The sequence below is a fragment of the Micrasema longulum genome, unplaced genomic scaffold, assembly GCF_059751315.1.
Source record: "Micrasema longulum isolate JH-2025_06_02 unplaced genomic scaffold, ASM5975131v1 h1tg000054l, whole genome shotgun sequence".
Lineage (NCBI taxonomy): Eukaryota > Metazoa > Arthropoda > Insecta > Trichoptera > Brachycentridae > Micrasema > Micrasema longulum.
In genome coordinates this window covers 73,555-145,643 of record NW_028277261.1, presented here as the reverse complement: position 1 = coordinate 145,643, position 72,089 = coordinate 73,555, and the positions used below count along the sequence as shown (strand labels likewise).

Genomic DNA, 72,089 nt, shown 5'->3' with positions numbered 1-72,089 from the left:
AAATCTTATCTTTTCCAGAGTGCAAAAATCTCATGCTTTTTAATTTATTGATAGCTTCTATCCAAAATGCATGATGTGCAGACTGTGGTGTAGTGATATATCTCATTTTCCCCTTTGAAAATTTGGAAGCACCATTTGTACTGTCAAAGAGTTTGTCGAAGAATAAGATGACATCACTGGTAGCCAACAAACTCTCCTTTTTCGGTGATGATACTGCAAATTAAAAGATACATATTTACTAAACATATTTTTGAGATACAATATTTTTTGAAAAGGTAGCACTAAACATTTCAACACATACCAAATTCTGCTGCAAAACGAAGAGCGGCAACCATCCTTTCACTTAGCACTTTGGTACAGTTTCTAACTTTCATTTTCTTAATTTTGTATGGTAAGGTATGATATGTTCGTCATTTATGCTTTTCAGTAGCCTAATATCCCCTATTTTAGAATCTTTTTCATAAACATATACAATATCATCCCAGCTACAAACTTTTTCTTGATAAATTATGTTTTTTGTAAGGAAATTATTTCTTAATCCTTTAATTAAGTGTGGAGGGTCATAAATGATTTAAATTTTATTATCATTTATATCAAAAAACGTTTCATCTGAAACAAAAAGTTTGATTTGTGAGTAATCATATAAATGACGATGATAAATTAAAAAGAAGAGAGTGAAAGTCAATTTAAAATAGGGAGTGATATGGCGTTTTTATTATTATCATGGATAACTTACATAGCGCCATTTTTGTAAGATAATACCTCAAGGGCGCTTTGCATAGTGACTCTATAGATAAATCAATTTAATTGAAGCTTTTAAATTTGTAATTTAATTAAAACAATTTATTTTGTTGTCACATGCCACAGATTTATTCAAATATCCTCTCCGCCTTTCCCTACAGAAAACGGCGAGATTGTTTTTTATTATTTATAAATCAATTTAATATAAAATGTATTGGTAGTTAATAGTTACATAAATAGTTCTTACCATATTTTTTTCCACTGAGAAAGTAGGCCCTCCTAGTGTCATCTTTAAATAACGCATTGCCCCTACATTCGTGAGTCCTCACCTTGTTCTAATTCTGATAATAGCTTATTTACTAAAATCTTTCCGTAGTGGTGCTTGAATGCACGGATTATCCCCAAGTCCAGAGTTTGCAGTTCACTCGTGCAGTTCGGTTGAAAAAATGCCAACTTACCAATTTAACATTCCTCAGTGTCAGGTTTGTGGGGTGAGCAGGGCACCTATCGAGGAATAATAAAATTTTACGATTTCTCACTCCCATAAAAGAGCCTAATGCAGTGAGCTGCTTTTCAAATAGGGTTGACGTCATCCGTGCCTTTTTATTCGCTGCATATTTTATTGGCAGCGACCTTACATTTTTAAAGCAGCGGGGTTTTTCAGCCTTCCCAATTATTAACATATTACAACAGAGATGAAGAACATTTAAGAAAAGGTAATACAGAAGTCTAGGCATCTACAGGGCTTATGACCTGTCAATGGCTGGTTTAAGTGACCACTTTTACACACTGTGTAACATTCACCATTCTGCCTATATTTGAACATCTATATACCTTCAATTCTTTCACCTGTTGATGTTTGTGAAGTTAAAGAGCTGAAACCTTTATTTATGCGGGTGAGATTCATCTAATTGAATTATTTCACCTACATACTAGGCAACGCCTGAAAATGTTATTTTTTCAATTTCTATACTTCTTCATGGACCAGGTAATTTATCAACAATATTTTGAGACAGAAACATACAAAAACTTAAAGAAAACAAATTTAAAGAAGAATAAAAATGCACTTTTAAATTAGAAATTTATGATTTACTTTACTTTTTGCTACTGCTAATTTTTGAAAATAATTTAAATTGGTTTTTAATAGCTTCGATTCATACTTTCCTGTTAATTATTTATTTATTTCTTGTGTCCAGTTATGCCATTGTAATTTTATGATTAATTTAATAAGTTTTACTTTAGTCACATTAGAATGGTCTGGACACAACCAGTCGAATTTTAAGTTTTTTTCTGTTATGCACTCCAAGTTCTTGCGAAATCTTACACTAATCAAATTGTTGGGATCATTCAGATATCCATGAATTATTTCTATACATCTTGTAAATACACACAGAAGGGTTTTAGACGCTATTTTTAAAGATTTACATTTATCATTCCTTTCCCTTATAGTTAAATATTTATGATGGATTGTTGGTTCTGTTTCCGTAAGCGACTGTTTGCAGGCCTCGCAGTAATTGTCTTTCAGAATCCTCCGACAAACCCAGCCAGCAACATACCCATGGGCTCCAACTTTACTCCTCTCTTGTTGAGAGTGTAAAACAGATATACCACTCACAGTATTGGCATTGCAATAATTTGCTATTGTCAAAATTGATGATGAAACCATTGAATCTTTATTAAGATCGGATATTGAAAGTGAATTGAAGCTATTATGAGAGATTTATAAACTCTTTCAAGTTTAATGGCATTTGTCCTCTATCATCTTCGCAGTTGAAGGTTGGAGAGTGAGCAGATAAAAAATTAGTAATGACTTAAAAGAGTTCACAAAGTCCGCATGTGGATTCACATTCCTTCCATTGTACATCCTAATCATCCCGAAAAAGTTTTCTAAAGGATCTTCGTTGAGACGATGCGTGACAAGTTTTTTAAGACCTGACTGATGCATGTCCGCCCAGAGCCCCTGGAAACCTTTCAGAGTTGATATATAGTTTTTTAGAGATGGTAAAATCTTATCTTTTCCAGAGTGCAAAAATCTCATGCTTTTTAATTTATTGATAGCTTCTATCCAAAATGCATGATGTGCAGACTGTGGTGTAGTGATATATCTCATTTTCCCCTTTGAAAATTTGGAAGCACCATTTGTACTGTCAAAGAGTTTGTCGAAGAATAAGATGACATCACTGGTAGCCAACAAACTCTCCTTTTTCGGTGATGATACTGCAAATTAAAAGATACATATTTACTAAACATATTTTTGAGATACAATATTTTTTGAAAAGGTAGCACTAAACATTTCAACACATACCAAATTCTGCTGCAAAACGAAGAGCGGCAACCATCCTTTCACTTAGCACTTTGGTACAGTTTCTAACTTTCATTTTCTTAATTTTGTATGGTAAGGTATGATATGTTCGTCATTTATGCTTTTCAGTAGCCTAATATCCCCTATTTTAGAATCTTTTTCATAAACATATACAATATCATCCCAGCTACAAACTTTTTCTTGATAAATTATGTTTTTTGTAAGGAAATTATTTCTTAATCCTTTAATTAAGTGTGGAGGGTCATAAATGATTTAAATTTTATTATCATTTATATCAAAAAACGTTTCATCTGAAACAAAAAGTTTGATTTGTGAGTAATCATATAAATGACGATGATAAATTAAAAAGAAGAGAGTGAAAGTCAATTTAAAATAGGGAGTGATATGGCGTTTTTATTATTATCATGGATAACTTACATAGCGCCATTTTTGTAAGATAATACCTCAAGGGCGCTTTGCATAGTGACTCTATAGATAAATCAATTTAATTGAAGCTTTTAAATTTGTAATTTAATTAAAACAATTTATTTTGTTGTCACATGCCACAGATTTATTCAAATATCCTCTCCGCCTTTCCCTACAGAAAACGGCGAGATTGTTTTTTATTATTTATAAATCAATTTAATATAAAATGTATTGGTAGTTAATAGTTACATAAATAGTTCTTACCATATTTTTTTCCACTGAGAAAGTAGGCCCTCCTAGTGTCATCTTTAAATAACGCATTGCCCCTACATTCGTGAGTCCTCACCTTGTTCTAATTCTGATAATAGCTTATTTACTAAAATCTTTCCGTAGTGGTGCTTGAATGCACGGATTATCCCCAAGTCCAGAGTTTGCAGTTCACTCGTGCAGTTCGGTTGAAAAAATGCCAACTTACCAACTTAACATTCCTCAGTGTCAGGTTTGTGGGGTGAGCAGGGCACCTATCGAGGGATAATAAAATTTTAAGATTTTTCACTCCCATCAAAGAGCCTAATGCAGTGAGCTGCTTTTCAAATAGGGTTGACGTCATCCGTGCCTTTTTATTCTTTTATATTTTTATTCTATTATATTTTATTGGCAGCGACCTTACATTTTTAAAGCAGCGGGGTTTTTCAGCCTTCCCAATTATTAACATATTACAACAGAGATGAAGAACATTTAAGAAAAGGTAATATAGAAGTCTAGGCATCTACAGGGCTTATGACCTGTCAATGGCTGGTTTAAGTGGCCACTTTACACACTGTGTAACATTCACCATTCTGCCTATATTTGAACATCTATATTCTTTCAATTCTTCCATCTGTTGATGTTTGTGAAGTTAAAGAGCTGAAACCTTTATTTATGCGGGTGAGATTCATCTAATTGAATTATTTCACCTACATACTAGGCAACGCCTGAAAATGTTATTTTTTCAATTTCTATACTTCTTCATGGACCAGGTAATTTATCAACAATATATTGAGACAGAAACATACAAAAACTTAAAGAAGACAAATTTAAAGAAGAATAAAAATGCACTTTTAAATTAGAAATTTATGGTTTATTTTACTTTTTGCTACTGCTAATTTTTGAAAATAATTTAAATTGGTTTTTAATAGCTTCGATTCATACTTTCCTGTTAATTATTTATTTATTTCTTGTGTCCAGTTATGCCATTGTAATTTTATGATTAATTTAATAAGTTTTACTTTAGTCACATTAGAATGGTCTGGACACAACCAGTCGAATTTTAAGTTTTTTTTTGTTATGCACTCCAAGTTCTTGTGAAATCTTACACTAATCAAATTGTTGGGATCATTCAGATATCCATGAATTATTTCTATACATCTTGTAAATACACACAGAAGGGTTTTAGACGCTATTTTTAAAGATTTACATTTATCATTCCTTTCCCTTATAGTTAAATATTTATGATGGATTGTTGGTTCTGTTTCCGTAAGCGACTGTTTGCAGGCCTCGCAGTAATTGTCTTTCAGAATCCTCCGACAAACCCAGCCAGCAACATACCCATGGGCTCCAACTTTACTCCTCTCTTGTTGAGAGTGTAAAACAGATATACCACTCACAGTATTGGCATTGCAATAATTTGCTATTGTCAAAATTGATGATGAAACCATTGAATCTTTATTAAGATCGGATATTGAAAGTGAATTGAAGCTATTATGAGAGATATTTATAAACTCTTTAAAGTTTAACAGCATTTGTCCTCTATCATCTTCGCAGTTGAAGGTTGGAGAGTGAGCAGATTAAAAATTAGTAATGACTTAAAAGAGTTCACAAAGTCTGCATGTGGATTCACATTCCTTCCATTGTACATCCTAATCATCCCGAAAAAGTTTTCTAAAGGATCTTCGTTGAGACGACGCGTGACAAGTTTTTTAAGACCTGACTGATGCATGTCCGCCCAGAGCCCCTGGAAACCTTTCAGAGTTGATATATAGTTTTTTAGAGATGGTAAAATCTTCTCTTTTCCAGAGTGCAAAAATCTCATGCTTTTTAATTTATTGATAGCTTCTATCCAAAATGCATGATGTGCAGACTGTGGTGTAGTGATATATCTCATTTTCCCCTTTGAAAATTTGGAAGCACCATTTGTACTGTCAAAGAGTTTGTCGAAGAATAAGATGACATCACTGGTAGCCAACAAACTCTCCTTCTTCGGTGATGATACTGCAAATTAAAAGATACATATTTACTAAACATATTGTTGAGATTTTGATGAGATTTTTTGAAAAGGTTGCACTAAACATTTCAACACATACCAAATTCTGCTGCAAAACGAAGAGCGGCAACCATCCTTTCACTTAGCACTTTGGTACAGTTTCTAACTTTCATTTTCTTAATTTTGTATGGTAAGGTATGATATGTTCGTCATTTATGCTTTTCAGTAGCCTAATATCCCCTATTTTAGAATCTTTTTCATAAACATATACAATATCATCCCAGCTACAAACTTTTTCTTGATAAATTATGTTTTTTGTAAGGAAATTATTTCTAAATCCTTTAATTAAGTGTGGAGGGTCATAAATGATTTAAATTTTATTATCATTTATATCAAAAAACGTTTCATCTGAAAAAAAAAGTTTGATATGTGAGTAATCATATAAATGACGATGATAAATTAAAAAGAAGAGAGTGAAAGTCAATTTAAAATAGGGAGTGATATGGCGTTTTTATTATTATCATGGATAACTTACATAGCGCCATTTTTGTAAGATAATACCTCAAGGGCGCTTTGCATAGTGACTCTATAGATAAATCAATTTAATTGAAGCTTTTAAATTTGTAATTTAATTAAAACAATTTATTTTGTTGTCACATGCCACAGATTTATTCAAATATCCTCTCCGCCTACCCCTACAGAAAACGGCGAGATTGTTTTTTATTATTTATAAATCAATTTAATATAAAATGTATTGATAGTTAATAGTTACATAAATAGTTCTTACCATATTTTTTTCCACTGAGAAAGTAGGCCCTCCTAGTGTCATCTTTAAATAACGCATTGCCCCTACATTCATAGCGCCTTGGTCACAAACACTGGCCTTGACGATGAGACCAGTACAGCAGCGTACACCTCACGAATGCACTTAACTAATTGAATGGCAGGAGTAGTGCCTTCACAAAAATAATATGCTATGGGCTGACGCCAAGAGCCGGTTATGCCTCTAATCATAAAAACCAGTGCGTGGTCAGCAAATCTGAAATAAAACATGTAATTTAGTATTGTAAAATCAAATATATTAAAACAAAGCAATATTTGTAAAAAAAATTTCAAACAAACAAACCTGGCTTTTTTTACGGTGCCAAAATCAACAAGCCCTTGGAGCCCATCTTTCTCCGAACCAAAAGACAAATTAGTTATCAGTGCCATCTCATCAAATACCAATGAACACATTCTGTCTCCTGGGCTCCAAGAATTAGCTGCACTTTTCAAAAAAATAATTACATTGCAATTTATTCCTGTCTGAAAATTTAACCCATCGAGAAGTCTGTGTAAAGTCCTCCTTGAAGGCAATGCAAATATTCTTCGCAAAAGTTTGTACCCTTTTGGCGAGTTTTTCAATAAGGCTAGCGACATTTTTTTTCATCAAAGGAAAATCTCCTGCCATTTTTTTTTTCTTCACACATTTATTTGGCACCAAATAAATGTTTTGACATCATTTGACATAAATTTTGTCAATTGTTCAAAAGAAGAAGATTTGCTGAATTTAGTTGCCTTTTTAGCCTTTCACGAAAAGAACAGGCCTTCCGCTGGTATCGCTTAGCAGTTGATCGAACTTTTTTATACGCGCTGCTTATATAATCATACTGAGGTTTTAAATCCAAATTATTCATTCTGCTTTCTGTAAAAAAACCAATTGAATAATTAATATTTTAATACAATGATATGAAAAAGTTTAAAAAAAAGTTCTTACCAAAAACATTGGGTCTAATGATGTCGGGAGAATGTAGCAAAAAACAATATATGTATTTAATTTGAAATAAAACTTGATATCAAAACAAATATTTACCAGTAATAATATTTGGAGCATAACTTATTTCAAAGGATGGTCCCGCAGAGTTAGAAGGAGCTGAAAAGACAATTTGTAAAGCATTACAAAGGTTTTAAGGGTACAAGAAAGTACATATAAGTGAAAAAAGTCCATTCACTCGCCAATTGGATTAGGCATGCTAATGGCAGTAGTGTGTAGGCTAGTCGAAATAGGATCTGAAGAGAAATAGTCGCGTGTTATTCAGGATTCAAAATGTATGCACATAGTTCAAAAGAAAACAAAGTAAATTGATTACTCACAAGCAATACTCGACATGCATGTTATCTTGACAGGGGACGGTCCAGCGGAAATAGAGGTGACTAAAAAGAAAATAAATAAAGCGTTACACGGGTTTTAAAGGGTACAAGTAAATACAGTCTGGCGGAAACATTAAATACACATACCAGTAAGAGTAGGCACGCTAATGGCAGGAGTGTGCAGGCTAGTCGCAATAGGAACTGAAAATAAATATTCACGAGTTATTCAAGATTCAGAACGTACACACATAGTTCAAAATGAAATAAACAGGGCAAATTGAGTACTCACAAGCAATACTCGACATGCATGTTATCTTGACAGGGGACGGTCCAGCGGGAATAGAGGTAACTAAAAAGAAAATTCATAAAGCGTTTCATAGATTTTAATGGTACAAACAAAATTGAAACTAAATTACATAATTAATTGATAAATAATATACTTACCAACAACATTCTTTGATGTGATGATAGTGGGATAAGTGCAGCCAGTAGGGACATTGTGGTACTGTTTCAGACCTATAATAAATCATTTAAAAATAGTAGGAGAAAATGTTTTCACCAAATGGTTATGTATTTATTTTAGAGGTGTAGATTCACTTACCTCGATTAGTAGTATAATGTTCTGGTATATGAAATTGTTCTTTTATGCAACGTTCTCTGTCAATTTCAACTTGGCTAAATAAAGTGGGGATTGCTCCAGAAAGTAACCCACGATCCCCTTCAATAAATCTAGCTTCAAAATGCCTTTGGCAAACACGATAATATCTACAAATCGTACTGGGTGCAAGAGATAAAATTTTCTTATTTTTAACATTCTTCACCCAACTGTTAAAGACGGCAGGGTTTTTATTGCTGGGAAAGCAATCCAGCTTTACTTCGTCTTTTGAAACTTTGCAGGATTCCACACAACAATATTTATTCATGAAGACGCCTTAAACGCTCGTATCCTAAAACCAAACAAAAAACAACAGAATCAAAACTTACGAAACTAAAAGATTTGCTTAAAATAAAACTTATAAAACTAAAAGATTTGTTATAAAACTATAATATTTGTTAGGAAACTTAAAAAATAAAGACAAATTAAAATTAAAATCAAGAGTATAAGCAGGTGAAAAGCAAAAAAAAGTCAATGTAAACAATGTCCGTTATTGCGGCAATCACCGAAAAGGTTATGATTTTGGAATTATGACAGTTGACAACAACGACGCCATGACAGATGTCCGACGATCACAGCGCCTCTTACGTGCAGACGCAGTAAACTAACTAATAATAATAATAATGAAGGAACAGACTCCCCGTAAACTTGTAACATCTCTTTGTTGATAGTTTTCCGCTTTTTTCCTTGTTTGGTGAGGAATTTTACAACAGCACGGTACTCGAGTTTGTTTAACTTTGCGAAATGACTCATCTTGCTTGTTCGGGGACAGCTACTCAATGACTAATGATCCGTTTGTTATGAAACTCGGTACTTATACTAATAATGAGTGCAATATAACGAGGTAATTAACTATTCATTCACAGTTGCACTCCTTCATATCAATACCGAGAATATATTGAACGTTTAATTACAATTTGGAAATTGCCTTCCTAAGAGAAATCCCACAATCATGAAATATATCGAATCATTGTTTCATCGATTTTTATATCACTTTAATATTCACAAAACGACATAAGTTATACTTTTTATAATTCTTTATATATATTTTTTCTTAACACTATTCACTAGTCACGTTTTTATCATAACTCAACCATGATTTTTAAAGTTTAAATGGATACCGAAGAATAACCTATAATTGACCTGTTTTAAAAAATTATATAATTCATGTATATTTTATTTTTGTTTACCAAATCTTTGTTTTTTAAAACCCACTAACACGATAGCGGGCCCCGATCCGGAGCTCAACACTGGTAATTGGTGGAAACAAAGTTTTATGATGCGGCACACGTTCAACGAAATAAACGCGCGAGGTACGACACGTGGTCTTAATGTGGCGGGTGATCAAAGGATACTGAGGTGGGATGTGAACAGTGGTTGTGGGTAAAAAGGATGTAGAAGTTGTGACAATACTTGACCAATGCATACCTACATAATTCGCAACCAATATTCATTATTTCTTTCTCACACATAACGAGTTTATATAATGCTACCTCCCTCGCATAGTCTAAATTGCATTAAGGAAAACTGCAAGATTTTACTTTAATCGAAGTGTAATTTTTCTAACGTAAATCTAAAATTTGGGGCTTAGAGACGTAATTAAATTCATGTTTTTTCTTCAGCCGCGTAAGCTCGTGTAATTCAGCAGTAATAATTTCGGTTGATAAAGGCGCAATTGGCTCGCTGTGGAATATGATGCGAATTTACTAACCCAAGATATTAGATAGATATTTCGATACATATCTCCTTTCTAAGGAGGGCAGGAGTCGGTAGCCAAATACTTCGATGGTAAAGAGTATCGGGCAGTGATCATCATAGTGTTGGACGCACGCGTCAATGGCAACATTGGGAGTGCATCTGTACCCTGGAATTTCATACCAAGCGGCCTTGCCATGTATGTCTGACAAGGCGACCTTTGGGGGAACCAAATTCCATTTCTTATTATATTTCTTCCAAATTTGCCTATAATCCATACCATCGATGCCTGAATTGTGGTCTTTACAAAGAACGACGGCAAATTCGTGAGCATTGGCATTTTCATGTCTCCATGAGGTCAGTTTAATAAAAACGCGTTCCGCGTCGGACAGGTAGTCTTCAGCTAACTGCGCATGTAAGGCGTTCTTTTCATCTAAAGAACCATCAAAATCTGATAATGGCAAGGTCTTACTATGCAAGATTATGACCGCAAGCTCTTTAACGGGGATTAATATATTTGTGAGTTCGGTTGTGCTATACCGTTTGTTCAGAATTCTGGAGTTAAAACATAGCACTGAATTCTCAATGGGCTCCATGCATATGTTAGAAAAGATGAAAGTAATTGATGATCCTGGAAGAAAATTAAAAACTATTTATTTATTTTCAAGTCTAATTTTATTTTTTAGCCGTTTTTAATTAAAATTTTCGTTTTAAATATTGATTTCTGGCGAATGGATTTCGAACGCATCGTGATTGGTTGTCGTGTTTGTGACGTCATTTATCTTGTTCGACAACGCTGTCATTCATTTCCGCTGGTGTTTTTGGTGGCGACGGTTTGTTTAACGCTTTATTCGCAATTTTAACGAAATGACGGAAGATAATTTTATTAAAGGACAATCGGATAACATTCCTCATGTAAATGAATCCATGTTAATGTTGTTTTTTTCCGAAAATACAAACTTTTGCAGCGCCGAAATGAGGGGAGTGAAAGTTGACAGGTGAGTTTCAAAAATGTTTAACTATAATATATTACTTAAAACTGTCACCTTTCTTTGATATTGAGTTTTTAATATGTTAAAGACGTATTTTATATTCAGCAGTGATACAACTTATCGCCAGAAATGGTGTAAATATACTTGGATACTATTTTTTCCATACATAACCTCCTTTGTTCTGTCATGAGTATTTTAATGGACTTAATTAGTTCTTAATAAACACTTTAGAATTAAAATACTGACTGTTTTATGTCTGATTAATTATTGTCTTAAAAACTGTAACCAAGCACAGAAGGGACAAAATTGTAAATACACTATTTATTTGCAGGTCTTCGAGAGCTGAATATGCGGACAACGCTATTGGATATGTCCAGATCAAAAGAAATAAAAATGTGTGCACTGTAAAATGCCGGGTTACACCAGAGCATAAAATTCGGAAGAAGGCATACTCAGTTATCAGCGTCATTGATGAGGCAAATAATAAAATAATATCGTGCCAATGTGAAGACTGTGCGGCTTCTCAAGGTAAGCATGGTAGTAGACGCATTATTGTCGATGAATAGTTGACATCGGAAGCGTCTTATTTATTTAAAAAAAAGAAAAAAACGTACTGCATTGCATGTTCTTTTTGTATAAATTTGCAGAAGGAAGAAAAATTTTATTGTTAAATTAATCGCGTCGCACATATTTTTTTAATCTGTCAAATTATTAGTGTGTATTGAGCAAGTGCTAGATAGGACGATGTCATGTTTATAAATAACTGTAAAATAACATTTATATTACAGGAGGATGCAAACACTCAGTAGCATTTATATATTGGCTATATCGACGCAGCATTGAGCCCAGCCCTACTTCAGTAGCCTGTTATTGGAAGCGTCCGATAATGGCAGGTATCGGCACCACGATTCCTTTCGTTATGGCCAAGGAATTTGGAAACCACGAGGATTTGCCATCAGGAGATGGCTCGTTTTTGGCAGCTGTAGTCGATGCCAGCAACCAGTTGGGTGATGGTACTTCAAGACGAATGCGTCTTTTTACCCAACATACTGATGTAGATAGGTTATCTTTGCATGTTTTAATGTGTCAATTTCAAAAAGAACAAAGTAATTTTCTCCCAAAAGATTTTTTAAAATATTGTCAGGGTCAAATGAAGATGCCTATCTGCAGAGCTGCTGAACGCTTAACTGTTGAGCAAAACGATATACCTTTGTGGCATAGACTGCGTTTTGCTCGAATCACTGCTTCCAACGCTTATGCTGTGTCAAGGTGCCAGACAAGTGATGGTTCTCTCTGTGAGAAATTGTTGGGAGCCAAGTTGAAAGCAACTGCGGCGTTATTACGCGGCAGGTCCTTAGAGTCCTTAGTTTTAAAAGAAATGCAAAGAAAACTAAATGTAAAGTTTAGAAAGTGTGGCATTTTTTTGTCTCCTGAATACCCCATATTTGGAGCATCTCCAGATGCGCTGTACGAAGAGTATATTGTTGAGGTGAAATGCCCTGTATCTGATGCCACTTTTCAAACATATTTTACAGACGGAAATCCCTCTGAAAAGTATATGGCTCAGGTCCAGCTAGAAATGTTTTTTTCTAACAAAATAAAAGCTCTGTACTGTGTAGCACATCCTGATTTCGAGGAATCTAAGAATGTTACACATTTGTTTATAAATATAAATAAGGAGTATTGCTTAGATTTAATTGAAAAGTGTACAGTGTTTTGGAATTTAGCAATTTATAATAAACTCAAATAAATTCATGTTTTTTTATTACTTACTTATTCTGTTTTATACTTTATAAATACATATTGTTGATTTTGATAGTTGCATTACCTTCGTAGCCTTGTTAACGAACCTAATTTACCTCTTTAGTCTTAGATTCACCATTTCCTCTATTCTTGAAAGGGTTTTTTTTATTTATTTGTTTTATTCTGTATAGTACTTTGTTTTTTTTTTCTACTTGGATTTTTAAAAAATATAATTGTTGATATATTTAGTATAATAATTGCACGTTGATATTTTAGTTACAATTATGTGTTGATATGTTTAGTGATAGATTTTGTTTTGATATATTTAGTTATAAGTTTAAACTTGCTTTGTTTCTTGGTTGTAAATATTTTTTATCCAAAAAAATGTTATATATTATTCAAGTCCCAAATTGAGTTGTTTGTAACTCCTGGGAATATAATACATTACTGTATTATAATTATGAATAAATAAAAAATATATATATTGTACACACAAATGGCCATATTGTTTTTATTTACAGCACTTGCACGTTGTAATACGTCAAGTGCACACGAACACACATTTCCTTCTATAAATACTCCATTCCATGCTTCTTTAACTCTGTTGAGATATAAAAAACATTTGTTTGTTTTGTTAAGCATTTATTTACAAGTTGAGGGTAATATTAGGTTAACAAAACTTTTAATGTTCAAATAATCTTTACATTTATATTGTAAAATAGTGATGGCCAAAAAAAATAAAGAAATAGAAACCGGTTTAGCATAGTCATTGATGATTTTTAAAAAGATTACTGAGAATGCAGAAGGAATCAAGTGCTGGAGATACCGTTTTGTAAATCAACACTAGGACAGAGTCGTGCAAATGTCCTTGCCCTTAAACTGTATAAATCATACTTTTTAGACACAAGAGAAAATGGTAATTTAAGCCTCTCTTCTACTAATGATTCCTTTATAAATTAGGTCAAAAATATAAATGTCAATGTTTTCTTTTCCCGATAAACTTTTAATTTTCTCTTGTATTTTTTCCTAATTTAATTATCAACTTTCATTTAATATTTTTTTGTTCTATTTCTTGTTTTCAGATTCTCTACTCTTACTCAAATTAAAAATTAAAAAAAACAACTTGAATGTAACATAAAATTATTACTCATGTTTTATTTTCTTTTAAATATATTTACATATTATGCATCTACACTTATTGTGCCTCTACACTTATTGTGCCTATGTGGGATTTTTTAGTTTTCATGTAAAGCTGTAAAGTTACAAATATATTATGTAATAAAAAATGTACTAAATGTAAACGAAAAAATTGTAAATAAAAAAATGCTTAAGTCAGTATTAAGTAATTATTGTTATTTTCATAGTTATTAAATTTTAACCAGTGGCTCCTGAAGGTTTATTAACCCACAAGCAATATTAATAATATAATCTAAGAGGCCAACATAATTAATATCGATGCATGCGTGCATTGCCAACATTTTAAATTCCCTTATCCGACTGATTGCACGTTCAACGTTGATTCGTAACGCAGCCACCCTTTTAGCCTCCTTGACCTTGTCACAAGATAGAGGAATGTCCGCGCTCACACTTGGTGGACGAATTAACTTGCATTGTTTTAACTCGAGTAAATGAGCAATGTTTTTAAAACCTCGGTCTGCCATCACATCCATACCAGGTTTCAAATTATCTAAAAATCTGCAAACCTCGAAAATCTTTGTGTCACTGGTTCGTCCACCATATCCTTTTGAAATAAAATTGATGTGTCCGCACGGTGTACAAGAGACAAGGTATTTGATGGTATTGCATTTTTTGTAATCTGACCATGTCGTGGCTTGTCTAATGGGGTTTGAAGGCTTATCGATTTGTATTTCCAAACAATCAATGATAGCTTGGACTTTACTGTATCTTGCAATAAAGGGCAAAGGCAAATGAAGCCGAACGGTATATTGGTCTGGCCAAAATATTAGCTCCTGCAGACAGATCGCTACTAGCTTTACCGTCTTCCTGAAGATCCTGCTTACAGTTGGTTCTGACAATCCAAATTGCATTCCAAGAATTGCATTTGATTCATCCAATCTGATTTTTTAAAATGTTATTAAAATATTCAGGCGCGAGTCACATACTTTTTTGCACAGAAGTGTTAAAATATATGCCATATCATCTGGTATGCCAAGACAAAGTCGATAATTTCTTTCAATACCCATTACAGTAGCCTGTCGTAAAATAACATTATATTTTTGAATTTCAAAAGCATCAGCATTATCGTCAGAAGTATCGTCATGAGGTACAAAGTCCTGGTCATCGGAAGTACTTTTCCATTCTAGTATTTCATCATCATTATCTGGCATAACTGAATCATAGCTTATGGTAAGATCTTTAGGTGTAGGAAAAATAATAGGAGATGTAGCTCTTGTCACCGTTAGAAACGTGGCGTCAGTTGATGTTCCCTTGCTGCGAACAATGACTTTATTTGACCTTAAACTTGCTTGAGTCATTTTACTAGCTTTTTCAACTGTGGGGGATGAAGAAGCGAATTCGAGTTCAACTGCCTCCGTTGCAACATTTATAGATGAAGATGTACAGGGTTGTTCTTCCTCCGGAACTTCAGACGTCATTGTTCTTTCAAGAGTTCCTAAATGGCTTCTTCTGTGTCCCGTTTGTCGTAAAAATTTGATGTTTTTCTTTTGACACTCGAAAATGTGTGGAACAACATTTTTTTTTAAGGACACCCTTCCTCCCATAAGCTTGAATCTGGTAAAATTATCAGCATCTTCTTCAAGCTGTGAAAATAACATTTAACATAATTAGAATACTTACATCACGAAATGGCTAACCATCAAAATAAGTTTATGCTTTTATTACAATATATTGTATTTATTTGACAAATAATATTTAATATGTACATATAATGTATTATCAATCAATAAATAGAAGTATAGAATGTGTAAAATATAAATTTGAACTTACGTTGAAATGATCCTCGCAACAGTAAATTCCGGATTTACAGCTGATTTTGTCAAACTGTCTCTTCATCGCCACAAACCATTTTTTTCTCAGTTTAGCATCTCGTGGAATAGTGACAAACTTCTTTCCCGGTGTTGTATGTGTCGTATTAACACATCTAGGAACTGAACAGTATTTGTACCCAGCCATCGTTCGATAATTGCAACACAATAAGCTTTAATGTTAATATCACGGCAATTAAAATAAAAACAACTCGACTAAACTCAACAACTCGCAAGCAATTAGTTCTGTTTTGACAGATACAGATTCGTACACGCGATAAATGACGTCACACAACAAAAATCGGCAAAAGTTGCCGTTTTAGCGCGAAATCAAATTTTTTAAATTTAAAACCGTAGTACTTTGCTTAAAAGTAAAAAAAAAAAAAAAAAAGCGCACTCGTGTTTCTCTTTTTTTCCCCTCTTTTTTTTGAGATAAAAAAAAAAAATTCTGCATGGAGCCCATTCTATGGGATGTATGTATATAGTATGTTTTGCTCCTAATTATTTTCATATTATATTTATTATTCAATACATTTTCCATGGATGTCAGAGCTTCAGTAAGTTCTTCTTCACATTTAGCAATCGGGGCGATGTCATCGTCAAACCTTATCTATATATCTTTTTTCCGTGTATTTTAACACCCTCTATAGAGAGATTTCATCGATCGCGCACTGTATATATCAATATTTATGCACCAATAAATTTTTTGTTTTTTTGTCACATCGTGACCACGTATTATTTGGCCTTTTCGTGGAACTTGAGATATTGAAGTTGGAAGTTTTAATTCGTGATTATTCAGTATTTCTAAGATATTTGACACTTAAAGTATTCAATTCACCTTATAATTTTATTATTTATATGTTTAAAAGGTTTTTCAATAAAAGATGCAGCGAATTTAGTGAAAATGATGTTAAAATAATTTACATGGAACCTTGTTGCTCTCAAAATCAGCTTTTTTCAGAACAACAAGGTTGTATTGGAGTATGGAACATTATTGTTCGAAAAATTTGAGCAATTAGCAATTTTTATAAGATATTTAAATATTAAGAGTTGAATTTAGCGAAATTACTCATTTCTTTTAAAGAGTATATTTAAATTTACTAAGAATTATATACTTAACAATTTCTGTGATTTATGATTGTTTGAAGAAAAAAAAACTTTTGTCATATTTTCTTAAATAATTTGACAAGACAAAGAAAAAACATGGCACATATGTTTCTTAACCTCTAAGGTAGTGAGTTTTGGTATGATGTAAATACCTATATGGAGTGAGTTTTTATATAAAGGGTTAAAATAAAAAGTATTATGTTTAACGACTTCAACACAATAATCAAAAATAAAACTTACCATTTTTCAAAGTTTTTATTGAAAAATCGTATGTTTATTTCAGGTGTCATCAACTATTGGTTGCGGTGTCAAAATATTAGTACACTAGTAAAATAATCTTCACTTCACTAAAAGTAATTGAAAACTTACACTTACAAAATAATTAAAAATACATATAAATACATAGATGAAACACAAAACATGACTAATAATGTTTTTTAGTGTGGTAGGCTTTGAAACATGGATGTATACACAAAGCGACGTTGCACACTTCACACATGAATTTTGTGTCTTTTCGACACTTTGGTCGTACAGTTGTATGACTGCACACGTGACACTTTCTTTGGGTCCTGCTTCCTTGTGCCTGTGTTAGGGGGACAGGGAAGGGGAAGTGCCTTTCCGTTAGTCGTAGTGGCACATCCTCAACCCCTCTTCCTCCTGATTTATTCGGTCGCGGTTTGTGATACTTCTCAGCTATTTGAGCTATAAGAGTTTCTCTGAAGTCTCCAAATGATAACCGTTTTTTAGTAACTTGCTTGTACGGGAAAAATGAATTTGGAGTGCAGCAGTCCACGAGTCCATTTGAATGATTTGCGGGAGCAGTCAGCAAAACCCAAGATTCGGTCCACTTTGTCAACTGCTCCCATATTTTTGGTATACTCTACAACGGCTTCAGGTTTTATTTTAATCAGTCCTGTACTATAATCTATTTTATTTGTGGTAATCATATTATTTTCATGCTTGCTTGTAAGCATCACTATCTCTCTCTTGTCTTTTCATTTTAGAGCCATCAGTCCATCAGAGTGATAAAAAGTGACTTCTCCTTTTTTCATTTCATTTGTACTGAACTTTGGCATATTTTTTCTGTTTGTTTTTGCCGTTCCGCGGGCATTCGTTTTATTTTCTAACAGAAAAACAAACAAACAAAGCGGGACTGGTATACCAATTGTCTACATGGAGAGTGTGGCCTTTCCCGAGATAATCTTTTAGCATCGTCGTCACAACCGAGCCTGATATGCCAAGATTCTCTAAAATGCTATAGTCTGACTGGCATCCAGTGTAAACAATAATATCTAGAATGCACCCAGTATGCACATCGCAGCAAACAAATAATTTGATTCCAAACCGATGTCTTTTTGAAGGAATGTATATTTTAAAGAAGAGTCTTCCTTTCCAGAGCAAAAGGCTTTCATCTATGCATATATTTTCATATGGGTAAAATATATTTTTTAAATTGTTCTTTACTTCTTTAAACAATGCTCTAATTTTGTATAATTTATCATTTATTGGCATCGCATTGTCGACGAAGTGTAGAGCTCGTAGGAGAAGAAAGAAGCGATCTTGAGAAAATAATAATTTGAAGAACGGAGTTTCAATGACTTTGTTGTTCGACCAGTATTTTTTTAGAAAATTCTTTCCGACTTCTTCTTTTCTGATTGTTGCGATGAGCATATAAATCTCACCAATGTTAGTATTTACCCATTTGTGTATTTTTGATTTGCATCCTAAAGTACTGTTCTTTATGACTTCTGCATATCTATTTGTTTCTTTAGAAATTATTAAGCGTCATAAAAAGTTCAAAGAATTCAATTTCTTTCGAATTCTTATTTACATCAGTTATATCGTCACGTATACCAGATTGGCTACAGTCAAAATTATATAACGTGGGGACAAAATCACTATCAGACCATTTACGCGCTTCTTGTCTTCTACATTTAGATGTAGACGGCTCAGGGTCATCTTCTACCTCTGACGATGAAGATTCTTCAGAAGAGCTATCCTTTTCACTAACCCTATGCGACATGATCGTAAATTGAGAGACAGATAATATATAAAAGAAAAATTACAACACGAAGTTACGAACGGGATTTCGCTATCAAATAGTACGTAAATAAAGGTATGCAAAGAATAAAAATATTGTCAATAAAACACAAAAACACCAAACAAAATACGGTTTTTATAAATAAAACCATGTTCAAAAACTTTCAAAAAGTGATTACCAAACGATTTAAATAAGAAAAACGATATAAAAATGCAATTTTCGCGGGAGAAATATACTGTGGGGTGTGTGTGGCGTTTTGCTTACCTGTTGGGCTCTCTCTGTGCACGCTGTGTGTAACTTTTATACTCACAGGCGTGTGCGTGAGGTAGGATTAGGCTATCTTCCTTTTTACCTGCATCCGTCCGCTCGAGGCCTCGCGTCCCTGCTGGAGCCTGCAATCGGTCCCGTCGGTGCCTTATGACCTCTCGCTCAACACCCTACTACGTTCTTTTCAGAAGGTGGCGGGGAAAAGGATTCACATATATATTATCACACAAGAAATAAGAACGGCTTACTTACATGGATAACACTATTTATTTTATAAGAAACTGGCGTGTAATACAAAGATATTTTATTACACATTCAATAAAATCTAACTTAATTCAAATTTATATCTAACACGTGTGACGGTAAGCAAACCGGAAATCTCCCACAACTCTCCTATCATTGGTTGATTCATATGAATTAGTGACGTCGTTCGAAGCAGTTTTTTTCCTTTTTTTTTTTCCTACATTTTCAAGAAACTTTGCCGTACAATTTAATTCGCTAATTTTTACCGCGCACAAGAAAACATTTATTGTATCCAATTTCCCATAGGGCTGAAGTTCCTCGTTAAAATATTTCATAACTTTTAAATGTAATTAATTTCAAAATGTTTTTTTTTTTTTTGCTAATATTTAAAGTTTTGAAATGTTAATTCGGTAGTCACATGGCAGAAGGAACCAACTGTTATATTCAAAAATGTTCGGGAGAGCTGAAATTACACTCAATTTCAAGACTTTCATACACACGCTTAAATATTTTAGTGTTACTTTTCAATAATTAATTACCATCTTAAATGATTACTGTATTTTTTTGACCATAAGATGCACTTTTTTACTCTGAAAATTCAATAAAAAATTGAGGTGCATCTTATCGTCCGCAAAATAAGCCATATATTCAAATGATCCATTTACTGAAATATTTATTTAAACCGCTAAAAATTGAAAACTGAAAAAATTCCAGCTGATTCTGCCATCTGACTACCGAATTTTCTCTTGAACATTTTTGTAATCTGAACTGAGAAAATTTGACAAGTAAGCCGACAATATATTTATTTCAAGTACTATCCTCCGTAGCCTTTATTCTGTAGAATTAAAAAGTTTTTCTTTTTTTTTTACTTGTTACCCTTGTATCGCAAAAAAGCTACATATTAAGTTGAATATATTAACAATATTTTGAGTTTGTCCAAATTTTTGTAGACAAGGACTGAATTCAACTCCCTGGGAAGCTGTTTATATTAACATATTACAACAGAGATGAAGAACATTTAAGAAAAGGTAATATAGAAGTCTAGGCATCTACAGGGCTTATGACCTGTCAATGGCTGGTTTAAGTGGCCACTTTACAGGTCATAAGCCCTGTAGATGCCTAGACTTCTATATTACCTTTTCTTAAATGTTCTTCATCTCTGTTGTAATATGTTAATATAAACAGCTCCCCAGGGAGTTGAATCCAGTCCTTGTCTACAAAAATTTGGACAAACTCAAAATATTGTTGATAAATTACCTGGTCCATGAAAGTATACAAATTGAAAAAATAACATTTTCAGGCGTTGCCTAGTATGTAGGTGAAATAATTCAATTAGATGAATCTCACCTGCGTTAATAAAGGTTTCAGCTCTTTACTTCACTAACATCAACAGATGAATTGAAGGAATATAGAGGTTCAAATATAACGCCTGGAAATGTTATTTTTTCAATTTCTATACTTCTTCATGGACCAGGTATCAAATATAATTTATTCAAATATAGGCAGAATGGTGAATGTTACACAGTGTGTAAAGTGGCCACTTAAACCAGCCATTAAAGGTCTGTAGATGCCTAAACTTCTATATTACCTTCTCTTAAATGTTCTTCATCTTTGTTGTAATATGTTGAATATGTTAATTAGATTTTTTGTTTTGGTTATAGTTTTATTTTCATTAAGCTCCAAAAATTATACTTAGTACTTAAGAGAGCATATAGATATTTTTACATTGTTATTAGTTTTATAAGAAATAAATTATTTTGGAAAAACACCTACTTTCATTTGTCAAGCTATCGTTCAACATATGTATAGAAAAACACGTGCGACTTTGGCTCGGAGAAATTTCTGTTTTATGGCTCCGAGAGTGTTCAATTTCCTGGGTAAAAAAATATTCTCACATCTCGCAACATCTTCGAGATTTGCACTGGTCAAAAAGCCCAGAGAGACTAAAATACAAGCTTTGCTGGACAGTATTCAAATCCCTTCACGGAATGGCTCCAAAACACCTATCGGACCTCTGTATTAGGGAAAATACATGTCAAAGAAAATCTACTCTTAGGTCAGCATTTGATTCGGGAAGAGGAAAACTTGTCGAAATCCGGCGCTCCCCAAACACTAGATTTGGAGATCGCGCTTTTGCCGCCGCCGGCCCCTCTGCCTGGAACCGATTGCCTTCAAACTTAGGAATCGTCGACAGTCCCAGTCAGTTCAGATCCCAACTAAAATCCCACTTCTTTAGACTATCATACCCTTAATTTTAAATCTGGAAATATAATATATCACTTTAGTTTAGTTAGAATGTAAGTTTAGGTATACAATTGTAAAGCGCCCTTGAGGTGATTTTTTACAAAAATGGTGCTATATAAATCGGAAAAACAAAGTCATTTTGGACTGCTGCGAAACATAGCATAGGTTTATATACTATTAAGCGTTTTGTCCAGATGTTCATCAAAATATATGTTTACGTAATAATTTTTATTTTTAGTATTCTTTAATAACACGTATGCTTCCACTTTCCATTATTTTGTATTCCAACAGGGCTCTTGGCCTCATATTTGTCTTTGTCTGTCTTGTCTTTGTATGAATAAATAAATAAAATACCTCAATTCAATATTCGAGTACCTCATACAAACTCATTCTAGAATCGTGTCCTACCCAACACTACCAAAGTACATTCACGGAGACTGGACCGATGTGCACGCGCAAACCACGAGCCCGCTGCGCGATATCGCACGATGGGCCCACTGGGAATTATGTTTGATGCTAGACTGAAATTTCATACTCACATAGGCACTGTCTGTGACAATGCGCGCAAAATGTTGGGATTTGTTCTCCGAACAGCTAAGGTGTTCTTGAATACTCGTGTCATAAGGCTTCTTTATAACTCATTGGTGCGAAGCAGACTTGAGCGTGGATCTCTGATCTGGGCGCCCCACGAATTGAAGTACTCTCTTATGCTGGAGATGGTTCAGAAGAAATTTCTGAGGTATCTTTACTTAAGGGAGTGCGGATATTATCCGTGGTTGTACCCGTCTGACTTCATACTGGGAATGCTTGGCTACAATAGTTTGGAGAAAAGAAGAAATGCATACTTGCTTATGTATTTTTTCCGATTGATCCGTGGTATTACGATCAACATAGGTATAACGGAGAGTATTTTTCTTTATGTTCCTAATGACTACCTTAGACATAGACAGCTTAAGCTGTTTTATCTTCCTGCTTGCAGAACCAACCTGCCGATGGTAATGCCAGTAGGAAGAGCAATGTCTTTACTCAACCGTATCTCTTCGGATATTGACATCTTTCATATTAGTGAAAAAAAGTTCAGAGAGGATTGCATTCTTTCTCTAGAATTGATGGGTATTTTTTTTTTCCATTTTTGTATATTTAAATTTTAGTGTTCATTTTTTCGTTTTATGTATGCATTGAATTTTTTTGTTATGTACATAAACGTTTTTTAAATAAATAAATTGAAATTTCATACCACGGCAAAAATCCACACGGCATGATAAAATTCTGTAGGGTGGATCGACATTAATTGTTTTGCAATTATTTATTTATTTAATGCCAGGCAAGTGCAATATCTCTAATAATCTCCAATCGATTTCCTTCTGCAGGATTTGTACCTGAGAGTACTCGCTGAATTTAAATAATGATTTTGACAAAATTATCATTGAAACCTCACCTCAAAGTTTTACTATAGAATTTCAATATATTGAGCAAGGCGTTTTTATTGATATTTTTATCAAAATCATTAACTATGAAGTATTTAAAAGAAAGCAAAAAACATAATTCTGATCAAATTTAAATAGGTACAAACGAAACTAATAAATCGTGGGGTTACTGCCAAAAATGGGTAAGTCCACATTTTAGGTATATGGAGTTAGTAATGAATTGTGTGTCTTTACGTGAATATCTATGCCTGTAAAAAGTTTCTAGATCTTTCGCTCTCAGTAAAGCAGTTTTATAGCTTTTTTTTTTAAAGAAAATATCGTAAGTCCAGTTTTTTCTATTATCAAACAAAAAGAAGTTTGTAAAAACACTGAAAATATTAACTTAGGCAATAAACAAGCCAAAATTGGCATGCATCTTTACTGCCAAAACATTGTAATATCACAAACCATTTTTTTCTGTCAGAATGTCACAGCTCTAATTTTCTTCCCTCCTCTTTCACAGTAGTAGCCGCTCGATTGTGGAACAATCTACCCAGTAATGTTAGAGACGCCCCTTCTTTATTTACATTTAAATCAAGATTGAAATTTCACTATCTAAATATTTAAATTGTTCCTTTATCCTTCTTCTTTCTTTCCCATGGCCTCTCCTCTCTATAGTATAGTGTTAATTTTTAAAATATATTTTTATTTTGTTAATCTTTGTTTTTAATTTTTTTATAAAATTGTAAGATTCAATATATCCATATATTCAATATTTATAATTTTCTCAAACTGAACGGTTTAGGTAGGTAGGAAGAAATTGCCTTAACGCAATATGCCCGCCCCCTTATATGTATATATATTGTATATGTATATAAAGTGTCGAATAAAATAAATAAATAAATAAAATGTCAAACTTTAAAATTGCGATAACTCCATAACATGATTTATGGACCGGACCTACTAACTTTTCGCAGTAACCCTACGAAATGTCAATCCACCCTAATTTAACCGTGCCTTTCAGATAAAGATGATATGTGTGAAATTGGCTCATCTCTAAAACATTTAAGTTTGTAAGTGAAAATTCTTGATGGAAGTTCATTGTAATTTATTATATAAATAAAACACGAGTGATACTTTAATCCACAAATTTGGAATATCCAGTGACCGGTTTCATCGCTTTCGCGACATATTCGAGACTGGCTTATCTCTGTCGGATATCACGCGGCTGGTTTGTTTATCTGGAAACTCTTGTAATAATGAACAGACTTTAGAACCAGGCAAATGGTAGAAAGACCAGGTTAAATAAAACACAGAATATTAAGCTATATTTTATTATAGAAAAATATAATCTATAAATGTTTCACACTTTGTAAAATTATCATAAAATAACAACTCTGATTATAAATAAGCGACAGAAGAATATAATACGTAATATGGCAGTTAACTTTCCGCTATGTGCCCACTAGAATGTCCAATACACATCCATTTATTACTTTTTGAGACATATTTTTTTTATGGAATAGTCCGCTGAGCCTCTATCGCAGAGGCTTGTCAGCAGGCGTGAAAGAGAGAATACGGAAATATGTTACGAAAGATATAATATATGACAAAAATTAGGATAAAATAATTTCTTGGATAATTTTTCTGGCAACTTGCGGGAAGCAAACTCGCGACACTAGTTTCACAGCTGTCCGTCGAAAATGAACCATTTTTGATTCATCAAAAATATATTATGTTTAGAATTGGTTAAATTTCAAATTTATTTTAATTTGATTATTTTCTATCAATCTACATCATTTTGGAGTTTTTTTTCCATGTATTTTGATCAGTTTCATACAATTTACCAGATTAAAAATGCTTGTATTTCTTTTCAAAGCCAAAAGTTTAAGATTTAGCCGTGGCCAATTTATTATTATTATTTTTTTTTTTTAAAAAGAAATATTTGCGTTCTTATGATTTACCCAAATATTTAATTTTGAGGGCCATTTTCAACGAGTTGTAAATAACTCACTATTAGAAAATGGAATCAAGTTGGGGTAGAGTGGGATTCGAACCACAGACCTTTGGTCCGTGAGTCCGAGACACTAGCCACAGGACCACAACCCGATCATAAAGTCTTTATCTTATCTCTTATCTTTAAATCGTTAGAACAAATTTTACTTTATTCTAAATGTTAAAAAACGTAATCTGCATGACAAAAAGTAATCATATTTTAGTTATGTAAAACTTTGAAGTATATGTTTTTAGCAGAAAATCATTAAAAATTTATTGTTTTTATCTATTTCATGTTCCCTTATTTTTTTGATTGCGCGAATTTGAAAAAAACATTGTTTTAAAATGGGAAAATTGTACGATTTCCCCATTTTTCGTGCGTTTTAATTGACTACAACCTTAAGTTCCTTCATTTTCGTATCAAATAAATAAATATGGATTTACAAAAAACTATTTCCTAAATTTGTTGCAACAGATAAAGAAAACATTTTTGACAAGGCATATGGAAAGCTGGGCATTTACAGTTCTATTTTTTACTATAATATACACCACTGAACCAAATCACTTCTCTGGATGCAAATTGTATATTGAGCACTAGAATACAGGTCTGGTGTAAATAAAGAAATTAGACTATTGAGGCAGAAAACAATCGTCATTATGCGGATGCTTCCCTTTCGGGAAGACTCTCGTCTTAACTTCGCTTTCCTACTTTACGAGGACCACGTTCTTGTCACTCTGCTTTCCCTATTTTATTTTGGAGATTTTTACACTCGTGGGATGTTGAACTGGTACATAATAGCAGGCTCAAAGTCGAACACAAATATTTAAAGAACTTAACACTTTACCATATTAAAAACAATCACATTTATTTTTAAATTAAACAATACAAAATATTCTCAATTTCCAGAAAGATACTTCAGGTTTTTTACAGTAACAATTATAGGTAAACGTCGTGGGATTCCCCGGTTCGTCCGACACCAGGCGACAGTAGGCGCTGCGATTCTAATAGCAGATACACTTTTACACGTTGTTTTATTCTATAACCGTGTACGCGAGCAGCCTATTGTGTGTGAAATTGTTTTCGTTTTGTTTTTAAGAAAAATAAAAAGGTAAGATTACTTTTCTTATTATTAAAATTAAAAGAATATTTAAATATTTGTAGTTTATGCTATGATTTTGCAAGAAAGGAAGCAACAATTAAAGCAAATGAAATTGGCTGCGTTTTTTAAAAAAAGTGTGAGAATTTAATTTAATAACGACGCGACGTGGTGAGTTAGTATTTATTATGAAAAATATATTATTTAAATCAAGAGATTATTATTTATTTTGTAAATGAATTTAAACTATATTTCGGTAGTCAGATGGCAGAAGGGACCATCTGTAATTTTCAAAAATGTTCAGGAGAGCTGAAATACGTCTCAATTTCAAGACTTTAATCCACAAACTAAAATATTTTAGCGTTGCTTTTCAATAATAAATTACCATTCAAAATGACGCTGATTTAAAATAAAATTCTGCGTGTATTTACTGAAATATTAATTAAAACTTTTGAAAACTAAAACATAGACAAAAAAAAAGATGCTCTCTTCTACCATCTGACTACTGATTTATTGAATACATTTATAATTGATGTTGAATATATAATAGGATATGTATGAAATAAACATGTTAGAATTTCGACACGGAACCTAACCTATATCTTCCATTATATTTGTGTTCATTTTACGCCGGTGCTTGGAATGGAACCCCGGTGGCAAACGACGTTTACCTGTATGAGTAAGTTGTATAAAATACAAACATTAAGGCTGTAGTCGGTAAGTTGGATCGTACGGTTTGCCGCCGAATGCGTAAAATATACCGCTTCAAGACAAAGCAATTAAAAAAAAAATCCTGTTACATTGTATGTTCGTCAATTTCTTACGTGCTCTTCATACTTTGTTTGACAAAATGAGAAAGACAGATAGACAGAGTTTTTGCGTGATTATTTAATAGGTAAAATCTATAAATAGCACTCCTGACTAGCGTACTGCAGAGATAATGTAGAATTGTATCGGATAATCTGCGACTTCTGGGTAATTATATATATTTGTATTTTCGAAGTTGACAGATAACACTGTTGTGTTTTAATGAAAATGCACCGTGTCACTAAAGTAATTGCCAAAAAAATAATGCACTTCATAATATTGTTTTCAAGAGAAAAATTATTTGATCTCATCAAATTACGTAAGTAAAAACATTTTTTGACAGTATGACATTTTATAATATTTTTCCTTTAAACTGATAAGTTTTTTGAATTTGCGCTTGATCATGTATTTCGTAATAAAATTGGAAAAATATGGTAGATAAATTCTGAAAATTTAACAACATATAATGATAAAAGACTCGGCCAAATACCTAAAAATATTTTTATGGGTTAAGAATGTATTGTGTATATTATTTTAATTGATTTTATTTTCTTAGTTACTAACTAAGTTCAAAACCATGATAACTATCAATTAAGGTAAGCATTGCATTTAATCTACGTAAAATTGATAAATCCATTTCATTCCAGGTGCAATAGACAAAAGAATAATGCAAAAGAATAAAGTCAAAAGGGTGCATACCAACTTTTACACTAAAAACCTATAAAAGCGCATTTAATCACCTATCTAAGAGTTGTGTATCAAGTTCTATATTGTAAAGCATGTATTCCACTCAGAAAATACTGTGATACAATTCTCAAAATTTCAATTCTATTCAATTATATATAACTATATTCAATTTCAAAATTATGCACTGTCAAAAGGATGTCTACATAATCTTACATGAAAAAAACCAAAACAGTAATTCAAGCATTTTAAGAGTCTTGTGCATAGAGTGAAAACCTTGTATTGACAAAATACTGTAAGCGATTATTTTAATATGCATTGAGAAAATATAATTATGCTAAATTACTTACATAATAGTTTTATTTTATTATGTTTTTATCTAATATATAATTTTTAATTTTTTTTATTGCGCGATTTTTAACGAACATTCGTTTTAAAATGGCAAAATCGTATGATTTCCTAATTTTGCGTTCGTTTTACCCGACTACAGCCTTAAATAAAGAAATGTATCGATGACAAGTAGTATATATTTTGATTTTTAAGTACACGTTAATACTTGTTTGACGGTTTTACTATTCAATGACTTATATATTGATGATTTATACAGTGCCATTTTTGTGAAAATCACCTCGAGGACTGTACCGTAAATATCTCATCACGTCTTGCAGCTACATAGCGCACGGACGGTTGGGATTCTAGTTCCTCGGTTCCAATTATAATATAATTTAACAACAGATAGGAGCTAGATTACGGCATGTCTTGCAGCTACAAAGCGCATGGACGATGTGAAACCTAGACCCATGTACATTGTCAAAAAATAATTTTTCTGTTTTTCCAATTATTTTGTACTAGGTTCTAGACTTTCAATTCTTTCAGTTAATGTTTGAACTACTGGACGTGACAGAATCACTGCCAATTAAGGACAATTAGTACCATCAAACTCACATTCTTAAAGGATTTTACTGTATAAACTATATTTTATAGTTTCAATACATAAAATTTTATAATTATTTTCAAATAAATGCTCGGATTTAATTGTTTCAGCAACTGTCCGAATTTGTAAAATAAAAAAAAGCAACGCTATTTTCGGTTTTCTTTCCGACAATTTAATATTTGATCTTAAATAAGATAGGAGAAAAATAAAATATAATGAAACTATACCTAATGAGACATTTATAATAAACAATATAATTTTACTGTGGTTTATTTTAAAGAAGTAGAAAATGTCACCATTATAATCCGCCATGAAGGGACATTCAAACAATATTGGATGGCTAAATAATTAGACATTTGTTATTCAAACAGCCATAAATATTTTATAAACATTTTAATACTGCCCCTGAGAACGGGACATCTCGTGAAACTCTTTGGCATTGTGAGAAAGTTTAATTATTGTTTTTTTTTAGCCAACCAAGTATGAAGTAAACTAGTGCAAATAACTGTCGATATAAACATTTTCTACTTCTCTAAACCACGGATATCAACAATATGGCATCTCTTTTACCTAATCTATGGATCACAGATTAGATTAGATGACCTAAGCTATGGATCCATAGACAAAACTTAATGCTAGATCGGGTCACCTAATCTCTTGAACAATTTTGGTAACATCACCTAATATGGAGGTAGCAACTTAGATTTGATCTCATACAAATAATTGCAGGCTGAATTTGATGAATTCTAAACTGAAGTAAGCAGAGCCGGACCTACGTCAGGTTCAGTTGACAGACACTTACTTACAAGGGAAGGGAGAATAATATGCTCGTATCCATTTACAAATATGAACATTCTCACCCTTTTTCAGTAAGTGACGGGGCGCTTGATCCTGTTAGATCCGACACTGAAGGTAAGGTTTCCTCTAGCAAACGATTTTAGGCTAGGTTTGGCTATACCTCATCTCATAGAATTAAGAATAGTCCAGAAACCCCATACGAGCATCAAACAGAAGGCGACTAAACTACTCATAAATGAGTAGTTTTACGTTTTAACCCATTAGTTTCTTTGTAGACGTCTCTCAGTACGCAACCCCTGATTTGAATGTCATTTTAAAGTGTAGAAATACTGCTAGGATCTTAAAGAAACAGGATGGGCTCACATTTCATGTGTAATTAGCAAATTAATGTGTAAGTAGCAAATAAATTACTTAAAAATTTAATTATTTTTCAATCTTTTAGGTTGTCGAAGAAACAAAATTAACATTTCGTTTGTGTTGCCAGGGCAAAATTTTTTTTTACAAAACTTTGCTCATTTAATGAGGGAACTAATGAAAATTGGACCTCGGATAAAACAACTCTGTGGTGGACATTTGACCGACATTATCTTTGAAGATCAAAAAATATTTAACATGATATAAAAATATCCGTTTTATGTAAAATAAAATTTGTTTCATATTTTAAGTTCAAAATTAATTAATTCAATTACTCTTATTAAATGACCCTTCACTTGTCTACTCTGTTGTGTCAATCAATATTTCCACGAGCACAATACAATTTTAGAGAAATTAACAGATTGTTTTTTTATTAAACTTTATATTTGTGTTAGGATTATATTTTTCCCATCGTGCAACATTACGCGGCGACATCACGAATGCGCGCGGCAAAAGTGGGCCATAGTAGGGGAATTTTTGGACACAGTCCGATGTATTAAATATGATTCTACGCTCTTTCTGGACTATTCTTAATTCTGTGCCTAATCTGAAGAATGACACTATTTACCCCCAAGTGAATGCAGATTGAGTTAGGGAAGGTTAGGCCACCCGTTCTATCGATCACAGGTACGGTTGGGTTATACGCAGCGTGAAGAAATGAAGTAAGGTTCCCGCTATGGATCGCAGGTTAGGTTAGGCCACCCAAACAATCGCGGGGCTTAGCCCCTTCTCAGGTTGGCGGGGGCTCGGTTCTTGTTGTCCCGGATAGTGTTGGCCCACGCTCCGATGACGAAAGTCTCCACCTCGCACTCGTTGGTCCCTCGCACGATGCGGAAGTAGCCGTCCTCGCCCCAATCCGAACCCCAACTGTTCGCAGCCACCTGCAAAGACAAAACATTTTGATAGTTCCTCGATATTTCTTGATAAAATTATATGAAACTATAGTCCTTAAAATATATCTTGATTAGAATGACAGTTGTCAGCAAAAGTGACGACTTAACTTTGTGGTAACGTCTAAGGAGTGATTTATCTGATAACTTATAGTCATCTCAAAAATCATCAAATTCGAGATACGCATTTTTGAAAGATGGGCGACGAATTTGCTTCCCATTTTCTAATACATTTGTTCTTAACTAACTGAGAATAGCTTCAAAATGTAAATATGTTGATGCACTTAACTCTATAAAGCTATTATTCACAAGAAACCCGAACTAAAGAGAAAATTATATTTGGAACTTTTTCGTTATGATTTTACATTTGAAACAATCTATGTAACGTAATAAATAACCAAAATTTAAGACCAGTTTTATAAACATTCTTAATTAAGCGTTCATTTTCTTTCCCGTTGTCTGTGGTTTCGTATCGTCTATTCCTGGGTCAATGTCTTAATCTATGGTCGCTCTGTCCGTTTCCGCCAATTTGGTATCCCGGTCATCCATGGATTTTGTTTTTTCATAAAGCTCACAATGCACCAGGTAGGTGTTACCTGGACTCCAGAAATCAATAGAAACATAATAAGAGTTTTAATGGTAGGTAAAACTCCAATATTATGTGTTCTGAATTGATTTCTGGAGTCCATATTATGAGAGATCTGTCTGTTATCTCCTGGTGACCGGGTGACGCCTTTATTTGATATTAACCGGTTGAAACAGGTTTGCTAGAGAGGAACCTTTTGAGACTGTATGATTGCCATAGTCATTTTTAATATCCATACTAATAAACAAAAGTCATAAATATTTGGAAGCAACTTTGCTATTACGTATTCAAACGTTAGTCGAGTTACCTTGGCTCTCAAAGCTTCTTCATATTACATCAGTAACACTCACCCAATATTTGATACCATCTTCAACTCCCCACCCGACTAATCGGACCGAGTGGTAGCTGAAGTCAGCGGGCACATCCCGGGAGCGCTTGTAGATTCCTTTCTTATACGAGAACAGGTCCTGGAATACCTTGATGGTGGCTGTAACATAACATTGCCATGATTTTTATAATATGACAAGTTTTGACAGTATACAAGATGGACAATGACAGTCACAAACTCTTTCAACGACAGGTCACAAACTCCTTCAAAGAAAGGTCACAAACCTTTTAAGATGCATCACTTTTTTTTTCAGACTCATTTACATCTCGCAAACTCGTTTAGGCAAGTCACAAACTCTTTGAAAGATAGGTCAGAAACTCTTTCATGCAGGTCACTTACTCTTTCAGACAGGTCACAACCTCTTTCAGACAGGTCACAAACTCTTTCAGCCAGGTCGCAAACTCTTTCAGGCCATAAATTCATATTCTACATTTATATTTCCAATGATTACAGAGATATGCCATCAAATCTGCCATGTAAGTGAATCAAACCCATAGTAAATATATTATGAAACACAGGCACACACTCCAACAATCTTTTCAAATTTAATGCATATTTGTGGATCTGGTTGTACTATTTTTGACGTATTTTTTTATTTTAAGTCCTTAAAAAAAATAGCATTGAAAATTCAACATCCTTTTATTTATAAGAACATAAAATAAGGTAAATTTATGATAAACTGTTATTTGATCACGGGTTATTCCAAATTTTTGGATTTGAGGCTGTATTATTTGTATGAACTATTGTATTTGTAACCACCAGGGATTTGCATATTAGTGTTATTAGTATCCTGACGAAACCGGTAACATTGAAATCAAGACATTGAAAAGTCGGTAAGTGTCTATATCAATAATTCATTGTCTTCTTCAATTACTGTTACTTCTGGAGTACCTCAAGGAGCACACCTTGGTCCATTATTATTTAATATTTTTAGAAATGATCTATTATCAATGTTTTTCAAAAAACTCTCTTCTGTTCCCTAGTTTGCCCGCATTCCCGTGTTTATGGTGATCACGATCCTCAGCATTGAGGGACAGACTTAGAAGAAGATTAATAATGCTGTAGGGATTTTTTTCGTATCTCGTAAAAAATTTCATATACTAAAACAAGTAAAGGAATTTGTGTAGCTGGGAAGTATGTTTACAAGAGATGGAATGACAGAAATATATTGGACGGAGGGAGAGTGCCGGGAACAGAGTGAACGGTGCACTTAAATCAACCTTGGCAAATAAATGTTTGTCGCAAGAGGCAAAATCAGCAGTTCACAACGGAGTCCTGGTCCCGACCCTGATGTATGGGAGCGAAGTATGGCCTTGGAAAAACAGGGATGAAAGTAGGCCGAATGCTTTCGAAATGCGATCTCTCAGGCGAATGTGTGGTAAAACTATGTACGATAGATGCACAAATGTTGAAATCCGTACATTATGTAAGGCTGAGACAAGCATTATCGCCAAAATCAAGAAAGGAGCTCTGCGCCGGTTTGGACATGTAGAGCGAATGGACAGCGAAAGAACGACAGAGAATATTTACAATGCGAATGTTGATGGATGCAGAAATAGAGGAAGACCGAGAAAAACATGGCATGACCAAATCTAACAAATACTCGAAGATGGATATGTCAAAAGATGTATGAATGTAGTGGAAGCGAGGTCTGTATGCACAGATAGAGTGATGTGGCGTTCTATCCCCTCTGCCTACCCTTACGGAGAAACGGCGTGGTGGTTTGTTGTCGTAGAATAAAGGTGTTTGTTTTACCTTGAGCGGGTCCGGAGTTGAGTATCTCGTACATGATGTCCGTCTCGTTGCCCAGCCTGTAGGCGGGGGACACGTGGTAGCGCTCGACGCGGCCGGGGACGTGCGAGGGCAGGGAGCAGCCGGCCATCTTGAGGGTGCCCTTCTTGTGCAGGGTGCACTTCTGCTCCATGGCGGTGTACGGAAGGCAGTCCTCGTCCACCAAGCTAAGGGAGGAATTGAGTGCAAAATGATTTAACAGACGAGCGTTGCTGTGCCCAGATAGCAGGGAAACTTGGTACAAACTCCATTTAAGATTGATGGAAGGTTGAAAAGGAAAATTTGACGCGACAAGTTTTTTTTAAAAGTTGCCGGAATATTGTTATGTCAAATTTGAAAAAACAAGTTTTGACAAAACTTGCTAGAATCTTGTTATGTCAAGAATGGTATTTCAGAACCCGAAAGTCATACAGTGATGATCAACACATTGCCATGTACATAAAAATATGTAGAGAATTTCGACAAAACCGTCTTTTCAAGAGTTCTTTAAAAGTAAGTATGATATTAATATCTCATCCACCGCATAGTGCTTATAATAGTTTAAACTGATTAATTATTCAATATCACAAACATTATACTATTATTGAATTGAATTGATTAAATTATGTTTTATTTACAGAACAAAAAGGCTGTTGATAATATATCGATATAATAAACCAATACTTTAACCCCAGAGGCTCTTATACCATACAAAAGTTAACAGATGGAATAGGCAGAACGCTTAATGTTACACAGTTTGTAAAGTGGCCACTTCAACCAGCCAATGACAGTACATAAGCCCAGCAAATACCTATACTTCCATATTTCCTTCCCAAAATGTTTTCCCTCTGTTGCAAAAAAAATTGATTTGAATATCGGATACTTTTTACCAAGAGAAATCCCGCTAGTCGAAAAGCTAGTAAGTCATAACAGTTTTATTAATTTGTTTCAGAGTTGACAGACAAAAGAATGCACCGGACTCTGATCTCCAGTCAATTGACATGAATTATTTGACATCACATCATCTGAATATCTTGGCAAAAATAGCCCGTAATTTTTATTATTTATTCAAAATAAATATACTGAGTAATAATAACAAGATATTTTATTTAATAATTATGTTTTTAAGAAGCTTCGTGTTTTTTGTTTTTTTTTTCTTGTTTTCTTTTTTGTTTTTTTTTTTATTTTTTGTGTTTTTTTTCTCTGTTTTTTGTTTTTTTTGTATATTTCTTTTTTTGATATTTTTTTTGCTAAATTAATCCAAAATTGCATGAATGTTGGTGTGACAACCTTGTAGGATGTTTGTAAAAACAAACATCATGCAAGTTTGTTGGATGATAACTAGGAAGTTTGCTTTTAACTTGCCTCAAGTTTACAGAGTTGCAATCTCAAACTTGGGTCAAGCTTGAAATCTCGATACTTCAAACTTGATACAAGCTTGAGGCAAGTTTAAATTGCTATCTGGTTGTTGAACAATATTATAAGTTCGTGCAAATACATGCAAAAATACTGGATTTCACTTCCTAAGGCAGTGATGTGACGAGTGACCTATGATGACAAGACATGGCGTATTTTTTTGAGACCTTTTTCTCGACGTTGAATAATATTAAAACAAATATAAGAAACTATAACTGTCCTTGCTCCTAAACTTTATAACTCCTACTTTCCCTCACTACGAATCCAAAAATTACACATGATCCGAACGGGGTACCAAACGACCCCAGCGCCTTCTTGTGTATGGCGTCATGAGAATAAAACGTTGGAAGTGTTTAAGACGGTGCAATAATTTATTCATGTTTTCGCGTACACATATTTTACTCATTCGTGTTTTTGATTCATTTTTGTTAGTTTGCCGAATGTACCATGCACGGTCCGTCCATATATTGGATGGAACCAATGCTTCCCTAAAAAATTGACCTCCGAACAATCAGTAACTATGTTTTTTATTTTTATTTAATAAAATCAGCTATATATTAACTATTCCTTTAAATAATTATAAAAAATATTTTATTATTGGTTTGTTGTTTGAATTGAAGCCATCTAAGAAGGGTTCGATATTCATTCATCAATAACGTCGAAGAAATTGCAATTTTATTTATTTATTTATTATGGATAACTTATATAGCGCCATTTTCGTAATAAAATACCTCAAGGGGGCTTTACATGGTGATTCTATTGTTAAGTTAATTTGATTGAAGCTTTTAAATTTATAATTTAATTAAAATAATTTATTTTGTTGTCACGTGCTACGGATTTATTCAAATGATTTAGAGAACAAGTGGGTTTTAAGTTTTTTCCGAAACATCACTTCACTTTCACAGCCTCGCACCTCTGCTGGGAAAGCATTCCATGCCATAGGGCCTGCGACCGCAAATGCGCGTTCACCAAATTTAGTGCGCTGTTTGCGTAGAGGTATAATAACTTTTCCTCTCGCCGTAGACGTAGCTGATCTAAGCGTGAGACGCCTGTCAGCTAGTTCATCTGGATTGCATAGTTCCCTTAGATATTCCGGAGCCGAGTTGTGCAGTGACTTATACATAAGCCAACAGAGTTTGTATTTGACCCTCTGTGGAAAACGTAGCCAGTGTAGTTCCCGAAGTAGTGGAGTGATATGACTGAACTTAGAGATTCCGAAAATATGTCTCGCTGCGGCATTCAATACAGATTGTAGGCGAGTCATTTTGTTCATTGGTAGACCTGCATAGATACCATTACAATAATCGACTCTAGACACTACAAACGCATTTATTAATTGACGGGCGGCATCAACCGGCAAATTTTTGCGTATGCATTTAATTTGTCTCAGCTGGTAGAAGCATGAACTTATCGTTCTACTAATTTGAGCGTCAAGAGATAGGTCAGAATTGAGTAAAACTCCCAGTAGTTTAACGGTGGGTAAAGCGGTACTCGCTACATTAGGTAGCCCCACACTTAACCCCACACATAACCCCACACCACACCCCACACATAACCACACATACCACACCCCACACATAACCTTCCGACTGCGCAGTTATGCGCGAACTGGTATAAAATACACCGCGCTTTGTCTGATTCTGAAATGATGGAAGTACGCAAGTGGTTTAGTTCCTTTAGGGTGGAACGTCAGCACAGAATTTTTAAGTCCGCGCATGCGCAAGTAGAAATCTTTAATATCTCTGGAACTAGTCCTAACAAACACATCCAAGTTCATTTTCTATGTATTGTGGCGGCTTTATAGTAAATTTAGCATTTATAAGAAATATAAAAACACATTATTAAATGCATTAAGAAAGGCAAAAAAAAAACGTTAAATCGTCCGAAATAATGATAATACTTTTGAAAATCTAAAATACCCAATGTGTGCAAAACCTTTATAATAGTTTTAATTTAATTTAAACTAATTATGAAAATAAGAAAGTGACAACCCTAACACATTTTTTCGTTTGGGCAAAATTGACAACCCAGAGGCTCAACTTATGCGGGTTAATTTGCCCATCGTCATAATTCTCGATTTAAGCTACTGACAGCACATAATATAAACAGGAGGGAATGATCTGAAAACCTTTGTCTATATCATGCAACAAGAAAAACTTACATCGAGCAGTATATTAAAAAACGCAGTGTCGTAATTGGCCCGCAACAAATTACACGCGCACTTTGTCAGGTCCTGACAAGCCACTGAGTAAAGTAAGTGACGTAAGCTTCTGAGTTAAGTTCGTGACATAAATCTACTTTCCTCCTTAATGTACCAAATTTATTATTATTAATAAAACATACAGTACAAAAATTACATATTATACTCCCAGGAGTTATTAGAAACTCATTTGGGACCGTACATAAGAAAAAACATATTTTTGACAATACATAATACCATACAAATTAATACATCCGAAATAAAAAGAAAACATTATTGTATAAGAAACATATAATACCATCTTACATAAACTACATTTCAAAAAGATTTAAGAAATATTTTTTAATTGCGACTCTTCTGGATTTTTTATTCAGTTTTTCGTGTCTTAGCTCATCAGGCAGTTTATTACATTCGGAATGGCCAATATTTTCCAAGGACCTACTGCTAAACTTTGTTGAGCGAAACTTAGACACATGAAGATTCCCTGAATAACGCGTATTGTAATTATGAATATTATGACCAAATGTGTATTTTAAATTTGAGTGAGCAGAAAAGTTGATGATATTTAAAATAAAATTGGTTATGTCATGCAGTGGCATTACCTTGAAAGGAAGTATCTTTGTTTGTCGGTAGATATTCTTGACATGGGAATCCCGTTTAAGTCCAAGAATGTTTCTTAGAGCTCTGTTCTGAAGAACTTGTATTTACGAGATCTGATCTTTGCTGGCAAAACCCCATATGCATGATAAATAAGATAGGTGCGAATGAATCAAAGCGTAGTAGATGGCAAACAAAACGGAATCAAATGGAAATATATTTTTTTAAAGGTTGAGCATAGTGGCTCAGTGGGCAAAATATCCATTAAGGGCGAAATTTGATGGTTTCGCGGTATATAGACGCTGGAAAGGAAAAGCGAAATCCATCAACTTTACAGAAGAGCCGATTAAAGTTTTGTTTGTTTTTTTTGTATGTATTATTTTGGCGTGATTCCTACATAATTTAAACAAAAATACAAATAGGAGATTCTTAATTAATAAAAAAATAAAACTTTGATTGGCTCTTCTGTAAATTTGGTACTGTCGCTTGGAAACTTTTTGTTTTCCAGCAATAAGCAATAAAATTCATATTGGCCTTACCCAAACTTCCTGATGAACTGCCAAGCCCGGTCCAGGTATCCCCCGCTGCACGACTTCTGTCCTCTGCTGTTACACGACACGAGCTGTTGCGCGCTCAGTGTTGGGTGTTCGTTCATGTTCGACATTATCACAAATCTGAAAATATCCAGCACGGTTAACCTTTCCCCTACTGTCCTAAAAACACCCTCGCGTTACGGTGCTGTGTAGTCACTACGCATGAAAAAAATAAGAGATTTTAAAAGGGAGGAATGGAATAGGGAACGGCTTTAATTGACCATAATTCAATTCAAAGATGATAATATTTCAAATCTAACTGCCGAAAACATGAAAAAACCGTTGGGTATCGCTAACGACTCAAAAATCTAAAAAGGCATTTCTTTGTTTCTAAGTAACTTTAAAAGTTGTGCTAGACTCTAAGCTTTTGTAACAATATAAAAAAAGTGGTACTTAATTGGCTTTTATTCGCTGAAATCATCCTTTAAGGCTTCTGAGGTGTAAAATTCTAGTAGCTTCCATTAACGTTACGAAGCTGAATATTTTATGTGTAAAAGTATAAATTAAAAATAATGAGTTAAAAAAAAATCCTGGAAAATCTAAAAAAAAAATAATTAAAAAACCCACTACCCTTTCCCTTACAGTCCTGAAAACACCCTCGCGTTACGGTGCTGTGTAGTCACTACACATTAAGAAAATAAGGGATTTAAAAAGGGAAAATGGAATATTTATAGAGAATGGCTTTAATTAATCATAATTTTATTCAAAGATGATAATATTTAAAATCTAACTGCTGAAAACATGAAAAAACCGTCGGGTATCGCTAACGACTCGGGTGAAACGTGCACCAGCGCCAACTTCCCGAGAGCTACTAAGTAGCTAGTACTGGATTACGTTACTGACTGCGACGGGCGTAAATTCGTTACTCTTTTCTTCACACGCAACACTGCGAAACATTGGTATACTGTGAGTATAATTTATCCCCGATTTCCGATAAAATGCTTTTTTTGTGCCTAAAAAGTATTCATCTCAGACTATTGCAAATAATAGTAAAATATTCGTATCAAATGTATTGCAATGGATAATACAGTAGTCCTCAGATTCGTTACAAAAGATAGTGAAGTGGTACACTCAGATTTATTGCAAAGAAAAGTGATATATTTATCTCAAATTTATTGCAAAGGATAATATCTCAATGTTATAATTTACGCCCCGCTTATAAGCGATTCTCTATTGCAGAGAACAAAAGCGTTGCAAATTTTTGATTCAACAACAAACGTGTAACGGACGATTCGTCGCTATGCTAGCAATTTCCGATCTGAGTACCTACGACCTTTTGTTTTGCTGTAAGTTGTAGCTAACTTTGTGATTGACAATCTTAAAATCGTTTTTGTCCAAATGGGCGTCTCTATAAGCGGGCCGCGAAATATTACTCTCAGGATAATACAGTATCATCCATTGCAAAATATAGCAAAGAATTCATCTCAGATTTATTGCAAAGAATGGTCAAGTGCTCAACTCAGATTCATTGCAAAAGATGGCGAGGAAATACCTCCATTTTATATATTTTATACCTCCTAATTCCAGATTTATTGCAAATAATAGTGAGATATTCATCCAAGATAATTTGCAAAGCATTCCTATGATATTTGACTAAATATTATTTATTTATTTATTTATTAACGGACATTGTCCATGTATACAATTTATAAGGTTTAAATTTTACAGTAAAAGAATAGTTTAAAACATTTAAAAAAAAGAAAAGAAGCATTGACAAACATAAGGGACATCGAGACAAGATCTGGACTATTTATTTAGTGCTCGTTTAAATCGTTGTAAACTTAAACCAAAAAAGTCCAGATCTTGTCTTGAGTTAACAATACGACAAAGGCGGGTCATTGGAGAATTTAGGCCATAGTTTGTTCTATGCTGATCGATGAACAGAACTTCAATTTTTCTCAATCCACGAGTCGGAATATTGAACTTTACTTGTCCCAGTAATGATGGAACATCAATTATACCATTTAGTAAGCCGAACATATATATAGAGTCAATATTAGTTCTACGTTTTTGTAGACTAGAAATATTTAACATTGACTCTATTTCAGCATAAGAATAATTATCTCTCTCTAGTCCGAGCATCCACGCTATTTTTCGAAGCAAGCGATGTTGGACTGATTCAATGTGATTTATGCGATTGACATAGAATGGAGACCAGACCACTGAGGCATATTCTAGAAGAGGGCGAACAGTTGAGCAATAAAGAGTTTTGATTGTACGGACATTAGTAAAATCAGAGGATATTCTGTTAATGAAGCCAAGTAATTTCAGTGATTTATTTACTGTATTATCTATATGCTCGTTGTATGTCAGTTTATAGTCCAAAACAACTCCTACATCTCTGATGGACTTAACTACATCAATTTTGGAGTTTTCTACTAGGTAATCGAAGGAAATTGGTTGTTTTGATATTATAAAAAGTAATCTGTGTAGCAACTTGTAAATGTAGTAGCCATAGAATTAAGAATAGTCCAGAAGGAGCGTAGAATCATTTTTGAATATATCGGACTGTGTCCAATAATTCCCTCACTAAGACACACTTTCGCCGCGCGCATACGTTAAGTCGCCGGGTAATGTTGCTTGATGGGAAAAAAATTAATCATAACACAAATATAAGGTAAAAAAAAGCAATCTGTTAATTTCTCTAAAATTTTATTGTGCACGTGGAAACATTGATTGACACAACAGATTAGATAAATAAAGGGTCATTTTATAAGAGTTATTGAATTTATGCACTTTGAACTTAACATATAAAACAAATTTTATTTGACACAAAACAGATATTTTTATATCATGCTAAATAATATTTGATATTTTGAAGATAATGTCGTTCAAATATCCCCCACGGCGTTGTTTAATCCGAGGTCTAATTTTCATTAGTTCTATTATTAAATTGGCAAAATATGGTAAAAAAAAATTCTACCCTGGCAACACTAACGAAATTTCCATTTTGTTTCTTCGACAATCTGACAGATGGAAAAATAATTCAATTTTTAAGTAATTCATTTGCTACTTAAACATTCGTTTGTTAATTACACGTGAAATGTGATGCCATCCTGTTTCTTTAAGATCCTAGCAGTATTTCTACACTTTAAAAGGACACAACACGGCATAGTTGAATTCAAATCAGGAGTTGCGTACTGAGCGACGTCTACAAAGAAACTAATGGGGCAAAACGTAAACCTACTAATTTATGAGTAGTGGAGTCGCCTTCTGTTTGATGTACATATGCGGTTTCTGGCCTATTCTTAATTCTATGGTAGTAGCTTTAAAATCATGTTTACTTACATTTTAGTTCCTTTTGTGAACATATATTATGCTCAGACCTAAGTACAAATACTGTTTTATTAAATTATTTATAATATCTTTATTTGAAATATTCTCAAAATATTAATTACATTTTTGAATGCGTGGAAGTTCCTAAAATAGGCCACAGGCGAAACATCTCTCCCAATTCTTACATATTATATACATAACAACTTTTAACGTTTTTTTACGGCTCGACATTTGTGCACCAATCATACATAGTTTGACCATACAGAGATCGCATTTTGACAGGATTCAGCCTACTTTGATTATTGATTTTTCCAATTCTATACTTTCCACCCTCACATTAGTTTCGGCACCGGGACTCCAGTGTAAACTGCTAGTTTTGTTTGACCACAATTTTAAATATTAATTACACTGGAAGAATTTAGAAGATGCCCAATGCCCATGTCAAGCAGTGGAACAAATGCGGCTGTGGTAATGTGTCGATTAATAATTATGTGACTGACTTGTCGCTGGCCACAGCGGCCGAGGAGATGGCCCAGGAGGATCCGCACCAGCCCTGGTCCTGCACGGGGGCCAGCAGCCCGGGCCAGCGCCGGCGGGCGTCCAGCTGCGGCGGCAGGCTGTGGGGGTCGTAGACGGGCCGCAGGGGATACATCCCCAGCGTGCTGCGCTGGGGAGACAGGGTACCTGGATACAAATGTAACTGGTATACAAAATTCAACCTTTTTTTATTTTTTTTATTTATTTAAATCTTAAAGCAGGGCACACATATCATACATATTGTTATGTGTGTTCTAATAATAACATTGCAAATATATTTAATTTATAAATTGTTTATCACATATGTCTTGACCATTATTTTAAATTTTGATATGTTTTTTTCTTCATAAATATTTTTTTCCATTTCGTAATACTTTTTAATTGCTTTAAATAAAATTGAATTTTGTGACTTTGCCTTTTTCCTAAATGGAAGTCTAATTTTGTTCTTTTCTCTAGTATTGTGATCGTGTTCATGCTGGTTCCGATCAATTTTTTTCCAAAATTCTGTTTTTTTATTAGAGTTTATAATTTTATGAACAAATATCATTGTATTGTAAAATATTCTTTGTTTGTATGTTAATAATTTCATTTCATTTACCATCGACTTACCTTTTAAATGTTACAAAACTAAAGAAAGTGATTCTTACAGAATTATTCCTGCAAATTCCGAATCTGCTTTCTAAATTTTTCCAGCGTGTAAGTTCAGGAGTAAAGGGCATTAGAAACTTCAGAAATTTGATTGTAAAGGAATAATGTAGGCAAATTCTAACATAATTTGCACCAATTCGTGATTCGTTGGAACAATTCGCGAACAGTATACTCATAGAATGCTATTCTGAATCGACTCCATATACTCGGCAATAACTATTTCGACGTTGGCGTTGCTGATATTTTTAACATAAAGTATAGTTTATATAAATCAACTCTTAATCTTGAACCTGTAGCAATTGCACAGAAATCTTTAATCCGAGTGATTTTAACAATAACATTTCGTTATCCAAGCGACTTGCTCTTCAAAGAATTCAGAGTACTGAATATTATTCAACAGTATATATTGAGAACGGTAGTGGTTACACGCATAAATAGAGACATTTACCCGAGCGTCAACCACAACCATAATACAAGATACTCTAATAGGGATCTGATACTAAGTGAAGGGGTCAACACTGTTCTGGCATCGAGACAACTCTATTACGTAGGCAAAAAGGTCCATAACCTTTTGCCAGAATCGTGGAAAGACGGGAGTGTTGTCAAGCTGCGGAAGGTGTTGACCTCGCTCTTTCATGATATTGGTCGTAGGGAGTCAGAAAAGTTGATGCGTGCCACGGATTGGAGATTCTTACTGGATGTCGAAAATAAAATATAAAAAATAAGGAATAATTTTAAAAATATATATTTATAGATGACAACCATGAAGTTTCGCATAAATAAATTGTCTATGTTTTTATGAATGTATGTATGTGTATGCGCATGGGTGTATGTACGTGTGTGTGTATGTACATGTGTATATATATATATATATGTGTGTATATATATATATGTGTATGTGTGTATGTATTTGTATCAAAATGTGTATACAAATAAGTTTATATTTTGTTTGCTGTGCTCTCTATCAATTTGTTAACTATTGTAATTTATTAAAATGTAATTGCCTAGCTTGGAACGGGTATGTACCCTTGTTAGCTGGGCAAAGTGAACATGGAATTGTATTTTGATAAAGAGTGTAAATAAATAAAAATAAAATATATAAAAATAAAATAAAATCACGTTTCGATGATTGGATTGTTCGTTGGAAGTGTATTGCCTCAGAAGGGGCCTATTTTAAAGGGGATATAATAAATTTAGATAATTGATAAGTTGTTTGTGTTTTATTTCAAATTTCCGGGTACTTATTTGACAGTGTAGTATACAGGGCCTCACTCTTTTTTTTGTTTTTTTTTATATTTTTTTTATTTATTTAACTTTTTGTACATAATGTTATTTGTACATTGGCGGGCTTATTGCCAAATGGCAATTTCTTCCAACCAACCAATAAAATAAAAGTTTTATTTTTATAATTCAAGTTACAGAACATATTCAATAGAAAAAAAAGGAATTTTAAAAATATATAAAAATAGAAATAAACGTATTTGTTTATAAATTACCTTAAATCAAAACTATTACTCAATGGGAAAAAGGAAAAAAGCGGAAAGAGGAAAAAGGAAAGGAGGAGAGATTAAGGAAGAGAAAGGAGATGTTTCTTCAGACGTGATTTAAACAGAGATAATGTAGTAACATCTTTGATGGTGGATGGGAGATGATTCCACAGTCGAGCCGCATGGACACTATATGAGTTAGAGAAGAAAGAGGAATTGTGTATGGGTATTAAGAGAGTGCCTTGAGAATGAGAACGAAGAGGTAAAGAATGAACTGATAAGCGTTGAATTTTTTCACATAGGTATATAGGAGCGTTAGGACTATGAAGTACATTGAACAGAAGTGAGAGGGAGTGATAGTCTCTCCGCTGTCTAATTTTGAGCCATTTCAGTTGCCTACGATAATCAGAAATGTGGTCATATTTCCTAAGACCAAAAATGTACCTTATGCATGTATTCTGAAGTCGTTCAAGTTTATCGAGTTGCTCACAGCTTAAATCAGTCATGGAAACATCAGCGTAATCTAGAATGGGTAGTAGTAATGCTTGTACAAGAGTGCATTTAGTACTTTTTTGTGCTTTGTATGCCGGAGCCGTGTAAACACGTGATTATAATATAATAACCACGCGTTGTCTCTCGGTCCCGTGTTTTCACGTAGTTTACCAGCAGCAAAAAAGTAGTAATAAAAGTCACTAGATGTCAATAAAATGCACTTTTTTAGACAGCTGGTAAACCACGTCAAAACACAGGACCGGGACACAACGCATGGTTAAATAACCACGTGTTTACACGGCTTCGGGAAACAAAGTGTTCAAATACAACGTTCTTAAATTCGGTCCTATTAAAGTGGCCTACGCACCTATTTGCCAGAATCTGTTTGAAGAAATCGGTCTCACCTGTTCTCAACTTCAGTCCCTCGCTGAGTTTGTGTCCCCAGAAGGGCGTGTGGTTCGAGGCCCTCCAGGTGATGGCCGCGTCGTTGTTCACGGAGTCCAGGAGCCTCTCCTCCACCATGCACGGGTCCGTGTCGCAAACCATCTCTGCGCGCCCGTTCAGATCACTGCACGTGCTGTAAAGAAATACAACTTATTTAGAAGACTAGATCAACTTCATTCAATTCAATTTCAATGTTGTTTATTCATATGTCCGCGGTGATAGGTCCGCTTTTATTTATTCTCTATGTCAATGACATATTTTGTCAAAATTTAAATTAAAAAATAATATATTAATTTATTTATTATATATACGGCCTAAGCCAATTACAACAGTTCCATGAAGAAACATAAATGCAAGAAACTGAACAAAAAGATCATAAAACTATTTAGCAAAGACAAACAAGGGCAAATCAATAATTGTATACAATATATTTAAAAAAACGAAAGACCCAAAACTTTGAGCTGAACCATGCCAATCCAACTTCATCCCACACTGTTTAGTCGCGAAGAGATCTACGAAAAGCCGGAAGATCTGTCCCGAAGAATTCCAAGTCGTGTGATGAATTGACTAATCTACACATTCTGGACATTGGGGCACAAAAACCAAAGTTGCTCTTAGAAGATTTTATAAATAGCAGATTTTGACTTCTGGTGACACGGTTGGGAACCCAGTGCCCTTTGCACCACCGGGCGCTGATGAGGGACGATGAAGTATTCATAGGGACAGATCAGTCGCACTATCGATTGCAATTATTTGGCCGTGAACCAGATAATGTAAACCAAAATTCACCCATCAAATGCAGGCACATGTGTTCATTACAACATCAAACTATTATTTCTGCATCTGTCAGGGTCGTAAAAAGACATTTGTAGTGTTTAATATTCTAATAACGCCACTCTTCGGCGTTTATTATCTCTGATACCATAGAGTAGATCGTTATTCAGTATGTGACATCATAAAAGAGACCTTATATCTTACAAAACAATAAGTAATGAAATATATAAAAAGGCAGTTAAAAATGGATATTGGATGTACGAGATGAGAGAAGTAAAATAAATTATGTCTTTTGGCCAAACCAATTCTGAAATCAATATGTTTATTTTTTGGGTGATACCGTGTGTGTTGGATTTGTTCCGACGTTTCGGCTACCTTTGCTGGAGCCATCTTCAGGGTAAGCTGTGTGAGTGTTTTGTAGAAAAAAGTACGTGTCTAAGTAGAGGAAGCGAGATCTGTGTGCAGAGATAGGGTGTTCGCGTGATGTTCGTCGTTTTATCGTTATACAAACATGGGAATAAATAAAAATGTTTTTTGTGTAAATAAATGTGAATTGAATGTAACGTTAATTTAAAATATAAATATTATTTTAAACTCATTTCGAACTCGTGTTTTTAAAATTGTCTCCGGCTTCAAAACTATTTAAACATGTAGCTGGTTTTCGAAAGGGCTTTTCGGAACAAATAAAGGCATGGCTTGGCTTCAAAGCGAAATGCGCATTGCGTGTCCTTGTTACTTTACTAAAATAACCTAACGGTACTTTTTGAAGATATACGGTTTACAGAATAATTATTTTTATAAAAAATTACAGAATTGATGGATTTGGCACAGCGGTACTTTCGGTCTGTATCAAAGTATTTTATTGCTATGTAATTATTCTTTTTTTTAATACTCTGTTTTACCTTTTATATATATTGTACAAAAACAAGAACAAAAAAGTTATTAGATGCAAAAAACACCACTTGCTTACTTTAGAAGATCGCCGTCTACTGTTGGACATGGGGGTGCTTCATGACATACTCAGTGGACGCCTTGATAGTCCGGCTCTTTTGTCGGAGTTATCATTAAATGTCCCCGGCTACCGCACCCGTCACACGTCGAGCTCTCTATTTCATGTGCCAGCAGTTCGTACGAACTATGCGCAGAACTCTCCACTTATACGTTTTGTTAGTGAATATAATTTGAACTTTCCCCTTATTGATCCATTTGATTGTAAAAAAATAACATTTAAAATGCGCGTCTTAAAACATACTTGTTTGTCTTATACTTAGTTTCAATAATAAAGTCTTATTTGATCTTATCTTATTTTATTTTATTTTATTATATTTTATCTCTAATTCTAAATATTTTAAATATATTTGTATTTTCGACACTTGACACTTGTGCAATATTTACACACATGTCCACTCTCATTCCAATATAACACCCACTCACCTACCCTCTCACTCACTTACACTCACACAAACACACTAGTATGTATTGTACGTGTATTTAATGTATTTCTGTGGATATCTGTCATTGGTTTTATTCTCTGTATATTTTATTTGCTGTATTTTTGTTACATATATTACTGTTGATATCCCCAATAAATAAAAAAAAATGTGTAATGGTATCAAGAACAATTATATTTTGCCTTGAAACCGCAAACGTCAAATGAGTTTTCCGCGACTGCCGCAAGATGGCGCGTCATGTCTGTGGCTTCCTCGCCATTTACTATTTTCATTGGCTTTTCTTATCTTTATCTGCGTTTCCCGCCTCAGTCGCGATAATAAAATGGTTACAATCAGTCTAGAACGTCTGATTCACTTCAATTCTCGCACCTTCAATTATTTTGTTATCAAAACCAACAGGTTAACCACTAACCACAATGTTTATTTTAAATATGTATTTTAAATACTTATTTTAAATTTAAATTACAAGTTGGCGATCGACGCAATTTATTTACGCTTGATTCGTTTATTTATTTTATTGGGTAAACAAACAGTTTGTACAGAAATATTGACAATGTCTTTCTTTGCCGGGATTCCGTTCCGAGAGACGTAAAAAAAATCGGCGTGAAATGAGCACAAATATAATGCAACAATATTTTGAGTTTGTCCAAATTTTTGTAGACAAGGACTGGATTCAATTCCCTGGGGAGCTGTTTAAATTAACATATTACAACAGAGATGAAGAACATTTAAGAGAAGGTAATCTAGAAGTCTAGTTCAAATATAGGCAGAATGGTGAATGTTACACAGTGTGTAAAGTGGTCACTTAAACCAGCCATTGACAGGTTATAAGCCCTGTAGATGCCTAGACTTCTAGATTGCCTTCTCTTAAATGTTCTTCATCTCTGTTGTAATATGTTAATATAAACAGCTCCCCAGGGAGTTGAATCCAGTCCTTGTCTACAAAAATTTGAACAAACTCAAAATATTGTTGATAAATTACCTGGTCCATGAAGAAGTACAGAAATTGAAAAAATAACATTTTCAGGCGTTGCCTAGTATGTAGGTGAAATAATTCAATTAGATGAATCTCAAACGCATAAATAAAGGTTTCAGCTTTTTAACTTCACAAACATCAACAGATGAAAGAATTGAAGGAATATAGATGTTCAAATATGGGCAGAATGGTGAATGTTACACAGTGTGTAAAGTGGCCACTTAAACCAGCCATTGACAGGTCATAAGCCCTGTAGATGCCTAGACTTCTAGATTGCCTTCTCTGAAATGTTCTTCATCTCTGTTGTAATATGTTAACAAATATAATGGAAAATATTTATCTATTTATTTATTTATACATCAACGGTTCAAAGAACCTTTTCCAAAAAAGTAATAATTTACAGAAATAATCACAGCAGTGCACAATAATCATGTAGTACATAGTATGAAGTAAAACTAAACAATTTAGTAAACATATGATACAAAAAGTTAAAAAGAAACATAACATTTCTAAATCAAGATAGCAATAACCGTCAGAAAATATAACACAGTAAAGTTGAGAATAACTAGATAATAATAATAAAAAAAATAATACAACATTAGTACTTAAAAAATACAAGTTTATTGAGCAATAAAACAAAAATAAAATTGTAGTTAAATAAACTTTGAAATCAATATTTCACGTCTACCTTGTCAGGAATCGAACCCAGTAGCCCAATCACAAATAACACGCGAAAAAAAATATCTACGTGCCAATAAGCGACGTGATAACAATTTCTCAACATGGTTGTTTATTGTATTCGCGATCACAATGGAACATCCGTGAACACCTTATATTAAATCCTGCTGCGCAATCACATATTTGAATTTCATCGGTGTAAATATGGAAAATATTCCAAAACTGCTATTTTTATTTATGTATTATTTATCATGATATTCATTGCATTTAGCCGGCGCGGCGGTTGGCTAGCCGAATGTCAAGAAAAGCAGTCGCCATAGTAATAGTAATTTAATTTTTACTTTTCTTTATTAGATACTCCTTACTATTTTTAAATCATTTTAATATATTTATATTGTATTATTTTTTATAGTAAACGCCGATTTTTCGCCAACGAACCGTATATTAAAAAATATCAATACCCTTAAAACTGTCTTCTGTTTCCTAGTTCGCCCGCACCTAGAGTATTCCTCTGTTATCTGGTCGCCATATTATGATGTTCACATCAATAATATTGAATCAGTTCAACGTCGATTTTTGAGAAAGATAGGCTGGAGGTTGGGCTTATCCAGAGACTATATCCGTATAATGAGTTAGAAACTAGCTTTAATATATCTTCTCTTCAAGACCGTCGAAATAATTCCGACTTTATAGTCATATTAAAAATTCTCAACTCACTCTTTGATGCACCTGAACTACTGAGCTCGATAAAATTAAATATCCCAACTAGAAACCTCAGACAGAACTTACTCTTTCATACCGATAACCATAGAACTAACTATGGTTTTCATTCCCCTATGCCCAGAATTGTTAGGCCTGCCAACAAACATACCAGTCTTGATTTATTTGATAAAAAGTTGTGTTCTTTCAAACGATCACTGAATCAAATTTAATTATAAACACCTCTCTCCCGCTTCCACTCCCACCAAGTCTACTATGTACCATTGAGACTTTCAAATTTTTTTATAAAAATGCCTAGACTTCCATATTCCCTTCTCGAAAACTTTTTCCCTCTCTGTTGAAATAAATTTAAATATGAACAACTCCCTAGGGAGGAAATCCAGCCAGTCTGCAAGCATTTGGACATAATCAAACATTGTTGAATTACTACCTGGTAAAAGAAGAAGTATAAAAATTGGAAAATTGTTTCCAGGCGTTGCCTAGTAGGTGATTTGGTTCAGCCGGATGAATCTCACCCACGTGATAAAGGTTTCAGCTCTTTCACTTCACAAAAGTCAACAGATGGAAGAGTTGAGGAAATGTGGATGTTCAAACATGGGCAGAATGGTGAATGTTACACAGTGTGTAAAGTGGCCACTTAAACCAGCCAATGACAGGTCATAAGCCCTGTAAATGCCTAGACTTCCATATTCCCTTCTCGAAAACTTTTTCCCTCTCTGTTGAAATAAATTTAAATGTGAACAACTCCCTAGGGAGGAAATCCAGCCAGTCTGCAAGCATTTGGACATAATCAAACATTGATGTTTATTATTGATCATTGTGATCGCTCAAATGCTTAGCATGTTTTTAAGCACGGCGATAGTTATTTGTGATTGAGCTAAAGATATTAGATAAAACACAACTAAATATTTTGTTTTTTATTATTGGCCTTGTGGCGTAATGGTCAGAGCATTTGCCTACCATGCAAGAGGTCTCGGGTTCGATTCCCGGCATGGTTGAAATGAAATATTGATTTAAAAGGGTGTTTTCACATAGAATACTTCATAGCCCCTGGACTGGTTCCTGAAGCATAAGACTGATCATCTTACCTTCATGTGACATAATAAAATGATTAAGATACAGGTCATAGATGACAGGAGATGACAGATATTCAGACAGATATGACAGACTTCTATATTACCTTCTCTATATTGTTCTTCATCTCTGTTGTAATATGTTAATATTTACAGCTCCATAGGAAGTTGTATCCATTCCTTGTCTACAAAATTTAGACAAACTAAAAATATTGTTGATAATTCCCCCTGGTCCATGAAGAAGTATTGAAATTGAAAATTAATATTGAATATTTGTGGTTGAGCTAAAGGACCTCAAGAATGCTACACAGCGTGGCGAACTTATCATCACTCGATGTTCTTATTCAGGACTTTAACCCGAGGGCAGCCGTAGCGTCGTCGTCGGTCGGGGCGAAAACACTCGTCCAGAATTTTGGTTCTATTTCACACACAGCACTGTCTTCATCCACCTGGACGCGGCTAACAATGCAGGCAGTGTGAAATACTTGTTTACATATTATGATAATACTTTAATTCGAATATACGAATTCTCGTCACCTGTGCGAGTAACATTGGCAAACTGCCAAAGCCCATGTCATTATGTCTCTTTAGCAATATACAAACCACGAATATAATTTTCTCACGAACCATTTTACAATAAAACATGTACCCGAGTAATTACCTACATACAGTTCATTCAAATATTTAATAACCCTTTGCTTATGTGTGCGTGGCGAACATTTAAAAAAAAAAAAAATATATTTTTATATTATTTATTTCCAGAAAACAGCAGGCATTACAACAAAAATACAACATTTTCTATAATGTTTGAGTATGTCCAAATGCTTGCAGACTGGCTGGATTTCCTCCCTTTATTTAAACGTGATAAAGGTTTCAGCTCTTTTACTTCACAAAAGTCAACAGATGGAAGAGTTGAGGAAATGTGGATGATCGAACATGGGCAGAATGGTGAATGTTACACAGTGTGTAAAGTGGCCACTTGAACCAGCCAATGACAGGTCATAAGCCCTGTAAATGCCCAGACTTTTATATTCCCATCTCAATAATGTTTTCCCCCTCTGTTGCAATAAATTTAAAAATTAAAAAACTTGTTTTTTTTTTAAAAAAAAGAGAAATACTCAAGTTCTTATTATTTACTCAAATATTTAAATTTTCAGACCATTTCCTAAGAGTAGCAAACAACTTGTGCTGGAAAAGTGGAAATCGAGTTGTGGTAGAGTGGGATTTGAACCTCGGACCTTTGGCCCGTGAATCCACTATACTACCACGGGACCACAACCCGGTTCAAAATTAAATATTATATTTGATTATAAATGTTATAATCAAAAATAATGTTTATTTATGCATAAAAAAATACTCTTTTAAAAAATATTTCAAAATTGCAATAGAGACGTCATAAAAGCAATTTTTTTTTAGTTAATATTTTTTTATTAATTATATATCTGTACGCGTAAGTATGTGCATTAGTTTATGCGTATATGTTCATGTGTGTATGTATGTGTATATATATATGCATGTTCATGTGTGTATATATGTATGTATGTGTATGTATTTTTTTAATTTTATTTTATTAGGTAATTCAACAAAGATACATACTAGAAAACATACAATTTAAAAGCATTCGTCGAAATAATTTAACATGCATATATATCTTCAATTATAGAATTACACAAAATTGATTTATACGTTTAGTTGTAATACATATTTTTTAATATTTTGTTTATACAAGATACAATGCAATAAAAAATAAGTTGTACGTGTGTACTTATTGAATAAAGCTAGGGTTTCCTAGGACAGCGGTGCCCGTATCTTAACGGCCGTAGTGAACGGTTATGCGGTGGACAGTCGTCGTAACGGTGACTAGAAAGTGGTTTCTTAGGAAAATGGTATTAATAACCCCGTTAAAAAATAAAACCACTGTCTAGTCACCGTTACGACGGCTGTCCACCGCATCACCGTTCACTACGGCCGTTAAGATACGGGCACCGCTGTCCTAGGAAACCCTAGCTTAAGATTTATTCCTAAGAGATTATTCGCAAAAGCTGAGAGAGTATCATGAAAAATGTCAATTTTATTGTTTCGGCAGTATATATTATATTCCCGACACATGCGGGCCATAGGTGTGTGGTATGTAGCATTATTTGAAAACAAAGGCAGTTTAAATATTTCCAGATGTCTGAGTGTTCTCAATCCTGCATTTAATTTTGTTTTATTTAGAAGGTTAGTATCTACTTTGTAGTTTAATATTTTATACAGAAATTTTATTTCGAAAACAACGCGGCGTTTTATCAGAGAATTAAAATGAAAAAGAGTTAGAAGTTGCTCGTAATTTGAATTTGAACGTGGGTTAGAAATTTGGAACTTATACAAAAGGTACTTTAAGAACTTTTTTTGAACAGATTCTATTGAATTTATATGGTTTTGATGTATGTATATATATATATGGATGTGTGTGTATGTATATGTATGTATGTTGTATGTGTACATTTATTTACATTTTTATTTCTTTTTTCATTGTTTTATATTTACTTACCATTTCTTCTTCTTCTCTTCCATCCCTATTTTCCCATCCCACTTCCTTTCCAGCGAACTGTACGTTTTGTTTTTTTTAAAATATTTTTTGCTCCTATATGTAACCCATAATTGGTCTTGTTATTTGTTGTTATTCTTTATTTATTGTTTAATACTATGACTGTGCTGGTTTAAAAAAAAAAAAAAAAATGTATGCCTTAAAACAGGCTGTACCTAGTAAGGCAGGCTAGATACAATCCAGAGAAATCTATTACCTAAGTTTGTATTTAGTAGATAAAGCAATTGTATTTTTTTTGTTAGTTAACCATGATTATTATTATTATTATTAATAATAATGGAAGAATGACTAGACAGGTGCCACCGTTTTGTAGCAACAATTCACGGATAGTGTATACTTGTAATGCCGTATTAAATAGACTTCATGAACTCGGCAATAGTTATTCCCACGTATCTGATATATTTAGTGTAGGGTATTGTTCCCATAGAACAAACCTTTTGAACTTTTTCAAAGATGGTGAATGGTAATTATATTTATTTATTCATGCATTTCATAATATATATATATATACACAGCTTTTTGTTCACTTTGCCTAGCTGTGTGAAACAGTACTTCTGATTTTCTTGTTGTTTTACTGTGGAATGTTTTATTATTTAAACTTTCTACTGAATATTTTTAGATTATTTTTTTAAATATAAATCTGGTATAATTTTTGGTTTATTTTTTTTATTTTTATAAATCTTGTTTTTAAAATTCATGTTTTAAAAAAAAAAAAATAATATTAAGCCAAATATGTTAATATTATAAATGTTTGTAAAAGACAGATTTGCCGTTATTGTTAATAAAATAAAATAAAAATAAAAATAAAATGGTACGCTGTGCATAATCGCTTATTTGAACGATCCGCCCCTGGTTTTTATTTATGATTATTTACAGTTTTTTCAAATTTGCATTCAGTTGATAAGTACTAAAAAGTGTCCTCGTGTGAATTACACATCAGCAATAATAGTACCATCTACCATCGCCATCGCCATCGGCCAGTGGCCACCAGTGTTACGTATGACGCGATTAGTAACCAGAACGTGAGCGGCGCCCCCCGTACCACGGAGAGGTTTTGTTGTTTTGCGACACCCGTTACATTCTCTCACAATTACTATTTGCATAAAACTTTTTATGCAGCATGTATATTATTACACACAGAATAGTTTGGCATCTCTATCCTTGCTCTTACTAGGGTTGGCATAAACGTTTCATTTGTTTTTTTGTTCACATACAAATAACAGTTAGCCTAGCGGTGCCTTGTCGAAGCTTTATGCTGGAAAGATGTGACATTTTGTCACCCACGCGACAATAGTCCATTGGGCATTTCGATTGCTTTGTCATAATGCTATTCTTGAAAACCCTCCGACAATTTTATTACAAAGACGAACGAGAAAGTGGCGACATTAACTCTTAAAAGACTGTGGTAAATAATCCCTTTGCGCGCGGTGATGTAACATCGTGTTACCACTAGTAAAAGACGAATATTCTAAAGTTCAGACATTTGAAAAAATGAAAAACGTGAAGACATACTATTTAATAATTCCTTTTCCATAAATTTATGCAAATAAACATATAATTTAGCCCTGTTATAGCAAAATAAATAAATAATCACAAATACGCCGCTCATGTTACGCGCGTACGTCCCCCATCATTGTCATCAACCGACTGAAGACTAAATCTATTTTAGACGACACCCGCCGCAGAACAGCGTCTCTGTCTTCCATGTTATGACTTCTATCTTTGTGCTCTCTCTAGTGTAAGGTATCATTATAGGTGTGTTGCTGAATTAGCCGACATTCATTCTTCGCGTAGCAAGGATAAATATTTTTTGTATTAAAATTTAGCATAGTTATTCAAATTTTACTTTCTAAATCGGGTGTGAAAATGTCCATTTGAATATTGCAAAAAATACGAATTCATCATTTAAAAAAATAAGTGAGATATATCAAGTCTAGTGTCCTATGTCGACTAGTGTGACATCACAGCCACTCAAGAGTTAACAAATCCCTATTTATCTATGGCTCTCCTGTCACATGTAAACTTTTATTGTTTGTTATTAATTTATTTATTTTAAAGAAACAAACAGTCGACAATGGTATAATAACATTAAAAAAACAGTTTAAAGACAGACCAGCGAAGTTTCTAAAAACAAAATCATACATATTATTAAAATGTGTTGCAACAAAACGATGTGTTTGAGGCATCCCTGTCATAGTCGAATCTATTGGCATGCAAGATTAGTGTATTTTTGAGACAATCACTCATCTTGTATGAGATTTATTCTCTTTCATACACTGTCCACAATTATATATTCTTTTCACAGCTTCATCCTGTGGGCAAATATCTTTATTTAAGTTTTACGATCTACGTTTAAAGATTTAATTTCCGCGTCAACTTACTCTAAGATATTCTAAATAGATATTCTATTTTACGACTGTGATACTCCATTTTGATCGCTTCGATCGATACAGCATTTAAACATTGTTTTTTCTGTAACTCTCTCGCAAATGCCTCCCCGATACTCTGCGAAAAAGTCACCTGCACGTCGGACCGATTATGTCTAACTGAAATCGGCAAAATCGACGTTTCTCTGTTTCGTTTTACGCACCTCAAAAGTGAACGATTTTTTTTTGGAGATAGAGTCCTTATCATTCCCTTTCCGCACCTAATTTATTTATTTATTTCGACGGCTTACGCCTTTAACAAAGTATAACATAATATTGAAAAACATTTATAATAAAACAAAACACCTAAACACAGTATAAAAATATAGATACATGAAATAAAATCAGAAGAAAATAAGGAAATAATAAAGAAAAATTAAATAAGAAATTATAACAAAGGTATGCAGCAAATTAACAAAAAATAAAGGGTTTAAATAAAAAGGTATTGAAGTAACAGAGGCGACGTATCATAGCATAAACGCTAAAACAAGGTATAACACTTAGTACATTTTTATAATAAATTATTAATTAAATTCCAAAGAAAAGAAGTGATTAAAAAGAAATGATTTTAATTGGTATAAAGATAAATGAAATAAATCTAAGTTTCCATGTTTGTTCGCTAACATGTGGAGCCGTGGAATAGGTGAGTATTTGGCATAGTTTGAACTATGCAAATCAACAGCAAAATAAGTATTTTGTCTCGTCTCTTTTTACTGTGCAATCACAAATAACTATCAATGCTTAAAAACATGCTAAGCATTTGAGCTATCACAATTAACAAAAATAAACATGCTTAAGTTATCGCGGTCATAAGTCAACGCGTGTGTCGGTTTGTTTTTGATTTCCTCGTAAATAAATACAGTTCATTGGCGAAAAATCGGCGTTTACTTAAAAAAAGAATACAATATATTGCAATAAATCAATTAACATATTTACAACAGAGATGAAGAACATTTGAGAGAAGGTAATATAGAAGTCTAGGCATCTACAGGGCTTATGACCTGTCAATGGCTGGTTTAAGTGGCCACTTTACACACTGTGTAACATTCACCATTCTGCCTATATTTGAACATTTATATTCCTTCAATTCTTTCCTCTGTTGATGTTTGTGAAGTTAAAGAGCTGAAACCTTTATTTATTACCCTTCTATATACCTTCTCTTAAATGTTCTTCATCTCTGTTGTAATATGTTAATATCAACAGCTCCCCAGGGAGTTGAATCCAGTCCTTGTCTACGAAAATTTGAACAAACTCAAAAAATTGTTGATAAATCCACCTGGTCCATGAAGAAGTACGGAAATTGCAAAAATAAGATTTTCAGGCATTGTCTAGTATGTGGGTGAAATAATTCAATTGGATGATCTCACCCGCATAAATAAAAGTTCAGCTCTTTAACTTCACAAACATCAACAGATGAAAGAATTTAAGGGATATAGATGTTCAAATATGGGCAGAATGGTGAATGTTACACAGTGTGTAAAGTGGCCATTTAAGGCTGTAGTCTGGTAAAACGAACGCAAAATTAGGAAATCATACGGTTTTGCCATTTTAAAACAAATGTTTTTTTCAAATCGCGCAATAAAAAACATAAATTCGATAAAAACAATCTTTTTTAAAGGTATTTCTGTTAAAAAATATACTTAAAAGTTTTATGTAACTAAAATATAATTACGTTTAGACCGGCAGATTACGCCATTTCAAATTTAGACTAAACTTAGGTATCTGGGATCTCAATAAAGACCAAGTATTGAACTAAAATTTCTCGTTATAATTTGAATATAATAAATTAAATATAAAAGTGGCCGTGGCCAAATTTAATTTTTTTGTTTTTGAAAAAAATACAAGCATCTTAAATCACATACATTTTTGTGACATTTTCTTTATTTCTAATTAAAATTATGCCTTCAGTACTTCAATACTTAGTTGAAACCTTTTTTATAGAATAATATTTTATTTAAAAAAAAAAGATTAATTCTGGTTGCAATATTCAATTTAAAACAATATCTTATTGACTTTTTTGTGACCTTCAGATCAGCCCTAATCGCTTTCGGTTAGAAACGTCCCTTCTTTATTTACATTTAAGTCAAGATTGAAATATATTTAACTATCTAAATATTTAAATTATTCCTTTATCCTTCTTCTTTACTTCCCATCCTCTCTCCTCTCTTCATAGTATAGTGTTAATTTTTTATATTCATAGTATGTATATTGTTATTTTCTTTTGTTTTTAATTTTTGTATAAAATTGTTAGATTCAATATGTCCATGTACTTGTAATTTTCCCAAACTGAACGGTTCAAGTAGGTAAAAAGAAATTGCCTTGAGGATATATGCCCGCCCTTATATGTATATAAACTGTATATGTATATGAAGCGTTAAATAAAATAAAATAAATGACAGGTCATAAGCCATGTAGATGCCAACACTTCTATTTTACCTTCTCTAAAATGTTCTTCATATCTGTTAAATGTATCTATGTGTTAAATAACTCCACAAAACTATCTGATAGCAAAAGAATTTCAATTATAATTAAAATGGTTTAGTCTGTACATCTAAATTTATTCAAAATTGTAAATTCAATATGGGATTGCCCTGAACTATTATCTCTCATCAACTTCAGGGTGTCTGGAAGAATGACTAGACAGGTGCCACCGTTTTGTAGCAACAATTCACGGACAGTGTATACTTGTAATGCCGTATTAAATATACTTCATGAACTCGGCAATAGTTATTCCCACGTATCTGATATATTTAGTGTAGGGTATTGTTCCCATAGAACAAACCTTTTGAACTTTTTCAAAGATGGTGAATGGTAATTATATTTATTTATTCGTGCATTTCATAATATATATATATTTTTTTTATTTTTTTTTTAAAAACCTTTATTTTAGCAAAAATAAACAATACATTCAGTAGAAAAATGAAACACTTAAGGTTGAACTTGCCAAAAAAGAGTCTAGCTCTTGTGTTTGGCAAGTTTACAAAATAACATAAAAATAAAACATAAAATGCAACAATAGTTCCTATATATTCTGGACATGGGAGACTGATATCCATGTGCGAGAAAAGAATCCTGCAGTTCTTTGGGAATATTTCCAGGGAAGACTCTGATAGTTTGGAGGAAACTATTCTTCTGGGAAGTGTCGAAGGGACAAGGTCACGTGGACGCCAACCGACAAGATGAAGCGGCACAGACACTGAGTTATCAGAATCATCACTGACAAATGCCTATAGAAGAGCACAAGACCGTTCCAGGTGGAGGGAGACTGTCCACAGACGAGCCATGCCTGGAGTCAGGCGTAATCACCATCCTCAGACATGAGGCACGGATTGAAGAGATTGTTTCTATAGAACAAACCTTTTGAACTTTTTCAAAGATGGTAAATGGTAATTATATTTATTTATTCATGTATTTCATAATATATACAGTTTTTGTTCACTTTGCCTAGCTGTATGAAACAGTACTTATGATTTTCTTGTTGTATTACTGTAGAATATTTTATTCTTTAATTTTGTTTTTTACATTTATTCTTGAATTGTTAAAACTTTCTACTGAATATGTTGCATGACTATTAGGTTAATTTTTAAAATATAAATCTTGTATTATTTTTAGGTTCAAATTTTTTTATAAATCTTGGGTTCAAAATTATGTTTAAAAAAAAAAATATATATATATTTAGCCAAATGTGTTAGTATTATAAATTTTTGTAAAGGGCAGATTTGCCGTTTATGTTAATAAAATAAAATAAAATAAATGTACAAATTGTTTTTGGATCGATGTATGCCACGCTTGAATATGTTCCTTTGCCTTCCTTTTTTGTTATTTGACAGCCGAAAAATTCGGGCTCTAGATGCAGTGATGCTTCTCCAAATGGTTACGTCAATTGACGTTAATTATTTAGGGGTCATGGCAACACTAGCTAAAGGCGGGAAAAATAACATTTCCTCGTTGCAAAAAAGAGTGGCACAGCCCCGCTATTCATTTGTTTATGATAACCATAAATAATTAATGAGCCGAACTGACATGTGACATTTTATTGGGTCAGTGATAAATTTGATTGGTACATTCATTCGGTTCATTGCTTTATGATGCTGTCCTTCTAGAATAGTTATTAATTGCTTTTTAAACAATTGGTGGTTGATTGTTTATCATCATATGCTTTTTGCACACGCGAATAATGCATTGGCACATCGATCATTTGGAAGGTAATCTTATTTTTATTCTTAGTGGTAGGGGTCAGTGCTATGCAAGCTCCTGACGTCACTGCGACCTGTGAAGATCTATTGTGACGGGTCCCCGTAAATAGTATTCGTCCTCTAAGCCCAGTAGCTCAATCTCAAATACCTATCGACGTGATAACAATTTCTCCCCATTGTTGTTTATCGTATTCGCGACCACAATGGAACATCCGAGAACACCAAATAAATTAAATGTCAAAATATTTACGTTTCGCGACGTATAATCCTGCTACGCAATCACATATTTGAATTTCACCGGTATAAATATGGAAAATATTCAAAAACTGATGTTTTCATTTATTTATTTATTATTTATCATCATAGAATTAAGAATAGTCCAGAAGGAGAGTATATTCATGTTTGAATACATCAGACTGTGTCCAATAATTCCCTCACTTAGACACACTTTCGCCGCGCGCATACGTTAAGTCGCCGGGTAATGTTGCTTGATGGGAAAAAAATTAACCATAACACAAATGTAAGGTAAAAAAATAAGCGATCTGTTAATTTCTCTAAAATTTTATTGTGCACGCGGAAACATTGATTGACACAACAGATTAGATAAATAAAGGGTCATTAAATAAGAGTTATTGAATTTATGCACTTTGAACTTAACATATAAAACAAATTTTATTTGACACAAAACAGATATTTTTATATCATGCTAAATAATATTAGATGTTTTGAAGATAATGTCGTTCAAATGTCCCCCACGGCGTTGTTTAATCCGAGGTCTAATATTAATTAGTTCTTTTATTAAATAAACAAAATAGAGTTTAAAAAATCTGCCCTGGCAACACTAACGAAATTTCCATTTTGTTTCTTCGACAATCTGACAGATGGAAAAATAATTCATTTTTTAAGTAATTTATTTGCTACTTAAACATTCGTTTGTTAATTACACATGAAATGTGATGCCATCCTGTTTCTTTAAGATCCTAGCAGTATTTCTACACTTTAAAAGGACACAACACGGCATAGTTGAATTCAAATGAGAACATAACGCGGTATCTTATTCATTTTAAATACATTAAAAAATATACAATTTACACAAAAAAAAATTCAGTCGTTGCCCAGTATGTAAGTGAAATGATTAAATCGGATGAATCTAACCCGCATAAATAAAGTTTTCAGCTCTTTAACTTCACAAAAATCAACATATGAAAGAATTGATAGAATATAGATGTTCAAATATGGTCAGAATGGTGAATGTTACACAGTGTAAACAATGACAGCTCATTAGTCTTGTAGATGCCTAAACTGCCAAATTTCATTATCTCTCCATTTCTGTTGTTATTTGTTAATCTTAATAACTCAAAATATTGTACATAAACAGATATTAAAAAAAGATAAATAATAGTGTCACCAGGTGCGAACCTTGCGGAACACCAGAAGTGAAAAGAAAATTTTATAGATCAGTGAATCGGGCACAGTACTCACCAGTCATTACAGTTGTCCCTGGTCTTCTGTCCCTTCAGCATATACTTCCCGCCGTGGTAGCACTGGATGATGTTCTCCGGAGGCGGCTGCTGGCCGTGGCAGTGGCTCCAGTAGTCCGGGCAGCAGTCCTCGCTGCGGGTCCTGTTGCAGAAATCGTCGCAGTAGCACAGCGTACCTAAGGATGCCACTATAAACTTGAGGGTCACGTCGTGCTGTGAGGGCTCTATCGGGTTAGTCCCACACTGGGTAAATTGTGGCTGGTGCATTAAGACTAAAATCTTGTTGTAAAAAATAATTTATAAAAAAGACCTCGGAACTTCCTGATTGTCTGTTTTTGGAACAACGGCGTTTTCAAAATGGCAAAAACATATGACTTCCTTACTTTTTATCCGAATTTTTGGGAATCGAAACCTGAACCCAGGATCTTAGACACGGTAGGCAAAAAGGCTTACGAAAAGAACACGAGACGGACTAATCTCTACTCTACTGATTTCCATTTTCAGGAGTTTTCAGGGCTTAAATCAGCCAAACAAGCGCTTTGTAAATCCCTGGACTCTCATATTTTCCTTCTCAAAAAAGATTTATGGAATATCTATTGTCCAAGTCAATCTTTATAATTTCCTAGAGCGTAAAGCCCATCGCTATAAACATTTAGACAAACTCAAAATATTATAATTGTATTAAATTTTTGGGGCTATTTTCTGGCAGTCGCAAATAGCTGCGTTATAAAAATGTGAAACAAGTTTTAGCAGAGCGGGGTTCGACCTCCTGATCCGGAGTCCGCGACTACCAAGGAACCACCTGTCTCAAGAAATCAAGATAACCAGACTTACGTTTACCAACCACAATCTACCCTCAAACAGAGCCATAGCGTAAATATACATTTTTACAATTTGCACAGGCAATCAAAATTTATAATTCGTGTTCAAAGCATTAACTTCGTGGTAAAACATTTTAACTAATGTTAGTAAAAATAAGTATGTAAACACTAACAGACTTTTTATGTCTACCAATTTTGAGACGTACCCGTCTATTCGTGAGGACACTCACTACACCAACATGTGTAATAAAAATTACTCTTTGCTTTACCGAAAGCATGATCTTTGCATATTTGCTATATATCATCAGTGCGGCCATTATATGAAGCAAAGCAAAATGTCGTCGCATTAAAAAAATAAAAATCCCCAAATTAACAACTGAAAATTTATTTTTTAGATATGATACACTTCTGTGAATACGGATTGCGAATCTGACAGCGTGAAATGTGGCCTCATAGACCAGCCATAAGACAGGTCATAAGCCCAGAAAATACCTAGATTTCCACATTGCCTTCTTTCTTTTTGTTCGTCCCCAGGTAGAATACTGTACTCCTATTTGGTCACCTTACTATTATGCAAGTATTTATAGATTAGAAAGGGTCCTACGAAAATTTTTCAAGCAGGTCGACTACCGGCTAACTTCTCTAATCATGTTGAAAGTATGCAGTACCATGGAATAAACTCTCTTGAAAATCGAAGAATAAGGTTAGACCAGTTATTTTTATTCAAATTAATAAATAATAAAATTGATTCTTCAAACCTACTTGAAAGACTTCCATTCCGTGTGCCATCTAGACCGGCAAGACAAAATCTTCTGTTTTACACTGAAATCGCGTCAACAAACTATTTCAAACAATCTACAATACCCAGAATACGCGACCAATATAACAATATATTTACCGAGGCTGATATTTTCTGTGACAATGTATGTAAATTTAGGTCAAAAATTATAGAAATTTTGAGAGAAGCATTTTTCATTTCGTTTCTTTTACATTTATTATATTGAACATAATTTAAATTATTGTATTAAGTGTAATCAATTTTTTTGTGTGTGCATGAGTGTCCTACACTAATATACAAAGAAATTGGCAATATATGTGTACGTACTGGTTGTTTACCTAATAAAATAAATAAATAAAATTGGTTCCCTCTCTGTCGCAATAGATTTCAATAATAACAGATATTTATATTTAGATTTTATCCTTTTTAAATTAGACCGGTTTGACGACACTTAAAACATTTCAATATAATCAAAACGTTCAGAGATTGCTATTGAATTACCATCAGGTCACCCAAAATGGTCAATTAAAATATCTAATTCGTTAAAAAGGTGGCTGTGACCTGAAAACATGGCTATTATTCGCTTCTGGATTCTGCCACAATCCCATAAATATCTTGCTAATGGGTGGTCAGCTCCAAACAGACTAAATTCCTGTTAAACCAGCACTAGTAAATAAATAAATAGGAGCCATTCGTATCCTTGACAATCTCGACATTCACAATAGAAATATTTTTTCAGGGTCTTTGCGATTGTGATCAGAAGCAATTTTTTAGTGGAAATTCTTGGAAGTTCATTGTAATTTATTGCAGAAATAAAAAATGAGTAATACACAAATCAAACTAAATCATCGAAAGCATCGAGAGTTTCAAATACCTGGGAGTGTATGTTACAGAAAATGGCAGCTTTAAAAAATAACTAGGAGTGCGGATAGGAGTAGCAGGCGCCACATTCAACAGAATAAAGTCTCAACAATGTTTGAGAACAGAACAACAGAATAAAGTCTCCAAATGCTTGCAGACTGGCTGGATTTCCTCCCTAGGGAGTTATTCATATTTAAATCTATTTCAACAGAGAGTGGAAAAAAAATAGAGAAGGGAATATGGAAGTCAAGGCATTATCAGGGCTTATGACTTGTCATTCGCTGGTTTAACTGGCCACTTTGAATTAACTACCTGGTAAAAGAAGAAGTTTGAAAATTTGAAAAAATGTTTTAAGGCGTTGCCTAGTAGGTGATTTGGTTCAGCCGGATGAATCTCACCCACGTGATAAAGGTTTCAGCTCTTTTACTTCACAAAAGTCAACAGATGGAAGAGTTGAGGAAATGTGGATGTTCAAACATGGGCAGAATGGTGAATTTTACACAGTGTGTAAAGTGACCACTTAAACCAGCCAATAACAGGTCATAAGCCCTTTAAATGCCTAGACTTGCAAATTCCCTTCTCAAAAATGTTTTCTCGCTCTGTTGAAATAAATTTAAATAAGAATAAAGGCTGTCTAGAGATCGGGTATTTATTAAGCAAAAACCAAATGCCGTCTATATAACTCCTGCATAACACATATTCTCCTCTATGGATGCGAATCGTGGCACCTCACTACGGCCCAAAACAGCAAAATACTGAGTTTTGAAAATAGGTGTCTCAGAAGAATCTTGGGTGTGCGGTGTTTCGACTTTGTAAAGAATGAACAAAATGAAAAAAAAAATTTTTGTTTTGTACACGATTTTGTGAAAAGGACCGAAATTATATGGTTATGGCATTTGTTACAATCAATTTAGCGTAAAGTTTCCGCAACCCAAGTTTTGTAAAATTTCCATTGAAAATAAACGTAAAAATGGCATTTTTCAATAAAAAAATACATAAGCGCCATCTATGAAAAATTAGTTTCGTATTTTCGTTTAGAATCACCTTAAATAAATACTTGAAGATGGACATGTCGGAAGTCGGAACAATCGTCCTGGTCGAGGTCTATATGCAAATACAGACTTAGGTGGCGTTTTATCCTCTCTGTTTACCCCCGGGGCGTGATGGTGTGTTTGTTGGTTCATGCAAAGTATTACTGGGTAAATGAGGTTACATAAAATGAACGTAGTTATTCAGAAAGCAGCCAGCCATAGAAAAGTGAAACTGAAATTATAGCACTTTTGTGAAAAGAATGAATAATCAAACCTACACAACATTTAGATTGTTTTTTTACTTTGAAAATATGATAAATAATGCATACACTCGGTTTTTATAACACAAAAGAGATAAGATGGTAATAAGATGGTAATAAATAAGATTGCAAAAAAAATATCAATTTTGGGAAGGATCAGAAGATTTATTGATAAGGACTCCTGCAAAACTATTTACAAAGCAATTATTGAACCACACGTTAACTACTGTAGTAGCATTTTATTTTTATCAAACAAAGAAAACATAGATAAACTAACTGTATTACAAAATAAAGCCTTTAGAATCATTTTGAAAAAAAAACAGATATACGAGGGTAAAGTCGATGGTAAATGAAATGAAATTATTAACATATAAACAAAGAATATTTTACAATACAATGATATTTGTTCATAAAATTATAAACTCTAATAAAAAAACAGAATTTTGGAAAAAAATTGATCGGAACCAGCATGAACACGATCACAATACTAGAGAAAAGAACAAAATTAGACTTCCATTTAGGAAAAAGGCAAAGTCACAAAATTCAATTTTATTTAAAGCAATTAAAAAGTATTACGAAATGGAAAAAAAAAATTATGAAGAAAAAAACATATCAAAATTTAAAATAATGGTCAAGACATATGTGATAAACAATTTATAAATTAAATATATTTGCAATGTTATTATTAGAACACACATAACAATATGTATGATATGTGTGCCCTACTTTAAGATTTAAATAAAATAAAAAAGAATTTAACTATGTATTTGACCAGATTTATTGATTTCTTAAGTCTGGCTGACCACACAACCTACGATGTGCATTTGCAGAAGACAGCCTGCCCCATGACAGACTCTGATCTATGTTGCGTCATTTTGTTTTAGAGTACCTTATAATTGTAAAGAATCACTTAACTAATTTGTTACAATAACATTAATATAATTTAATTATGTGTTAATGGAATTTCGGTGACTTTTATTGAGTCTGGCTGACCACATTTTGCAGAATACACAATACAGCATATTGAATGATACCCCATTCAAACTTGTATGAGGTGACATTTTGTATTAAAACAAGTATTTTAAACACTGATGTATTTAGGGTCCAAGCACCAAAGGTTCAGCTTGTAGTGAAATCCACATTAAAGGTATAATTTTAATTATTGAAGCGTACAAAATTAAAGAAAACAATAAAAAACACATTAATTTTTCTAAGTACTTTTACTTTTTTATATTACAATTATTATTAATATTGCTCTAAAAAAATAGCAGAATCACCAGTGAATGACCACTACTACCCCAGTAAAAATAATACTAAGATTTAGTTACATCATAACATTATAAAACACCCTAACACATTAGAATATGGATGTATTCAAAGAATTGCTCAAGAAATAGCAGCAAATTAAACACTTACCACACCTTTCCTTATAAAAACACTATCAATCTCAGAACAATAACGGGAAGACGCACCTTTTGACAACTCACAGTTCAAAACTGATAGATTTGTTTCTTATCAAAAGATGTGTCCGCCTACTGCCTTTATCATAGTTTCTAGTGTTAAAAAACATTCCAATTCAAAATGTGAATTATGACTATTTATTAACACTGCTTAACCTAACAACACTTTCTGAAAGAAGAACTATTAATGATCTCATTGTACTGTATAAAATTGTAAACTCTCTTTTTGACGCACCAAAAATACTTGAATTGATTAATTTTAGAGTACCTGCTGTCAACACTAGGAGTACTTTATTGTTTCATTGCTCCAGTACTTCTTCCAACCAACAAAACAATTCATTGATACCGAGACTGCATAGGTTAGGTAACACTTATGGAACGGCTGCAGACATTCTGTCCAATTCTTTACCATCTTATAAGTCCACAATATCAAGTTTATTTGTAGCTGCTCGTCAAACTATTATTGACAATTCAATTTCATAATTTAAAAAAAATACTTACTTGTTTATTTTTATTACCTTATACTTGTTTTTTTATTTTTTACCATTATATCAAATTGCACTGTAGTATTGGCAAATACGCATTTCATAGATACATATTTTTATTTCTTATTTTTTCGTAATAATATATGCTTGCTTGTTTATTAATTTAACTTTAAAAAGTCTTTCTTGCTTACCGTAACACTTTATTTATTGTTTGCCTTACAGAATTTATTTCATAAGCTTATATCTTTGCATTTTTTGTTTATATGCTTACTGTTTTTTCTTGCATACCTTTGTTATTATTGTTTTTTTTTTTTTTACTTTGTAAAACTTTTTGTCATATTCTTTCTAACTAATTTCACATATTTTTTCTGTATATTCTGTTTATTATTTAGTATGTTAGCATGTAATTCATTTTTATTTTTTGTAAATGCCTTTTGGGCGTTAATGAACAAAATAAATAAAAAAATAAAAGTTTTTTGACTGGACACATGTAGCAATTCTTGTTAAACTGTGTTTTATTAACCAATGGTCATTTACTGGGGGGTGGTCTTTTACTGGTGCTTTGACCTTATACACTTTCATTTATATAAGATGACTAGATTTCTGGAGACACTAATATTCTCATCAGCATCTATATCGTAAGATTTTTCTAGTGCAGTGGGTGTTTTCTGCAAATTAAGAAATACCATGTGATCAGCATTATTTTCAGGTGGTGATTATAACAGTTTTTTGTATGAAAGCGGTCTGGCTGGATTTGGCTAAACGTAGAATTGACCTTTCTTGGAGGTGAAGGTCAGTTTTATTCAACCTCCTGACGTCACTGCGACCTGTGAAGATCTATTGTGACGGGTCGCTGTGAATAGTTCTCGCCCTCCAAGCCCAGGTCTATGAAGAGCCTGGCTACTGTCTGGAGAGCGAGAGTTTACATTTTGCTGAATCTACTCCTAGAATTGACAAAATTGTGGACTGGCTTCTGCATAACGAATAACTACGTTCAAATAAGTATTTCTTTAGTTTTAGTAGGCTGACAGTTTATTCTGTTTATTTCTTCATCATTTAAATCATTTTTGTTATTTGTTATTGTGATGTTGAGGTTACCGAGTATGGGGGCTGAGCAGTCGTCCTTCCTTCCGTAGCAGCAGTCGGCTCCGGGGGCCTGGGCCGCGCAGTATGGCCCTCGCGGGAGGTCGGCCCCGCTGAGGGCCCAGCTGCTGCCCAGCGTCAGGGAGACTACGAAGACTAGCGCCACGGTGCCGGCTGGCACGCACGAAATCCTGAGGAGAAAGAAGAAATATATCAATATGAATTACGCATACAATTCGTGGCGTTTGAAACTCGCGTCTGTCGATATATTTTTTCACATAAAAATCATCTTCGTCATTACTGGGTTAGTGACTTCGTCAGCGGCCTCCGTGGTGTAGTAAACCAGACGCTCGATTCATGCTCGGAAGGTTCCAGGTTCGATTCCCTGTGAGAAGACAAAAATTGAATGGGATTTTTGGGAAAATTAAGAATTTAACTTCGAGCGAGTCAGACTTGAATTTTCAACTTAAAATTAAAAATCTAAACAGGCAATTTCTTTGTTTTAAAGTAACTTTAAAATTTGCGCTAGACTCGAAGCTTTTGTAACAATATAAAAAAAGTGATACTTAATTGGCTTTTATTTGCTGAAATCATCCTTTAAAGCTACTGAGGTAGAAAATTCTAGAAGCATCTATTAACGTTACGAAGCTGATTATTTTATGTGTAAAAGTATGAATTTTAAAAAATGAGTCAAAAAAAAATCCTGGAAAAATCTAAAAAAAATAATAACTGAAAAACCCATTAACCTTTCCCTCACAGTCCTAAAAACACCCGCGCGTTACGGTGCTGTGTAGTCACTACGCATTAAAAAAATAAGGGATTGAAAAAGTGAAAAATATAATATTTATAGGGAATGGCTTTAATTAACCATAATTTCATTCAAAGATGATAATATTACAAATCTAACTGCTGAAAACATGATAAAACCATTGGGTATCGCTAACGACTCGGGCGAAACGTGCACCCGCGCCAACTTCCCGAGAGCTACTAAGTAGCTAGTACTGGACTACGTGACTGGACGTGTAGTGGACGTGTAACTCCAGGTGTTATTGGTATACTGCGAGTATAATTTTGATGATATTTGTAATTTCTCCCCGATTTCCGATAAAATGCTTTTTTTGTGTCTGATAAGTACTTATTATTTAATAACAAATTATTTCAGTCGATACGTAAATGTGTAATGGAGGAATACTGAAAATCTTAACCCAATATTGATTATATTTATAAAGATATTATAGTTTTTAGACCCAATGTGTACTAGCTACACATCACCCGGGAGGGAGGGTTTTAACCCTCGTTATAACATCATAACTCGAAAACTACGCAAAATCGCGGAACATACATAGGGGTTATCATGAAACCAGTGGCGAATGGTGATTTAATTACAGGTAAGCTATTAAAAAATATCATATATTTGTACCTACATAGGAGATACATAATATAATGTAAGTAATATATACTATAAATTGATATTTTTCTCTGGTTCTTTGTGATACAACAACTCTCATCCATGAAATCAACTCAAACGATGTAACTTCGTTATATATTATATTATATAGATATATTATCCATTACTTTAATATATAATTCATTAAAATAAAAATTAAAATAAATAAAAAATACCAATTTGAATTCAGTCAATATAAGGTATTAAATTTAAATATCAACTGGCCGCATTGTTCTAGTAATTAATAGTGCTAAAAACGGCTGCGTGGAGTGCTATATGTCCGGCAATAAGACGCATGAAAGTAATTATGGTCTTATGTCAAAAGTACCATATCAAAGAAAAATAATCCTAAGAAAAAATGTTTGAAATACTGTTTTCCAAATCAAGAATCTTCGAATAATTTGTGTAATCGGCAAGTTTAATCTAGGAAAAAAACCCGCACTGGGGTTAATACATTCAAAATATAGTATACTTATTTGTATGAAAAAATAAGCTGGAATAATCGGCTAGTTTCTTGGCTCACCGCAGGCGCTGGGCGCGCTTTATTAACATTTATATTTATATTAGGATAAAAATACAAACGGTGGAAATGATTAAAAATAAATGGTAATTATTTATCTGTTTCTCTGTAAATAAAGTTACAATAGAACATCATTATGGTTAGTCAAATATAATGGTAAGCTGCGCACAATCGCTTCTCTACACGGTTCGCCCCTGTCAGATACCCCTCAAAATGAGGCACCTACATTTTACGTTTGGACGTCACGTCACGTCTCCGGCCTTTCTATATAAAAATAAGTTTGTACAACAGTTTAAAAAATCTCAAATGATTTAATCGCTACGTCATCAATAATTGTTTGGACAGGGAAGATTATTGTAAAAACATAATCTGTCTCATTAGCGTCGATTGTCGCATTCGGGCGCCAGCGTGGAGTGTTGACGCTTAATATTTGCGGTGATTTATGGCGATTATGCGCGGAAAGCGGAGGCGGTCGCCCACGAAATTGGGACCGGGTTACGTCACTATAATAGGAAATATATTTATGTAATAATATTCTATTCGTGGACCCGAAATTTGTTCCTCGGAACGGCTTCTGAAGTCGGTCAAGGGCGGGGCAATTAAAAAATGCCACAATAAAAAATTACAGCGCGCGTGTATTGTTTTTAATATGAATTTTATCATTTTTAAATTTATTTCAACAGAGGGAAAACGTTTTTGAGAAGGGAATATGGAAGTCTAGGCATTTACAGAACTTATGACCTGTCATTAACTGGTTTAAGTGGCGACTTTACACACTGTGTAACATTCACCATTCTGCCCATGTTGAACATCCACACTTCCTCAACTCTTCCATCTTTTGACTTTTGTGAAGTAAAAGAGCTGAAACCTTTATCGCGTCGGTGAGATTCATCCAGCTGAACCGAATCACCTACTAGGCAACGCCTGAAAACAATTTTAAATTTTTATACTTCTTCTTTTACCATTCAACAATGTTTGAGTATGTCCAAATGCTTGCAGACTGGCTGGATTTCCTCCCTAGGGAGTTGTTCATATTTAAATTTATTTCAACAGAGGGAAAACGTTTTTGAACCAGCCAATGACAGGTCATAAGCCCTGTAAATGCCTAGACTTCCATATTCCCCTTTCAAAAGCGTTTTCCCTCTGTTGAAATAAATTTAAATATGAACAACTCCCTAGGGAGGAAATCCAGCCAGTCTGCAAGCATTTGGACACACTCAAACATTGTTAAATTTTATCATATTATTTATGTTTAAAGCATTAAATTTGTGGTCAAACATTCTAACTAATGTTAGTAAACATCAGTGTATAACCCCTTGCCGATTTTTTAAGTCTACCGGTTTCGATACGTACCCGTCTCTTCGTCAGAACACTCAAACACGCTTTCTTCCATTCCATGTTACACCGATTGGTTAGTGTTCCTTTATTAAAAATAATTTTGAAATTGAACTTTATACCATTAAACAAATTGCTGTAAACGGTTATTTGCCCTTAATTATTCATATACCATTTATAATAAATTACTTACGCTAAATAATCAATATTTTATTTACAAGAACTTCTTTACTTATATTGTTTATGGGAGCTTACACTAAAATTGAGCCACTTAGTAAACTTGGCATTCCTTTAATACGAACGGCAGAGTCGGCATTTTAGAGAATTTGTGCGCTGATTAATTGCCTCATT

At 33.5% G+C, this 72,089-nt stretch overlaps 1 protein-coding gene and 5 long non-coding RNA genes across 7 annotated transcripts; 2 read left to right on the top strand and 4 right to left on the bottom strand.

Moving 5' to 3' along the window:
- Positions 1-4,567: 4,567 nt before the first annotated feature.
- LOC148285150 (uncharacterized) lies at positions 4,568-7,395 on the bottom strand. The gene is made up of 4 exons (XR_015822814.1): positions 6,838-7,395; positions 6,499-6,750; positions 5,812-6,119; positions 4,568-5,719 (listed from the first exon to the last, which is right to left on the bottom strand). It is a non-coding gene; the product is annotated as an uncharacterized LOC148285150 (long non-coding RNA).
- Positions 7,396-7,788: 393 nt separating this feature from the next.
- On the bottom strand, positions 7,789-8,401 carry LOC148285149 (uncharacterized). The gene is made up of 4 exons (XR_015822806.1): positions 8,286-8,401; positions 8,131-8,190; positions 7,989-8,042; positions 7,789-7,904 (listed from the first exon to the last, which is right to left on the bottom strand). It is a non-coding gene; the product is annotated as an uncharacterized LOC148285149 (long non-coding RNA).
- A 2,662-nt stretch (positions 8,402-11,063) lies between these two features.
- Positions 11,064-11,577, top strand: LOC148285148 (uncharacterized). The gene is made up of 2 exons (XR_015822816.1): positions 11,064-11,189; positions 11,515-11,577. It is a non-coding gene; the product is annotated as an uncharacterized LOC148285148 (long non-coding RNA).
- LOC148285147 (uncharacterized) lies at positions 11,572-12,562 on the top strand. Its single transcript, XR_015822805.1, has 2 exons — positions 11,572-11,711; positions 11,972-12,562. It is a non-coding gene; the product is annotated as an uncharacterized LOC148285147 (long non-coding RNA).
- Positions 12,563-15,506: 2,944 nt separating this feature from the next.
- Positions 15,507-16,093, bottom strand: LOC148285146 (uncharacterized). The gene is made up of 2 exons (XR_015822808.1): positions 15,894-16,093; positions 15,507-15,706 (listed from the first exon to the last, which is right to left on the bottom strand). It is a non-coding gene; the product is annotated as an uncharacterized LOC148285146 (long non-coding RNA).
- Positions 16,094-29,990: 13,897 nt separating this feature from the next.
- On the bottom strand, positions 29,991-68,621 carry Swim (Secreted Wg-interacting molecule). 2 transcript variants are annotated; one of them, XM_088229484.1, is made up of 8 exons: positions 68,452-68,621; positions 61,659-61,845; positions 45,253-45,425; positions 42,185-42,368; positions 38,355-38,489; positions 33,588-33,790; positions 31,795-31,931; positions 29,991-30,849 (listed from the first exon to the last, which is right to left on the bottom strand). In XM_088229484.1, the coding sequence occupies exons 2-8, from the start codon at positions 61,697-61,699 to the stop codon at positions 30,688-30,690; spliced, it is 1,035 nt and encodes a 344-aa protein (XP_088085610.1). In that variant the 5' UTR covers positions 61,700-61,845; positions 68,452-68,621; the 3' UTR covers positions 29,991-30,687. The 2 variants fall into 2 exon arrangements, with proteins under 2 accessions (XP_088085610.1, XP_088085600.1); XM_088229474.1 differs by having other exon boundaries at positions 61,659-61,833.
- Positions 68,622-72,089: the final 3,468 nt, after the last annotated feature.

Coding starts and splice junctions, on each gene's coding strand:
- Swim (XM_088229484.1), bottom strand. CDS start 61,699: ATGCTGAAGGGACAGAAGACCAGGGACAACTGTAATGACTG. Junction 45,426..61,658: donor AGGGACAACTGTAATGACTG/GTGAGTACTGTG, acceptor ATTTCTTTACAG/CACGTGCAGTGATCTGAACG. Junction 31,932..33,587: donor CAACTCCGGACCCGCTCAAG/GTAAAACAAACA, acceptor GTTATGTTACAG/CCACCATCAAGGTATTCCAG.